The sequence below is a fragment of the Ruditapes philippinarum genome, unplaced genomic scaffold, assembly GCF_026571515.1.
Source record: "Ruditapes philippinarum isolate M1 unplaced genomic scaffold, ASM2657151v2 ctg6259_1_1_1_1, whole genome shotgun sequence".
Taxonomy (NCBI): Eukaryota; Metazoa; Mollusca; class Bivalvia; order Venerida; family Veneridae; genus Ruditapes; species Ruditapes philippinarum.
Window position 1 is genome coordinate 10,907 of NW_026866960.1, and position 72,089 is coordinate 82,995.

General features: G+C 32.4%; 3 protein-coding genes across 4 annotated transcripts; 1 reads left to right on the plus strand and 2 right to left on the minus strand.

Annotated features, from left to right (window-relative positions):
• Window positions 1–4,180: 4,180 nt before the first annotated feature.
• LOC132734342 (uncharacterized) lies at window positions 4,181–6,087 on the minus strand. Its single transcript, XM_060721068.1, has one exon. The coding sequence runs from the start codon at window positions 6,083–6,085 to the stop codon at window positions 4,181–4,183; it is 1,905 nt and encodes a 634-aa protein (XP_060577051.1). The 5' UTR covers window positions 6,086–6,087.
• Window positions 6,088–15,285: 9,198 nt separating this feature from the next.
• On the minus strand, window positions 15,286–19,451 carry LOC132734341 (uncharacterized). Its single transcript, XM_060721067.1, has 7 exons — window positions 19,310–19,451; window positions 18,770–18,935; window positions 18,446–18,505; window positions 17,933–18,064; window positions 15,920–16,024; window positions 15,629–15,691; window positions 15,286–15,445 (listed from the first exon to the last, which is right to left on the minus strand). The coding sequence occupies exons 1-6, from the start codon at window positions 19,373–19,375 to the stop codon at window positions 15,630–15,632; spliced, it is 591 nt and encodes a 196-aa protein (XP_060577050.1). The 5' UTR covers window positions 19,376–19,451; the 3' UTR covers window positions 15,286–15,445; window position 15,629.
• Window positions 19,452–20,674: 1,223 nt separating this feature from the next.
• Window positions 20,675–40,619, plus strand: LOC132734339 (sugar transporter SWEET1-like). Of its 2 annotated transcripts, none has more exons than XM_060721066.1 (7): window positions 20,675–20,775; window positions 22,808–22,950; window positions 23,288–23,365; window positions 23,801–23,924; window positions 24,524–24,682; window positions 27,636–27,755; window positions 40,448–40,619. In XM_060721066.1, the coding sequence occupies exons 2-7, from the start codon at window positions 22,883–22,885 to the stop codon at window positions 40,541–40,543; spliced, it is 645 nt and encodes a 214-aa protein (XP_060577049.1). In that variant the 5' UTR covers window positions 20,675–20,775; window positions 22,808–22,882; the 3' UTR covers window positions 40,544–40,619. The 2 variants fall into 2 exon arrangements, with proteins under 2 accessions (XP_060577049.1, XP_060577048.1); XM_060721065.1 differs by lacking the exon at window positions 40,448–40,619 and adding an exon at window positions 35,407–35,648.
• Window positions 40,620–72,089: the final 31,470 nt, after the last annotated feature.

Here is a 72,089-nt window from a genome sequence, read left to right on the forward strand (position 1 = left end):
TAAATAAACTACATATATTTACCAAGTCTGTCGTCTGCTATGGTCTTTCGTTTGCAATGATCTCTGTCTCTGTTGTATTTTCTGTATCAACAACATCGTCTGGAAAATAATGTGCTAGAGAATATGTTTCTTACTGTTAAAACATTTTCAATGTTCCTTAGGGCCTACTTGTAAAACATGTAACTTGCCACGCATGATATTTTAAATGGATCGGTTTAATAACTTTCACTCTGAACAATAAAAAATCATAACTTTAAATTTCAAAATAGATCTAGTCTTATAATTATATTTAAGAAATAATATATCCCAAACTGTGATTTTATCGCTCAATAACATCACTGTTTGGAGTTCGGATGCGAGGAATTATATCACGAGGGTGTAGTCCGAGTGATATAATGATGCGCATCCGAACGGCAAACAGTGATGTTATCCAGCGATAAAATCACCGATTTGGATATATTATTTCGATTCTAACACGACATAAACAAATAAATGCTGCCGAACCTGCTATTAAGCAAAATTGCGCCTGATTTGTTTCCGTATTGTCAGCGCGTCGGATCATTGTATACGCACCGGTCTCAAATATCGACAGTAAAGACCGGTGTACACAATGGCGTCGGATTTTATAGTGGTTACGTCACATGTATAATGATTACGTCACATGTCTAAATATAGATCGTCAAACAGTGACTCTATTGCATATTCTAACACGACCCGCATTTTTCTCTATTGAACATAGATGAACCGAAAGTGTGTGTTATTATGCTATAAAATCACTGTTTGACGTTCTATATTTAGACAAGTGACGTAATCATTATACACGTGACGTAACCACTAAAAAAGTGACGCGCTGACAATAAGTACGGAAAAAAATCAGGCGCAATTTAGCTTAATATCAGGTACGGCAGCATTTATTTTGTTGATGTCGTGTTAGAATCGAAATAATATATCCAACTCGGACAGGCATGCCACGACGCTCCATTTTTTGGCTTTAACGTCGACGAAGTCATGGATGCGGCGACCATGTTATTGTTCTTAGGTACAGATTAACATTTCATTGAATTCCACTGTTATATGTTCGGTTTTAAGCATATGGTATATCTCTTCACGTTTTAACACATTGAGTAATTCCTTTATTGACCTAAAGTAAATAATATACTTTGAACATGGTCAACGTTATTATATATATACATAATAACATATCATGATTCAATCACATTCGGTCGCTTGTTCTCCATGTGCAGTAACATTATTACCATAACGTATTTTTATCACGTAACCAAGATATATAGGCGTTATTCAAATAAAAATGTTAAAGCTACAAATGCGCCAATGAAAAAAAAAAGTTTTTAGTGATGTATGCCTTTTGTGATGGAATATGCTATACATGTATATCAGACTAAGAAATGAGAAAATTGGAATATTTTAACGAATGCGAAGTGATATACGTATAGCATATTCGCTCAAAACAAATAAGTTTCTTTATAATGCCTAATAAGTAAATGAAGGCACGTTCGACTGTTTTCATTGAAGCATGAGAAACAGAAGCACATGAGACTTTCGAATGTGAACACCAACTTACGCTGACATTTATACCGTTATACTGGATGATCAGGAAACCTTTATACGCGAGTGTGGATGCTAGAGGACACGGTGCAAAACTTTTCTGTTGCAGACTCCCTCCACTATACAATATATGCTGCAGGATATACCGACAGAACTTTATCCAAATGTAAACAGGTGCCTGCATTTGCTTCTACTTACGGTAGCGCTGGACGTTTAATCAGCAGCGTAAGAAGGCTATAAATACTTTCTTGCGCGCATCAATGACCGCTGGTCGCCTATCCGGTTTAGGCTTTTGCACATCCACAGAGGCAGGGTGGTCAAGACTGACGTCGTTGAAGATACATTTGCACGACGAAAGAATCGCCATTTGACACGTTCATTTGCTGACAGCGTCATTTGTTTGCGTCTTTTTATGCAAAGTATATTCTTAGTTATATAAAGATGACTAAAAACCTGGAAATATTGTTATTTAATCTATCAATTATATTTAAGTTCTGTTCTGTTCTAATTATATATAAGATGTTCACCAAATCGCATGTCATACTACTAGTATTGCATAAAAATTATTGATCCTACTAACTAAAATTTCTTTCTTTATTGACCTCAAATTGACACGGAAATGCATAATTTAAGTAACCCTAAATGGTAAAAATCGAGGAGCTTCCGGGGGCTTCGCCCTACTAACTAAAAGTTCTTTCTTTATTGACCTCAAATTGACACGGAAATGCATAATTTAAGTAACCCTAAATGGTAAAAATCGAGGAGCTTCCGGGGGCTTCGTCGTTTGAAACGCATAGCAAATTGTAATGTGGTGAAATGTTATTGTTGCGAATCGTAACATTACCCCACAGGTACCACATCCCCGTAGCCATACATGTGCTAGTATGCAATAGAAGTGTCAAGTGGAAGATTGACCTATAGACTATTGCATGCATTTGAAGCTGTTTTTGCCAACGTCACTTTTTTCATAATTGAAGCCTTGTGAGCAACTAGTTATGATTGATAATATAATTCCATGCTGTCATCAATAATGGTTTAGGATACTCATGTGCACATGAAACTTATTGTTCAAATTTACTTTAAATTTATTGTAAACTTGATGTAAACATTTCTTACAATTTCAGATGTATAGAAAGGCAGTATTTATTGTATTCAATGTATTCATCATATCAGGATAATGAAAAGCAACAACAACAAAAATGGTCGTATAGACTGTTAACATAATCTTCATTGTTTTACTCACTTAATGATTTTAATGATTATGAATGTCAATGTTAATTTGTTGATATCACATCAGAGTTTTTTTGTTTTTTTTTGTTGTTGTTCACTGAATACACTCGCGTTACTTCAGACAGTGAGAAATAGTGAAACATTCGACCGATGCGCAGGAGAGTTAAAAGTCATCTGCTGTTAAGTCATGGTTCTGGTGAATAATGTGCACAGGGCATTTCAGCTGAAAATTAATTAAATGGCAAGTTTTTACAATTTGTGTATCATAATTATGACATAAAGAATTACTTTAGTCAAAGAAATTCAAACATTTTTTCACTGAATCGAGGGAAAAACTTGCTTCATTATTGTTGTTGTGGCGTTCGTTTTTACCGTGGAAACCAAGACACGGTTTCATTGGCTACTTTAAGGACATTATCTGATTGGATAAGGCTAACAGGTGCTCGACTGCTTTTAATTTTGCGTTCATTATCTGGTTGTTTGGAATATTTTATTTACGGCGCAGTCCTTTGGACAGAAAAATCTGATTGGGAACCATAACAGGACAGGGAAACAGATTAGACCATTTCAAACATTCGGAACAACTCAGGCGTCATCAATAGCTTATTCACAATGCGATATTTCATTAGAAACGGAAGTTGCATTCCGTGCATCGCGAAAACAATGTATACCAGCAGTTGGTTTATATAAACCCTTTCTTGTACATTTTAATTAAAACAGCAGGGTTTAGTTGATAAAAATATATAACCTGTTGAATTACGTATATGTTAGTGTTTATTTAGTGAAATTTTAACAATTAAGAAACACAAAAGAAAGAGACCGGTAGTGAACGACCGTGGTTCGGGTTATCTGAAAACCATAGGTGTTCGGCGCGTTGATTGGTCACAACCACCTCCACCCGAACAACCCTCTTACCTCTCAAAACCTGTAAACTGCAGTATTTTTTATTTGAAACATGCTTTAACTTTTGGTATATGCTTTTAATTCAATTTCTTTCATTTCCCACAAAAAGAATAAAATTTGATACATATATAATTATTTAGTAAAGGTATGCAACTCGCCGCTCATTTTTTCAGCACTCATCTTAATATGAACGCCATAACTCCAACATTTTTTCACCAATTTTCAAAATCTTGGTACCAAATGGTAGGCATAAGATAAAATGAAACCTGTTCAGGCGAGAGGCATATTTTCTTAATAAATTACAAATGTGAAACTTTGCCGAGTTGTTCCTTCTTCGTAGTTGAAGGGAAAGCATATAAGACAGTAATGCCGCATTGAATTTGCTTTCCTGTTCCATACATTGACCAATAAGGTTTAGAGCTGTCTCCCTGTGACCAATGTTTCTGCCAGACATGGTAGTATTAATAAGGTTACTAAGTGCTCATTGTTGATCCTGGTGTCTTTGTAGATGTCCATATGTCTTGTACTGTAAAAAATAGAGAAAAGGGAGAGAATCAACCACTGCAAAATTCATCCACTGTTTTTCCGTAACACTTCTGTGTTGCATGTCATCTTGTGAAGATCTTATCATTTCATATTGCAACTCTCGAGGAACACAGTTGATCTCCTTTTGCATGAATCTGACACAAAATGATGTGATTCGATTGATGGAATCTTCGTTTTGTTCGTAACATTTTCTGTTAAATTTGTCAGACCGATTAGAAATTGGATGAGCCCAGCAACCACATACAGGTTCAACAATATCACAGTTGTATCGACTTTCAGTTTGTCTTAGAATGATCTCCACATCATCCAAAAAGCCAATACAATACAACACTGACGCTAGTTTAAGTCTGCCGGATGTTACATCCGAGTTTAGACCAAGTGATAGCCATTTTAGTGCGTTATATTGAACGGCAGTATTCTGTTGAATATTTGATGACACCATCATAGATCCAAGGGTAGAATAAAGAAACGGCAACTGATAACGGCTTGCAAGCTGTTCTAGTCTGTGTCCATGAACACTATAGTTTGCTAGCTTTGAGATACATTGTTTGAGATTAACTATACTACCATTTGAAATGAAATTTAAAAACCCTATTGTGCTTCCGCTAATATGTCTTGCTATGCTGATAAATAACAAACCCGAAAGTTCATTTATGTCACGAACAGTAGATATGTCACGAACAGTAGACACACCATGAGGTATTGCACGATTTGTAAGAAGTTTGACCTGTAATCGATAACCGATATCATCAATACTTATTCCAAGCAAACATTTACCATCACTCTGTATTATGTCACTAATCTTCCATAAAAGGTAACGTTTGTCTACAGGCGTAAACTGTCTGGACATCAGGTTGTTTTCTGGAATTATAAAATGCGGGCAATTTCCATTTTGAATATAGCATAGCAGTTCAAGCAAGCAATATGTTAAACATGTGAACAGATTGTTCTTTCTCCAAATGGTTCGGTCGGCGTTTTGTATACAATGTAAAACTACCGTTTTACACATAAAACTAGACAAAGAACTTTCTCTTTGAGGTGTTAGGAAAGATTTCAAAATAAATTTCATCAAAACATAAGAATGTAATTGTGTAATGTTTAGATTGAACATGAAGCATCTTTCCCCAAATGATGTAGATATTCTCCATTCTAGTTCCGGGTAAGTACTAATCTTACTGCTAGCACCAACAACAAAACAACCATTACTAACAGCATATCTGATCATTTCTGATGTTGGCCATCCCCCTATTCTATGTCTTTCTTGTAAATGTGAAGCTGACTGTTGCCATGAATTACAGGGAAACGCAAGTACCGTATCAAAGGCTTTGTATTTTCCTTTCTTGGGCCTAGCAATAGATGGACCGTGTCTCTCAGTACCTTCATGTATACCAGTGACACATGTATTTTTCAATAATATCCTCCCTTTGTTATCTCTGAAATAATCTGCGCAAATAATGTTTGTCTCAAAGAGAGGTTCATCAGATCGAAGTACCTGTAGAAAACAATATCCAGGTGTTACATCCTCATCCCGTATCATAAGAAGATTTTTTTTATTCTGTTTCCACTCTGACCAGTCCCGTATTACATTATAATCATGATCAAAATAGAGTATGTCAACATCTGAATCAAGTTCTAAAGTAGTTGTGCCTTCAGATTGACTCCCAAAACAATATACCGTCCGGTTCACATCTTTTGACCTCTTTGCCACAGTTAGAATATTCTCTATCAGCATGAAAGCCCTTCTTCTTTTCATTATCATTTTTTCATTGATACCAACATCCTCTAACACCTCAGATAACTTCAGTGACAATGTGTTACTATATTCAGGTGATTGAAACATATTGAAATGATAATAAATAGGCAAAATTGCCAGAATGAAAGACATAATACTTATTCAGATATTGTTGTATATATATAAAGAAAATGATTTCAAATACTCAGTGCTTTTGAAATAAGAATTATATATTTATTTATTTTTTTTATATTAAACTTTCATGAAAATGCAACATTAGAATTATATTTTGTCTAATTCATTTAGATAAAGATCAAGAATTATATCACGCGTTTGCTTTACATATGTATCACACTGGCAATGCAAATAATATCATGTTTAACGTTTTGAAACCATATTTTCATAAATTAAGCAATTAAACAGTTGTATTAAAGTAAAATAGTAAATAGAAAATAGTAAAATTATTGCGCAAGCTTTGTTGTGAAAACAAAGAGGTAAAATTACTATTTTTACACATTTGGGTTTGCTTTATTCATTTCTTGGACGAATAGCTCCATAGTTATTTATTGTTGATGTTTTTTTTGTATTGCATGTATATCAATATTGGACTACTTTTTTAAACAAATGTCCTGTCCAGTTCTCAAATTTGAAAAAACATGTATGTGATTATATAAAGAAAAATATTAAACTGCAGATTTATTTCTATTAACATACTTTCTTCAAGCTTAAATATGAAATTACTTAATAATATTTATTTATATTTTTTCAGATTTAAAAAGTATTTATAGAAATTTAACAAACTAAAAGAAAATGTCACGTTAAACCATTAATTTACGAAACGATTTCGAAACTAACCGAAAATAACTCTTTCAATAATGTGTAATTAAAATGTTTACTTGTTAAGTCCCTTGGTTCAGAGCGATGTTTCTTAATGGTTTTATATACAAAAATATATGAAATATGTGATATTATTTCCTTTTTATTTTCCTTTTCTTTGAGAAAACATCAAATAAATCAATAGATATTGCGCCAGAAAACCAAGTGCAATCTGATCGTCTAATATTAAACGTTGCGTTAACAATCAACGTTGTTTAAGAACTTTTTCAACAGGTTAAAGTAAATAATTGATTGATTTACGTACATTGTATATATACTGAACCAAAAAAGAAACTTTCGCAAAGTATATGCCAGTCGTCCAAGGGTACCACTCAGATGTACACACATATATACATGTAGTAGCTTGTAAAATTCGTTTTGTTTGCAAAATCGGTCAGCTAATCCCCGTTTAAAAGCCCGATATGTTTATTCAACGTAAAAATCGAGTCTCAAAGGGATTGTAAAACTGTACTAACATATCTACATTCAAACTTGGGGAAAGTTTCTTTTTTGTTTCAGTATATATTGTAAAACTGTTTTCCTTTAAGTCTCATTTTATCTTTATTTGGCAGTTATCCTACCCTACATACATCTTCTTTTAACGAAAGTATTATTTAAACGGTATAAGATTAATACCTTTTTCTCTGTCTGTGTGTGTGTGTGTGTGTGTGTGTGTGTGTGTGTGTGTGTGTGTGTGTGTTGTTTGTTTGTTTGTTTGTTTGTTTTCAACATAATTTTTTGTAAGCGTTGACTGTTTGCGACAATCAGTAGCAAGCGTCCAATTTTAACATTTAGTTATACAATTAAGAAAGTATCATCTCGCAATTATGTTTGATATTTTACATTGTATTTTTTTCTTCTGAATTTTCAGCAAAATGTAAAAACTGACAGAAGTAGAAGTGAGATGACTGCAGAATGACTGTGGATTTTAAACACAGTTAAACAACAAGATCAAAACTTACTTTGTTTTTAACACGATATAATGTCGAAAATTGTCGTATTCTGGTTTTAAAAGTTGTACCATTTAAATACTAATACTACTTCTGAATATCATTTCGCTCGGTCGTGGAGGAAACGTTTAAGGTTATATTTATGAGCGTTAAGGCACAGACACTTGGGGTTTGGAGCTCAAAACGCCTTTAAAATCCAAATAAAATGCATATTTGTCAATCCCAGCACATGTACTGATCATATATATCAAAAAAACTTAATGTAAGCCGTTTTGAAAAAAAATCATATTTCAACAACTATAATAATACACAAGATAAAAATGTTCGCCGGAAAAAATCCGCACCCCTACCGTCATAATCACCATGTATTTTAATCCATTTCCAATATTTTCACATAATCCTTTGGTCCATCGACACAGAAGATATAATTCTTCACGATGATGGTCAATTTTAAACTTCAACGGTAATATAAACAATGCAACAGCCGAAATAAACATCAATATTATCGCCGTTTTTTTTCAACGACAAAATCTTTCGATAAATTCAATGGACCAGACGGCTATGAACGAAGCTATCCGATTATGTGGCCCCAGCTTTGCCGTGTGCAAAATGCGCAGCGCTTTTAAGTTTGGGAACCACATAATCGGATAACTTCGTTCATAGCCGTCTGGTCCATTGAATTTATCGAAAGATTTTGTCGTTGAAAAAAAACGGCGATAATATTGATGTTTATTTCGGCTGTTGCGTTGTTTATATTACCGTTGAAGTTTAAAATTGACCATCATCGTGAAGAATTATATCTTCTGTGTCGATGGACCAAAGGATTATGTGAAAATATTGGAAATGGATTAAAATACATGGTGATTATGACGGCAGGGGTGCGGATTTTTTCCGGCGAACATTTTTATCTTGTGTATTATTATAGATGTTGAAATATGATTTTTTTTCAAAACGGCTTATATTAAGTTTTTTTGATATATATGATCAGTACATGTGCTGGGATTGACAAATATGCATTTTATTTGGATTTTAAAGGCGTTTTGAGCTCCAAACCCCAAGTATCTGTGCGTTAAGGGTGTTGCTGAAAACGGCTTAAAAGTCCGAATGGGAATGAAGAGGTTTTCCACGATGATTATGTTGTTATATATAAAGTGAAATACTATGATTTCTGATAATTTTCGTTTGTCACAAAATTTTGGCCACAATTTTGGTACTTTTGATTCACATCTCATAAAAACCTGTAGAGGCTTTAAAAGGCATAAGGGTTATCCTAATTCAATCAATTAAATTTAACCCTGTTGAAAGTTGTTTTTAAACGAATTTTGAACAATTTACAAGTTACAAATTGACCATTATCCGTTATTCAATGACCAACCTACGGATGAAAAAAGACTCCACCCCCCCCCACCCCCGTTGAAAACTGATCAACTTTAGACAGGCCATTCTTCAACATTTATAAGTTATCAATATAATATTGTCATACATGCCTTATATATGGTCATGCACATGGAACGTAATATTTCTGTGCACTTTTTTAGATTTTTAAGTGATGAAAATCTATTCATTTTATTTAAGTTGACCTGGAGCTAATAACATTTTGTCAATCTATCGGTAATAACCGATAATGGACAGCTATATGGCATTTGTGTAGTGAACTTAAATATCCCATTGCATGCAGAATAGTTCATGTATATGTTTTTCCTATCAAGGGAGTTTTCAAGTATAAATGTGACTACCTTCTACGGATATGAATCTTTAAAGGATCTTGTATTATACATGTTTATAATTATACGACCCAGTAATCGGCAATGTAGTAGTCACTTGCAAATAAATTTATGTGCTATCGGATTGAAATGTATAAATATGAGTGTTTCCATATACATATATATTATAATTGACATTTATCATCATTCTTTGTATATAACATACTCTTCTCATGATATTTGTTGCCGCCTAATATATTCATTTAGGCAAAAAACTGTATATAATGTTAATATGCCTAATAAAATATTGAATTGAAATTGAATTGAATTGCACAACGTTAAAACAATCTACCCCTCTTACAATGAGTATTTACTTAACGACTTTTTGTAGCCGTGTTATATTGCAATATCAATTCTCATAAATTTGGACCTTTCTAATACAGTACATTTTTTGCAATTTCTGTCTTGATCAGGGAGTATAATGTATCAGCAATCGTTACGGGTTACGTCCCCTGATCAGTACAGAAAATTTAAGAGGAAGTTTGGTTAAGCAGACACGCAAAACTCTTACTGATATTAGATAAGAAAATGTTGACTTTATACATGTATTTTGGGTTGAGTAGGATTAGAAAACAAGTCGTAAATTAAAGCGCACAACTTTTATTACCTGAATCATACCTTGGGTCTATATTGCGGCATTGTAAAACTATCGAATTTAAATCACGGGAAGATATTTATTTATTAATGGGTAAAGATCGGTTTATTTTTTACACAAAATATTGAGGATATAGTCGTTCTACACACAATGATAAGCGAATATTTCTTAAAACCAAGGCTAGCTATAGATACGTTTTCTACTGAATTTAACAGTTGATTGTATTTTCTGATCGTAAGATCAGTAAATACATAGCTAACATCCACGGTCTAACACAAAATTTTCTTACAGTCCTAACAACGCAAAGTAGTTCTCACTCAAAACTGCTTAAAACCAGCAATTTAAAAGAAAGAATAACTTTTAATGTAGGCATTTAACAAATTACAGTGCATTAAAAGTTTAGATTAGTCAATAGAAATATGAGGTTACAATCACAAATTTCGCGGATGAATATCTTTTTTACCCAATGAAAAATGTTCGGCTATTTCCGTAAAGCTTCGGATTATCATGAATATCATCTTAATCAATGAAAATGCTATTTTTAGCTATGTCGATTAATGAATACTCCAGAGCGTAGTACACAAATAAATCTGACTGTCGAGTAGTGGAATATATACATGTCGGACTGTTTTGGCGAGAAGATTTTCGCTAAATTATTTTCATCAGTGTTAAACAACAGGTTTATCGTGAACAAAATACCTCGAAATTAATAAGGATTGCAAACACGAAATGGAAATTCTCAATTTAGAATTACATAATGTATTCGTTTTTATTCAAGGTACATATGTATTACTTCGCCGTGGTGCAGAGTTAAGCGGTCTCGTTGAGGGTGTGAGAGGCCTATGGTTCAAATCCTAGTAGAGGCAATTCTATTTTTTTTTCATGCAAAATTCCATATGTATCAATCTCAAACTTTTATAGAAGAAAATCAAAACGCTGTCGCTGCGTAAGATGAATTATAGTATATAAAAATAAACTTATACAGGAAAGTACATACAGATAGTCAGTATGATTTAGATTGCAAAGATCAGAAAATACCATAGAGCTGCAGCCCTTTGATTATACTAGTTCGTAAAATGACAATTATCATGAGTTTGAAAAGATGCTTCCTGTATGGAAGTCTAATGTGCATGTCGGAGTCAGACTACAAAGACCCATCTATTGGAAATCATGGTCTTAAACTTTCGTAAAACAGTTAAACATCCAGCATACATCTTATCTTGCCTTTCTCACCGAAGCATTTCGCACGGCCCAGTGCCTGGCTATGCTATGCTAGTGAAATAGTTTCTATGACACCTATGAGAGATTCTGTTTACTAAGCGTTTCTCTAATATAAACAGATGTTTAACTTAATTTTACTTACCGTTGAAATTGATCCTAATTTTATCAAAATTTAATAAAGACTCATTTCCAACAACTTTTTGATCACAATTTAATTTTAAATTGTTGGCAATGTTGAAAAATGACAATGATTAATTTCATCTTAAGGTTGTTGGGGTTTTTTCTCATATAAAGTCATAAAAACGTTATTTTACATATCATGTCATCTGAAAGCAAAATATTTAGCAAATCATCCATATATTAATTACGGTGTTCATCGTTATAAGTCATTATAAGGCTGTAATCGACGTAAAAACGTAACAATTGAAACCTTTACAAAAATATCAATTAAAACTGATCTAACCTTAAAACTGATGAAATTATATAATTGTACAATTTAACAGAAATGGTAGAAGACAAAAGTTAAAAAGTACATTAAGTACAAGAGAGTTATTTTATTATTAATGACTTACCTTAAATTGTACTTGTAGTATGTTTTCCTTCTCACTAAAATTATTGCACAACCGTCGTTGTCAAAACTAAAACTTAAAACTCCCTAGTTTTATTGGTACTATAAATTACGATTTGTAAACCAAGGAAACGTAACTCTTTACATAATACATGACTACTTAGGTTTTTATTAAGTCCCTTTTTTACACTTTCAATTATTCTATGCAATATTCTCGGTTGACAGTTTGCTTCCTTGTCATTTCTACTTGTTTTTGATTAAATGTGGTTTGATCCCTTTCGGAAAGTAGTCAATGGTAAATGAGGGTCTATCCTCTGTAACACCGCAAAACGTCCGTACCGCAAAACGTACGCGTGTGGACGTTTTGCGGCGCATACCGTACACATGTGGACGTTTTGCGGTGCATATCATACTTGGTACGCTTTGCGGCGAGAGTGTGCCTTTGCGTCGCATATCGTCCATATTTTCTGTATTAAAATATATTCATTATAAACGTTACTTGTATTGGTTCTGTCAGTTTCATATTGTTTCAGGTAAAGATATGACGAAATAAACATTAAAGTGCGATATTTTTGTGATCCTATATAATTCTGACTTTTTTATATAAAAAAAGAAAAGAAATATGCTTAAACCGAGGATGTTTTTCGAATAGATCTTTTTATGGAATGGAACAAAGCAGCAGCAGCAGCAGCAGAGATAAAAAACGATGATATTGAAATAAATGTAATCTTATAGACATACAGAAAAGGACGGCTATACGGACGGACGAAACGGGGATTGGACTGAGTGAATGACAAAAATATTAAAATTAAGCTTTGCTTTGACAAAAGCTTTTCATATAATTGTATCAAGTAGTGGGAATGATTTTTTGTGTTCTTGTTGACTATGGAGGTTTGGTTCTACCGTTCATTTTAGGGGGGATGGATTGGGGCTTTTGATAGCGTAGTCATATTTGAGCGAGAGAGCTATATTTTCAGGAGATGGGGCCTTTAAGTCGTCTAGTCATAATTGAGCAAGAGAGCTTTTGTCGGGGGATGGGGTTAATGAGAGAGAGAGAGACAGAGAGACAGAGAGAGACAGAGGGAGAGAGAGAGAGGGAGAGAGACAGAGAGAGAGAGAGACAGAGAGAGAGAAAGCTTTTGTCGAGCGAGGGAGATTTTAGCGGCCTTGTCATATCTGAGTGAGAGAGCTATTGTTGTGATGGGGGAGGGGCTTTAGCCGCCTAGTCATATTTGAGCAAGAGTGCAAATCGTTTTGTTTGAATTCCATAATGTAATTTTATAATTGAACAATGTAATTTTATAATTGAACAAAGCAAAAAGGTCATAGTGGCCTTATATCGCCCACCTGCCTATAAAGGCATTGAATATTACAAATAAAAAGAGAGTACATTTCATGTACTTGGTCAGAATCTGCATGGGTAACTGATATCAGTACTCAATTCTACGTCTGAAATGGTCATCAATATCCAAATATCTGTAAATGACAAAGATGTGGTAATTTAAGCAAAATTCAATAGTAACCTTGAGGTCAAGGTCATTTCAAGGTCAATATTATAGTTGAACTATTCAAGATGTCCGTCCTGTCATAAATGTATGAATGACATCTGATCATTGATAACAAAGAAATGGCAGAATATCACAATTCAATAATTTGACTTTAAAATATGTCTTTATTTTTATTATTCAAAGGCAAATAACTCTTGACATATTCAGTCGTTTTAGCTCATAAATGAACTTGATCGAGACCTTATTGTTATACATATTCTGTATAAAAAATTTAAGAATGGAGAAGAAACGAAAGCACTAACAAGGTGAAATATAGTGCGTTTTTTGTTGTTGTTGTTGTTGTTGTTGTTGTTTTTTAGATTTAGCCTATAATCTAACTTTGTTGAGATTTTATGGTCATAGATATTCTGTTGAAAATTGTCAAGATTGAAGAAGAAATGAAAGCGTTGGAGTGATAACAATGTGAAATATAACAGATATTGTAATTCAAGGGCAGATAACTCTGCACATATTGCTTAGGGTATGTGGATGCTAGAGTGGTAACAAGCTAAATTTGGACGGACAGACAGACAGGCGCATACTCAGGTGAGCTAAAATTAACACACAATAATAACTGATAATAACTTGTCAAAATTAACGAAAATTATATAAACTTCAAAAATATGGACGTTATGCGGCAGGACCATGCCTTTTTGCCGCAAAATATACGTCAGAAAAATGTGGACGTCCATATACGTACGTTTTGCGGTACGGACGTTTTGCGGTGTTACAATCCTCCCTTTCAGGCACTAAATGAAGCTTTCACTGTCGAGTATGGACCCTGGACATATCACCAGTCATGTCCTTTAAGGGTTAATTTTTATGCACAAAGGTGATAATTTACCTCCATGCATTTTTTACGCGTAGTATTTGCAAAGATATAAATTTTGAGCAAAAAGTAGGTCACTTCACAGCGGCAAAGTTAAATTTCATTTAACCCGAGACAATATGGAATTGCCCTAGCTGTGAAAATGGCTATTTTGCAAGTAAATGGCATGCCCCCCAAGGCCATCACTGTCTATGCTAGGGGCTAATGTATCCTAATATACTTCCCCGTAAATCATCGTCGTCCCTGTCTATTCTGTAGGGCCATCCCCTTCGGCTTGAGTCAGGACTTCGGCAGCTGGTCCACATCGTAAAACGAATTTACCTAGGGGTTTCCCCTTGACTTTTTGCACATGTTACAATACATTAGTCTGACCTATTTAACAAAGATCATGCAAACGCTTATGTAAAATTAGCAACATGATACACCGGTCACAGATCATCTTTGACCGTAGACAAAAATAAGCACACATTTAATTAAATTCACAGACACTTGGGGTGTGGACCTCAAAACGTATTACTATCGATACAGACATTGAAATAAGATTTTTTTTTTCAAAACGGCTTATATTAAGTTTTTTGATACATGTGACCAGTACCTGTGCTGGGATTGGCATATATACATTTAATTTGGATTTTAAAGGCGTTTTGAGGTCCGCACCCAAAGTGTCTGTGAGCAAGTTTAGCAGGGTCTAACACATGTTCAAAATCTGTGTTAAGCCTCTATAGAGAATGCCTTAGTTTGATAAATCATTCCCTTTTCAATAGCATAAACGAGAATTAGGAAAGGCACAGACAACTTTCAAACCGTGGTTTTGATTTGGGTCATTCTCAATGAGCAATCCCGTCATTTGATAGCAAATAAAATACTGTGGTATGTTTCAATGGACTTTATTAGTAAAAACAAAATTCAGAAACATGTTTATGACAATAATATTTAAAGATATAAAATCGATGCCTGAGCAGAACATGGAAAGATGAAAATATGGGTAATAATAATAATAATAATAAAGAAAACCAAAAAAAACAAAGTAAAACAAAAGCACACAAAAATACAACAAACAACAAAACAAACATAGAAACAAAACACACACGCATGTAGTTTCTTTCTTCTTCTTGTAATCTGAAAAGTAAAAACAATTTCTTCAATATATCGAAAGTTAAGAGATTTCAGCTTCTGGCCTTAGCAAGTTCTCTAACTCTGTAATAATATTATGGAAGGAATACCTAAGTTTACCTATTTATGTTTCCAAATGTTTCAACAATGGATTTGATGAAAAAATCTGAATTTATTATCAAGTCTTACCTTAGTCACTTACAGGTGGAAGACCATCATCAGTGATGTCACATTCGGTAATGCCAAATGCTTCTGCAGATAAAAAGAAAGATTATGGTTTCGTTTCATAAATTCAGTGAAACAATGGCTCTTAAAAAATGCACGCCAGGGCTTTTGTTGAAATGATAATCCGACAGAAGTTCTTCTCTTTGTCGACTCGAGGTCTATTTTGTTTAATAATATATGAAAATTGGCGAAGTTAAACTACTGTATGGGTAAATAATTTAGTTTATCACAAAAATATTAAAAAGACATTCATACCTTTGAATTCTTTGACAGTTCTAGGAGCTCTAATAGCAGAGTGGTTGATGTCGGCATCTGTCACAATATTTAACAAGCTCTCCGTTACAGTCATATCAGCAATTTCTGTCAAGAAAATAATCATACCATGAACAGTATTATACGTGTACACTATAAAGTATTATACTCAGAATTAAAAACAAGAATTATCTTTACAGAAGATAATCGACCTTGGTTAACGTGTATCAACGTTGCCGTATACATGTCCGAAAAGTACCGTGAACAGGATGGCAAATAGTCCGTAAAGTTACCGGAAGTCAAGGTGAAAAGAAAACAGCCAACGGTCAAAAAAATGATGATTATAATAAAGTTTCCTTTTAAAAGGAAAGGCTTGCACAGTTGTGCCTTCATACCAACCCTTTAAAATTGTTTTTTTTTTGGTTTCAATTTATTATCACATTTTTTTTTGAATTACGGTATTTGTATATCATAAAGGATTTATTTAGTTGGGTTTTTTTTTTTGGAAAACCGAATATTTTTTGTCAAAACGATTTGAAATCTATTCTCTATTGTATAAAACTAATAAAGAAAATGATCAATCGTAAAAATACTAACGTGATACTGAAGGAAAACAAGTGTGCACATTTCATTTCCCCTTTTTCGCAGCGAAATCATTCCTTTGCTTTATAGACAAGTAAATGCACTAAAATACTTCGTTACGTGGTACCAATTAATAAGCATGTATCAACACAAATAGACGATGCGCTATCTGTAGATCAGCACGTGGCAAGGTTAATGATATGCATGGGCTATTTTTAGATTACCTCACCAAGAAGTTGAATTGCGTTCAGTAGATCTAAATATAACTCGATCATGCGTGATTTGGTAAGCAGGACCACCCTTTGAAGACGAAATACTACTACAGTCACCATTCTCTATTGTATAAAACTAATACAGACAAAAAACAATTATAAAAGAAACTAACTTTTGCGTCTTGAAAACAATTGAAACGGAACAATTTCGTTTATAATTTATTACGGTTTAAACCGATAAATCAAGTAAAAATAGAAATCCTATTTATATAAACAAACTGGGATTACCGAAGTAACTAAAATAGCTTAGATTTCCGTAATATTACTTCGTCTGATTCCGCAGTATGACGGAATCGCCCGAATTGTTACGATTGCAATCGGAACTACATCGGCTATTGTCATTAATCCGAAGAGTGACGGAAAAGGCCAAAAAGTTGCGATTGGCACGATTGCAGCTGGTTTCCCGTTCAATCATGCACCAACAGATGTAAGCACGAAACCACCTAACCGGAACAAGTTTTCCAAATGAAATGGCTTGCAGCCGTGGCTGCAAGCCAAAAATAAGTAAAGCTGCAAAATTACGCCTCATTCGATCAGTTTCATATAAGGAATATACTTTATACTGCATAATGCCGAACAAAAACAGATTGATTTCACAGACAACATCAGCAGACACTGTTAGAACTTGTGGAGACGTCGGTCTGGAATAAGTTGAATAAAATGCCAAGAAATTCCTAGTCTTGTTATCAAACAGAAATGAGCCCTCATAAAGTAACCTAAGAAAGATTTCATAAGTAACAATGATTTAACAATGATACAATTACCGTATAACGGTACAATCTTAATTAACAGCACTGTGTTTATATATGTCATAAATATCTATGGCAAATGTAGAATATACATGTATGTTAAACACATTATTTTATTCTGGTCAATTTTACCCACGCCCTATTCGGAAAAAAACGCTATTAAAGACCCTGCCATGCGGAGACTGTCAGGTTAAAAGCCGCTACTGCAGTATGGTTTGCAATAATTCCCGGAAATTTTGGCGGCAAAATACAACCTTCGCATTTACATAAGATGCTTCCTGTATGGAAGTCTAAGTGCATGTCGGAGCCAGACTACATTGACCCATCTTAAAATGAAAATGAAAAATCAGCTATCCTATGCCCTTGATCGGGAATAAGGAACGTGGTTATAAATGACCAATTCAATCACTTACGGCTGATGATGCTAGAGGACAAAGATATGTTGTCGTCCGCTGGCCTCAGTGTAACGATCTTTGTGTTGCACGGCAACTCCTGTCTCAAAGTGTCGGCTGCCTTGTCTATGATGCATGCCACGTACTCTTCAACTTAAAATAATGTTTAATTTCGTAGCACTTTATTTAATATAATTAAGACATTGTGTTACACAACGAGAAATCTTAAAAAGAAGAATGTGATTTGTTGTTGTCGCCTTACATATCTGAATGATCAGTATATTTTTGAATGTGACAATCGATTTTAAAGTACATGTACTTTCAATTTTTATATTCAATGTAACATTAAATAAAATATTTCAAAATCTGTATACACTTTACAGCCAATTAGATTGCGAGAAGACGCAGCAACGCCACTTGATGGATAACAAAACAGACTTTTTCAACTTTCTGGCGAAGTAAATATTTTTGGGACTGTTATTATCTGAACTTAAATGAAATTGTAAAAAATATTGAGAAAATACGTGTATTTACCAAGTTTGTCGTCTGCTGTGGTCTCTGTCACTGTTGCAATCTCATTATCTACAATATCTTCTGAAAAAGGAACGAGTTTTCAGATTGTTTTGCTATACTTTAACATTTTTATTATTTAGAATTTCACAGGAGTGGGGAAACAGACATACTAACATAAAGTTTTGAGTTATTGAAGATAGCTAGCCCATCTGTACTTCTGTACTTTGATTTTCGTTTCTTTTTGTTGTTATTGAATTCTTGTTCACAATAAAACTGTAGTTGCTTGAAAGAAATATACTGCAGTAAGAATATTTTTTAGAAAACATACAAACTAAATGACTATACCATTCTTAGACGGCAATTTTTGAGGAACGACTTTGTTTGACTTGCTGGCAATCTTACTGACGACCATGTCGGCATTACCTGTTTCATTTAATAGGGTTTCTGGGTCAAGAGTCTTGCCTCTTCTTGCATAATATCTTTGGCGCATGCGGTTTCGAAATCTTGCAAACTGTAAAATAGACAGTGTTTCTTTATTAGTAGTAAAATCATAAAGTATTAAGGTATTTTTTAATTTGCCAATTGTATTATTATTATTATAGTAATTATTATTATTATTAATATTTTGTATCATTATTATTACTACATTTATTTACTTATCTTTTATTTATTTATTTATTATTATTAGAAATCTATTATTATTATTATTATTATTATTATTATTATTATTATTATTATTATTATTATTATAAATTGATGTTTATCATCATTATCATCAATTAATTAATTTTCCAAAGTAAATTCTGAATTCCCTTTAAATGATCTCCAAGAAACAGTTGATTTAGTATCTCGATTTAATATCTTAATTATTTTTATTCTACTCACCCTTTCGTTGCAAGACTTCTTTAAACTTATGAGCCAAACGAAACAGCCTCGATTTTCACTAGCCATTAATTTTCCATGTTTTAATGGTTTAAAAACAACTTGTGTAATTTTCGGCTGCAATATGACGTTGCTAATGTGTAACGTCAACTTCTTTTGTGACGTCACAATATGCGTGTTTAAGCCTACCGTTATATTAAAACATCACCGAATGCTAGTTAGCAACGGAAGTCTAAGATTGGTCCCCTACGTATAGTAATTCTAAACATCTTAGAAAGAAACTTTAATAGCACAGGAAGCCAGATTACTGGAGTCAAACATTCGGATCACCTAGGGAACTTCGATAACTCTTTGTACTTCGTGACGTGAGGAAACAGTTTTGTTATTATATTTTTTTTATTATTATTATTATTATTATTATTATTATTATTATTATTATTATTATTGTTTATTATTAAAAATCATTATTATTATTCTTTTTTTTTTTTTTAATTATTATTTTTTGGAACATGGCGAAGCTACGGCAGGTCATTGCCAATGTTACATTTTAACGAAGTACGTTTAATCGTGTTAAATAAAAAGGGAGTTGGTAGTCATTAATGATTGGAGCAATAATGTATTCATTTCGTTTTGTCGTTTTCTATTGTTTTATTGTGGAATGGAATGTTTTTGTTTTGTTTTTGTTGTTTTTGTGTTGTTGTTGTTGTTTTGTTGTTGTTGTTGTTGTTGTTGTTGTTTTGCTGTTGTTGTTGTTTTTTGGGAGTGGGGAAGGATAGAGGTGGATGGGGTTATCATATTATTTATTTATTAATTTATTTATTTATTTAATTTATTATTTTTTATTTTTTTTTTTTTATTTATTTATTTATTTATTTATTTATTTATAAATTTATTTATTTGATAGTGTTGTATTTTACAACAAAATTCATTTATTAACTCAAGTATATTTTTCACTGACAAGAAATTTCAGGTAGTAATAGGTAACACTTATATAGGACTGTTTTTTTCTTACAGAACACGAGAATGGAAGGAGAGTCTTAAATCACTCGAAAAAAAAATGGTCGACATTGCAATGTGAAGTCTGACATTAATTTATTATCCTTATCTATTTCCAACGTCTTATTATGTAGAACAGGTTATCAGCCATGAATTTCCTAAAAATTATAAAACCTTAAAATGTACATTAATTAACACTACAGTACCTATGAAAAGTTATAGTCTTCTCTTTAACTTATCCAAAAAAAATGTGGCTCGTTTTACCCATTCTTAAGTCCTTAATGATATATAATGGGCTATATATAGAACTTTAATAGATGTACCATTATTTGTGCATACGTAAACACCGTCAAGCACCGCCCGTGTAGTTATATATTCGTGTACATGTGCTCACTTTCACATTTACGTACACATCATTATATATGTTAACATCGATGCAACCAACTGGAATACACGGGTAAAACGTTTCAAAGGTACTGTAAATCAATGTATTTTATATGTTAGTTTTAGTTATTTATGTGTGTTAACCTAGTTTTTCTTACAAAATAAACAAATGTCAATACACAGATTACGTAGCACGAGCGTAGATATGTTGATATCAGTATAGAAATTAGAAGGGGAGATTTAATTCTTTATCTATTAGTTTTAGCTGTAGCAAAATAAATGAAGATTAAAATACTGTGTTATATATATAAAGAGTGTTTACAATGTTCTTATTTCAGGCAAAGATTGTTTATTTATAAACGCGCCCTCTGCTTTAATATACATGTACAGTACTGTACAGTGTATTTTATATACATGTACAGTACATATAGGCCTACATGTATATTCTAATGTTACTTAATATATATTTGATCTAGATCTAATGTAACTTAATGTATATTTTATACAACATCGGGATATTTGCAAGCGTATAGGTATTCAAAACTGGATGTTAATAAATACACATATATACTTTATGTATTAACATATACTTTGATGTTATATGTGTGTGTTTTGCTCCACTGATTTGCTGTTTTCAAGCATTAGGCCTATGATATAAAATGTTTATGTATAAACTTAAAGTAGATTCGTGTTCATTAATATCGATGCAAATTTCTATTGAAAAAAATTGTTACACTGAATAAAGGTTTTCGACAATTTTACTCACTTATATAGGTTAGATATACTTACCATAAACAAAAAATGTATGTATAAAATGTCAAAGGACGTAGAAATTTCTTTAATGAATTTGTCCCCATCTTTCAATCTGGACAAGACCAGTAAATATCAAAATATGCACAGACTGAATAAGCTAACAGACAGTTCAATCAATGATTAGACGTGCACGGATGCACGTACCGGCTAATCTTTGTCTGCACTGGTCGCATGGGCAAAATATGTTACTGCCAGCAGGCTAGCAAAGGGTATCATAGAAAACGTGGTGATGGAAATAGTTGATTCTGTTATGTTGTGCACTATTATTAATATTTATAATTCAAAGTTAATATTTATACTTAATTCTTATAGATGTATAATTCCTTTCGTTAACTCGTCTGCATGAGAGCCACTTTAAACCTGACTCTATGGTGCTATTCTCAGAGCTAAAGAGATTTAACAATCTTGTAGAGTATCAAAAGGCGGAGCTGTCAAACTGATAAATATTTACGTAAAGGCCAAGGCCCTTTACATGTATGACATGTATGCAGTGGCGTAGTAAGAAGTCTAAGAACATTTGGAATATCTCTCAGATTACTAATTATGATAAACCGAAGTTTGACGGAAAGGACCGAAGAGTTGCCATTGGTCAAGGAATTGTCCTAGGTCGAAAAGAAAATTGTTGAGCACAGGAAATTATTATGAATTTCTTTTATCAAGTTAACCTATAAATCCAAATTTAGACGATTTAGAGATACCGCCTATACTATGGCTAGTGTAAATTAGATTTTATGGTAAATTCTCTAAGGGTCATCTCTTATTCTTAACTGACTTTGCCCAAGTATGGCGGATTTAAACAAAAACGCCTAATTTTAATGCGATAGAGACTGTAATGCGCATACATGTTTTCTTGACCATTTGGGGGAAATCATTCAAATCAATTTTACTTTTAGTAATGGGGGTCGAATACAGATTAAACCGGTGGGAGGGGGGTATATTATATGTTGCTCATTCCTTTCATATATGTCATGAACAGATTCATTAAAAACAACCGTGTCTGCCATTCTCAACATTTTGCTTTTGTTTTTATCGATCTTAAGAGAATCTCCTTTTTTCAGAATTTAGATACATCTGTTTTATGTATACGTCAAATGATACAGCCGACTTACTTGAGGGTCCTTCTGACATTCGTTATATGTTGACACGAGTTTACATTCCATTTAACTTTTTTTTTTGTCAGGTCAGTGTACCCTTTATTTTGAGCTACATATCAAATTAATTCCAGGTGGCAGGTGAACGTTGGACATACATGGTGTTCAAAGTAATGAATCTGCATTAAATTGTTCTTGTTTTTCCCCTATTTTCCAGCTAAAGAAATGATAGAGCAGGGATTATAAGACAACATTTTAACAGACAACCGAGGTTCAAGCACTTACTTTTACAATGGACCTGTTTACAGCCGTGGAGGCTTTCACACAGGTGATAACTTATGTGATGATAGTAGCTGGCATGTAAGTGTGTTTTTTTCTCTTTCTGTTGGTTTTTCAGTCACATAGGCACTTAAGAGCACCATCGCAGCAGAAAATGATCCCTTTAAGAACCTCGTCGTCGGCGTGATTTATCCGACTATATCTATATATACTAGCTTTGCTGCATTAAAAAATGAATACTTTAATGTAATGGAATAAGTTTCTAATTAAAAATGAGAACATTTTGTGTTTTCATACCAATGAAATCTCATTTTAATCGGCGTTGAAATTTGATTCGCGAATCTGCAACATTTTTATTTAAAAATAATACACAATGTAGCTATGACTTAAATTTTCGAAAAACTGTATGTCTTTTCAGACCGCCATGTATACGGATGTTACGTACTAAAATAACAACAGGTGTTCCGTACCCATTTTTCCTTGCAGGTTGTGTCAAGTAAGTACCGGTATATTCAAATGATATAATTTGGATCTAAAATCATTGTTGTTAAGTTGGAATGCTGAACTCGGCAACCCCGTCTGTATATCCTATATATATTCATCCTTAAACATACTTAATTATAAATTTACTTTTTATTTGAATGAACTTTTATACAGTAAAACTTGTTTTATTTAACTTGCTTCTATAAAAAGTTCCATTTAAATTGGCAAACTTTATATATTTAAAAGTCTTTCAGACTTTCTTAAATTCATAAACAGTAACCTCTGTTTTATTAGACAGATTTTTGAGTAAGAGTTGTTTCCCTTTACATTAAAATGATATTGCACGGGAAAATATCTGTGAAACTTGTTTTGTTTCTGCCTTGTAGAAATTTGAACTTTTATACTATATTTTTATTCGGTGCTCACGTGGTACATAATAATTTTACAGCTCTGTGATGGCGGTGGGGTATGGTACATTGACGGAAAATAAAACAGTTGTACAAATCAACGTGTTTGCCACCGCTTGTAACATTTTCTGTATAGTCTCATTTATATATTCTTCTCAACAAAAGGTATGTAATGTACAAACAATGACATGTATTATTATATAAAATTGTTCTTGAACAACAAAATTTGTATAAAATATATACATGTTTATTATATACTTATAAAATGAAATATTGAAAAATATTGATGAATTAAAATGTAAGCGCAAAGTCTAATTCTTATACATTGTATTTTAAATAATGACTTTGTCTATGAGAAAGTGTATACTTAGACAAGATGCATTGTTAATGCAAAAATTTTTGTACAAAGTTAAGATCAAATTCCATCTCTAATCGGATATATTATAAATCTGTCTTCGTATGCCACTGAGAACCCGAGTATTAAAGTTGCCTATATCATTTTGTTCTGTTTTTTCTTCTCCTTGTGTGTGTTTTTTCTCTTTATTTACTTTTGCATGAGTGTCATTTTCCTCTCGAGGAAGAAAATTATTTATAAAACAAAATTGTATAGCATTAAGTGTTAACTACTGGGTGGCGACCGTAAAAAAACTCACCCAATTCGTCATTTCTAGTATTTTTGAACTCATTTATTTCCAAAACAGTAGTTTTTTTTTCGGATAAAAATTTAATTATAACATATATATTTATCTTGGTTTTTATTTCAGAGTGTCCCAGCAAAGCAGTTGTTGGGTTGTACTTGTTTTCTAGTCGGGGCATATTTCTATATTACAAAGGTAGAGAATCCGGCCTATGTGATGGATACAATAGGGTCAATTATGTTATTCTGTTCTACAGTACTTCTTCTTACACCATTACTACCAGTGGTATGTTTTGTCTTATTCATGTATATTAGGCTTTTGTAACGTCGATTCTCATTGGACAATCGTGAGGGCTATGTATACACGGCAACTGTAAAGATATGAATAATTTTATGCCCCCGCTTCAAAGAAGAGGGGGTATATTGCTATGCATTTGTCGGTCCGTAGACCAAATGGTTTCCGAGTGATAACTAAAGAACCCTTAGGCCAAGGAACTTCAAACTTGGTATGGTGATTGGTCATGACCAGTAGATGACCCCTATTGATTTTGGGGTCAAGGGGTCAAAGGTCAAGGTCACATTGACCTTGTAGGTAAAAACAGTTTCCGATCAATAAATAACTAAAGAACAATTAGGCCTAGGAACTTCAAACTTGGTATGGTGATTGGTCATGACCAGTAGCTGACCTGTATTGAATTTGGGGTCTAGGTGTCAAAGGTCAAGGTCACATTGACCTTGTAGGTAAAAACGGTTTCCGATCAATAACTAAAGAACGCTTAGGCCTAGAAACTTCAAACTTGGTATGATGATTGGACATGACCAGCAGATGACCCCTATTGATTTTTGGGTCAAGGGGTCAAAGGTCAAGGTCACATTGACCTTGTAGGTAAAAACAGTTTCCGATCAATAACTACAGAACGCTTAGGCCTAGGAACTTCAAACTTGGTATTGTGATTTGTCACGACCAGCAGATGACCTCTATTAATTTTGGGGTCAAGGGGTCAAAGGTCAAGGTCACATTGACATTGTAGGTAAAAACGGTTTCCGATGAATAACTAAAGAACACTTAGGCCTAGGAACTTCAAACTTGGTATGGTGATTGGTCATGACCAGTAGATGACCGCTATTGATTTTGGGGTCAAGAGGTTAAACGTCAAGGTCACATTGACCTTGTAGGTAAAAACGGTTTCCGATCAATAACTAAAGAACGCTTAAGCCTAGGAACTTCAAACTTGGTATGGTGATTGGTCATGACCAGTAGATGACCCCTATTGATTTTGGGGTCAAGGTGTCAAAGGTCAAGGTCACATTGACCTTGTAGGTAAAAACGGTTTCCAATCAATAACTAAAGAACGCTTAGGCCTAGGAACTTCAAACTTAGTATGGTGATTGGTCATGACCAGTAGATGACCCCTATTGATTTTGGGGTCAAGGGGTCAAAGGTCAAGGTCACATTGACCTTGTAGGTAAAAACGGTTTCCGATCAATAACTAAAGAACGCTTTGGCCTAGGAACTTCAAACTTAGTATGGTGATTGGTCATGACCAGTAGATGACACCTATTATCTTTTGGGTCAAGGGGTCAAAGGTCAAGGTCACATTGACCTTGTAGGTAAAAACAGTTTCCGATCCATAACTAAAGAACACTTAGGCCTAGGAACTTCAAACTTGGTATGGTGATTGGTCATGACCAGTAGATGACCCCTATTGATTTTGGGGTCAAGGGGTCAAAGGTCAAGGTCACATTGACCTTGTAGGTAAAAACGGTTTCCGATCAATAACTAAAGAACGCTTAGGCCTAGGAACTTCAAACTTGGTATGGTGATTGGTCATGACCAGTAGATGACCCCTATTGATTTTAGGGTCAAGGGGTCAAAGGTCAAGGTCACATTGACCTTGTAGGTAAAAACGGTTTCCGATCAATTACTAAAGAACGCTTAGGCCTAGGAACTTCAAACTTGGTATGGTGATTGGTCATGACCAGTAGATGACCCCTATTGATTTTGGGGTCAAGGGGTCAAAGGTCAAGGTCACATTGACCTTGTATGTAAAAACAGTTTCCGATCAATAACTAAAGAACGCTTTGGCCTAGGACTTTCAATCTTGGTATGGTGATTGGTCATGACCAGTAGATGACCGCTATTGATTTTGGGGTCAAGGGGTCAAAGGTCAAGGTCACATTGACCTTGTAGGTAAAAACGGTTTCCGATCAATAACTAAAAAACGCTTAGGCCTAGGAACTTCAAACTTGGTATGGTGATTGGTCATGACCAGTAGATGATCCCTATTGATTTTGGGGTCAAGGGGTCAGTGTCAAATTGACCTTGTACTTTAAGATGGTTTCTGACCAATAACTCAACAACTCAAGTTGCCTTGGTTGATATTTTTATATTAAACTAAAAATGCTTTTGGTATACACATTTGAAGGTCTTATGTAATATAACAACTTGGCTGTCATGAATGAGGCCTTCATGATTTATAAAAATTATGCATATTTTTTAATGGTATGATTTGTAATAACTTAAATTGCTGCACACAACCCCTGGGGTCACAATAATTGTTACCTTGTGACTAGTCATGACCAGTAGATAACCTTATCAATTTTTTGTTCACTGGGTCAGAAGTCATGCATAATAACCTGATCACATGACTAATTGGCTGCCCATTGGGGGCATACATGTTTTACAAACATATCTTGTTTTATTTAAATTTTCATCCCAAGGAAACATTTTGGACAATTTATATTGCCGAATATAACAGTTACACTGGGCACAATGATTAAGTTATATGGCTGTATATAACCATTTACAATGAACCATATAACAGTGTTTATAATCATTAGTTGAACTCAAAGCGTATAAGCAAGAACATTTAATGGTTCTGTATAACATTTAGCAAACAGGCAGTGTCTCAAAACAGTGATGTTGTTGGGTATTTCTTATCACACCCAAATAAGAACAAACAACTATTTTAACTGTCATTGTTATTCTGATATTTGACAATGCAAAGGACACGGCTTATCTTTGAGGTAATGTCGGGAGAAACGGATGGCTAGTGGCTCGTAAATTTACCTTTGCAGCAAATAACGAGAAAAGGGATGGCAAATAGACAATTAATTTACCGGAAGTTGATATAAAAACAAGCACACTACGTCCGAAAAATCTGACATATGATTAATATGGCAGCATGCAGTATTTTATTTTTATCTTATTTATGCCTAAATTTATTCGTTTTGTTTAGAAACAATGTATACAGAACAAGAACGCTGACAGTTTGACTTTGACAATGATGATACCTGGAACGCTGTGTAGTGGCGCATGGGCAACATACGGGTTTCTTCTCAAAGATTTCTATATTTATGTAAGTTTAGATCACGTTTTCCGTAATCTTTGACCTTCCTGTACTTGCTGTTATTTATTGTTAGCAAGAAAATCATGTGATCATATACATTGATCTGCAGGTTACCGTGAGGAGGAACTAGTACGACATAAAACATCTACTGGAAATATTTTAGGACTTCTGATATGACTTTATTATGATATTTCGCCCTGCCTGGACGCAGGCATGGTTTAACTCGTAGCCTTTTGGCAGCAACTGATTCTACCGTTGCGACCAGTACAGACCAAGATCAAAATCTGCACTGTTTGCTTTTCAATCAGTACATATTTGAGACATTTTTCATGAAAAGCGATAAATTGTGTTTCAAGATTTTAAAATAGATAAATCAGGTTAAGATATTTAGCGTTGTAAGGGTTAAAGAGTTATGTCAATAACTCATATGACGTAAGTCATATGACGTGGATCTATGCATTTTTTCTTTCAAAAATTAAGCCAGGCTGTTTTCATCCGAAATGGTTAAGTAAGAAGTCAGTCTTGATTGACATATCGTCATTTTAGGGCATTAAAAGGTTAACTTCTTATATAAAATAATAGCAGTTAACCCGTTAGTGCACTGAGCTAACAATAAGTCACTGTGCCTGTGAGTTTCTGGCTAGGTTTCCTTCTAAATAGATCGATTTTTGAAACTTTCCCGCTATATGTTAAATTTTGTCTGTAAATTTGCGAATAGGTCCTGCAGCATCTTTTGTGTAATTACCTACTTAGGGAAATCTACGTAAACCACTTGTTAAGGACTTGAGCCACTCTGAGCTAACTGTCGGTGTTACTAACCTACTTAGAAAACCTTAAGAATACCTCTTGTATATTTAGGCTCTTCTTAACTTTTTTACGAGTCTACTTTATATTTATGTACCAACAATTAATGTTTGATAGAGTTATATTTGTTATCTATTGTGAAGATGAAGATTCATATTAATTGAAAGCTACCATTCTATATTTGAGCCGCGTCACGACAAAACCAAAATAGTGCGTTTGCGACCAGCATGGATCCAGACCAGCCTGCGCATCCGCGCAGTCTGATCAGTATCCATGCTGTTCACTATCAGTTTCTCTACTTGTAAAAGGGTTGGTAAGCGAACATCATGGATCCTGATCAGATTGCGCGGATGCGCAGGCTTGTCTGGATCCATGCTGGTCGCAAACCCATTATGTTGGTTTTTTTCGTGACTCGGCTCATTTCTATTTACCAATTTTTTATATAACTGGACCACTGCGCATGCCATAATTTCAAATTTTTGATTCTGTATTAAAGCCCTGGCCCGGTGTTCACAAAGATTTAAGAATCCAATATTCTTCATTTTTTATCCTCGTAGATGAAATATCTAATATTAATTTGATTAAACTGGACTTGCAATAGCAAATTAATGAAATTTTAGAATCAATTTATTGTTATTTTTACAAGATACGGCCATTTTTCAGTTGATCAAAATATTGATCCTGATCCTAAAATTGATCCTTATTTTCATCCGAATTTTTATGTATTTGTTCTGTTATTTGTTGATTTTATCCCAAAATAGTTTGATTTCTTTTCAAATCAGCAATTTTTTACTTTTTGAATATTTACTATTTAATTCTAGCAAAACACAATAAATTTAAGTAACATAAAACAATAAAAATAAAATCAGGATCACTTGATCCTGATACTGATATTTTCTTTGTGAACACGGGGCCTGAGTTCTTGCAGTCGTAATGGCAGATTTGTGACAGCATTGGAACGCCAGATAATCCTGCACTTCGTATTCTCTTTCACAAACGCTGCTAAATTTTAGTATTTTATTACGACACTCCTGAAAAGTGCAATGAGAAGTCCCTTATTCGCATCAGGACAATTCATTTTTGCACAATAGGGGAAGTTAGTGTTTAACATTGAAATAAATGTTGATTTTTTACAATTATGTATTGATTTATGGCAATTTAAGGATTTACTTTATATAAATTATTCAAAATTTATCATATGGCAATAATTCAAGCAATTGCCAGGTGGCAATAATTCAAAGATTTAACATATGGAAATAATTCGTTGATTTATGGCAATAATTCGTGAACTGATGCCAATTAAACCGGAATATTCACTTGTAAAGAAGGTAATTTAGATATTTATATCAACATATAAAGTTATTCATTTTCTAGACTTTTCATTAAATGATCCGTTATATAAGTAAGTATTTTGGGGTGATTAATTTAAATGTATTACTATGAAACGTTTAAGATTGACAACAATTAACAGTTAGTTTGCAATAAATCTTAAGTTTAATGAATTAGGTTTTCGCATAATGAATTGACAATCTTCACATTATTTGTTAAATTAAGAGAGTTGCACTCCCACGCAAATAAAACTTCTTAATCTATCAATCACAATATAAAAGATTTCCTTAACCAAGTTCAAATGAACCAAAATACAGTTCTTTGGCGGAAGCAGTAGATGCATTTGTTAGATCATAACGTAAATTTTCAGCTAATGAAGTTGCTGGAGTAAATTTAGAACTTACTGCACTTAATTGTTAACTTAATATTTTTAATACATGTTTTATTCTATTTTTTTATTATGCCCCCGGGCATATAGTAATTTTACCGTCCGTCTGTCTGTCCGTCCGTCCGTCTGTCCGTACGAGGTTAACCTAGAACGGCAAGTTGGATTTTTCTTCCTGTACCAATGGCTTCTTTGTTTACACACTTACTAATCAATACAAAGTACATGATCTGGTCAAGTTACATAACTATGGCTCCCATATTTACCAAGTTATTGCCCTTTTCAGCACTTAAAAAATGAATAATGGTTAACCTTAAACGGCAAGTTGGAAATATCTTAAGTTCTATCTATACTAATGGCTTCATAATTTCCACACTTACTTATCAATACAAAGTACATGATATTGCCAAGTTATATAACTGTGTCATCCATATTTCCCAGTTATTTCCCTTTTTATCCCCCGCCGCCTTTTCGGACTATAGTAATAGTCTCCGTCCGTCCGTCCGACCTTCCGTCCGTCCGTCCTTCCGTCCGACATTTTTGTCCGGAGCATATCTCTAAATGTATTTGAGTTATCAACTTGAAACTTCATAGGTGGATAGTGCAGTGCACAATAATGATAACTCTACCCTGCATAATTTTTGAGTTATTGCCCTTTGTTTTTTTTCAAAATTGATTTTTGTCCAGAGCATAACTCAAAAAGCCTATGAGATATCAACATGAAACTACATAGGTGCATAGATCTCACTCAGGAGGTGTGCAGTGCACAAGAATGATAACTCTACCTTTCATAATTTTTGAGTTATTGCCCTTTGTTATTTTTCGTACTTAATTTTTCACCTGAGTGGAGCATAACTCAAAAAATGTTTGAGATATCAACATGAAATGTCATAGGTGGATAGATCTTATTGAGGAGGAATGCTGTGCGCAAGAATGATAACTCTTCCCTATACAATTTTTTGAGTAATTGCCCTTTGTTCTTTTTCATGCTATTTTTGTCCTGAGCTTATCTCAAAAAGTATTTGAGGTATCAACTTGAAACTTCATAGCTGGATGGATCTCATTGAGGAGGAGTGCAGTGCACAAGAATGATAACTTTACCCTGCATATTTTTTTAGTTATTGCCCTTTGTTATTTTTCAAAATTAATTTTTGTCCAGAGCATAACTCAAAAAGCCTTTGAGATATCAACATGGAGCTTCATATGTGCATAGATCTCACTCAGGAGGTGTGCAGTGCACAAGAATGATAACTCTACCTTTCATAATTTTTGAATTATTGCCCTTTGTTATTTTTCATACCTAATTTTTCACCCGAGTGGAGCATAACTCAAAAGTGTTTGAGATGTCAACATGAAATGTCATAGGTGGATAGATATTATTGAGGAGGAATGCTGTGCACAAGAATGATAACTCTTCCCTATACAATTTTTGAGTTATTCCTCTTTGTTCTTTTTCATAATATTTTGTCCGGAGCTTATCGCAAAAAGTATTTGAGGTATCAACTTGAAACTTCATAGCTGGATGGATCTCATTGAGGAGGAGTGCAGTGCACAAGAACGATAACTCTACCCATAATTGTTTAGTTATTGCCCTTTGTTATTTTTCAAAATTAATTTTTGTCCAGAGCATAACTCAAAAGGCCTTTGAGATATCATTATGAAACTTCATAGGTGCATAGATCTAACTCAGGAAGTGTGCATTGCACAAGAATGATAACTCTACCTTTTATAATTTTTGAGTTATTGCCCTTTGTTATTTTTCATACTTAATTTTTCAATTCAATTTTTTTTCTTAAAAGTATTTGAGGTATCAACTTGAAACTTCATAGGTGGATAGATTTTACTAAGGAGGGATGCAGCACACAAGAATGATAACCTACCCTGCATTATTTTTCAGTTATTGCCCTTTGTTATTTTCAGCCATCAGTATTCACATAGGTTTCAAATCTGTAATCACTATAGCCATCAGTTTTCATTACCAAAAGACCTCTTAAAATGGAGTTATTCTGCTCTACTACATATACATTCTTCCAATGAGCAAACACATTCGGCGGGGGATGGCCATGTTGACATGGCTCTTGTTTCACTTTAAAAATAGGGCCTTGTCTGGTTAACCTATTCCGGCAAGTTGGATTTATCGTAAATTTCTCTTAACTGTTTAATTTATTTAATGATATTTTGCATATTTGGTAGGTGGATACCTTTAATGGTCCGAGTAAGTGGTCTCTAAGGTCAAGGTCACTGGTTTAGAAAATAGATTTAAACATTTTTGCTCATACAACCTTTATTTTTTGGTTGATGTCTTTCATGTTTAATACAAACATGCCAAGGTAGGTCCTCCTTCTTTGGGTATAGTAAGGGGTCATTTGGGTCAAGGTCAATGTCACCAATGTCAAGGTCACCAATGTTAAAAATAGATTTTTACATTTTTACAGGTTTATTAACCATATTCTATAGACAGATGACATTTATAATTGATAGGAACATAAAATTTGATGGAGTTAGTGGTCAGTTGGGTCAAGGTCACCAGTGCTAAAATATATTTTTACACTTTTGCTCATACAGCCTTTGTTTATTTACAGATATATTTCATATTTCGTAGGTAGATAACTTACATTTTATTCATCCTTTTGATTGGGGTAGGGATCAGTGGGTCAAGGTCACTTGTGCTAAAATTAGATTTTTACACTTTTGCTCATACAGCCTTTATTTATTGACAGATATATTTTATATTTGGTAGGAAGATAACTTGCATGGTATTCATCCTTTTGATTTGGGTAGGGATCAGTGGGTCAAGGTCACTTGTGCTAAAAATAGATTTTTACACTTTTGCCCATACAGGCTTTTTTTATTGACAGGTGTATTTCATATTTGATAGGAAGATAATTTACATGTTATTCTTCCTTTTGATTGAGTTAGGGATCAGTGTGTCAAGGTCACTAGTGCTAAAAATAGATTTTTACACTTTTGCCCATACAGCCTTTATTTATTGACAGATATATTTCATATTTGGTAGGAAGATAACTTGCATGTTATTCTTACTTTGGATGGAGTTTGGGGTCAGTTGGGTCAAGGTCCAAAGTGCTAAAAATATATTTTTACACTTTTGCCCATACAGCCTTTATTTATTGACAGATTTATTTTATATTTGATTGGAAGATAACTTGCATGGTATTCTTCCTTTGGATGGAGTTAGGGGTCAGTTTGATCAAGGTCATCAATGCTCAAAATAGATTTTAACATTTTTGCCCATACAGCCTTTATATATTGACAGGTGTATTTCATATTTGGTAGGAAGATAACTTGCATGATATTCTATAGGTGTCAGTGGGTCATGGTCAAGGGTGCCAAGTATAGATTTCCTACATTTATATATATTTGATAAAGTTGAATATTAATCCCTTCACAAGTCATAGCAATGACTTGGCAACTTATATATTTCACAATTACAAACTGCCATGACTCTGTCAAGCTATATAACTTGTGTTTACAATTTTTTGGCAATGTTTCTGTCCATAACTGAGTGAATGGGTAAACATTTTTTTGAAATATTGCTACTGACAAGAATCGGAGCCGGGGGCATTTGTGTTTAACAAACACGTTCTTGTTTTTTTCTTATTTTAAGTTGTTTAACATTGATAGGTATGTAATCATTACGCCATGACTTATACTCTTAACATCATAACTACCAAGAAATTTAACAATTACTCATGATAAAAGGTTTGAACGTAAGAGTAAAAATCCACAAGAGTCTGTCAAAAATAAGACAACCTTGTCATAATTAGTAATGGCGCTTGCCTAAGTCTTAGTTTTAGGCTTTAAATTGAAGTATTCTGAACAACCCGCCGATTACCAATAATCATTTCGGAAATAACAATGATTGAAAAACGTTTATCCACGTGGCTTATGACGTCAAGAAACCAAGCGGGTGCTGAAAACCAATTACGGTCTTAATGAGTTTTAATGCCGACAACAATCATGGAATGAAATGTCTACTATTTTAAAGCTGAAAAACCTCACCTTGTGTAAAATATGTCAACAAGTAAACAAATTTGCTAATGAATACTTAACCTAACCAGTACCTTATGTAAAATATGTGATCAAGTAAATAAATTTGCTGATTTAATAAGCATTCAATAATTATTACTGATTACAAAATGTGTACTTGGGGACTTGGGGTGTAACAGTGACACGCAGTTCACATACTTACATTTTAACATTTCTCATCTTTAATTCTATGACAGGTTGAATAGATCATATTGATACTTACAATAATTGTTTTTAACCTGTGACCTCGTTGTTATCAGTTAAACTGCGTAAGAAATTATGTCGATTCAAATTGCACTACATTATACTATAATGTGTCTATTTATTTTAATCCAATTAGAAACGTCTATAGAAAACTACTACGTTGACAATTGTATGGCTTAATATGGCTTGTTTTCAGGCAAGGCTCATTAAAAAAAAAGTGATGTATCACGTCCGGGTTGGATGTTCAAAATGTCGGTCGAACTTTTTAGGATTTTCTGTTGACATGTTGAGATTTATCACCTCATTTCCCACTAGCACAACCTTATACCACTTTATTTTACTACAGGTTGACGTGAGTGTTTCTGTTACCTTTTAATTCTGTAAATTACATAACAGTAAATGCAAATGAATTGTCTGTAACGATTTTTTCATTGGTATAATGCGTTCATTGTGTTATTTTTTACACCGTGATAATCGCTAAGAATTTACACGTAAGCTTGTTTTTTCGTTAAAACCCGTCAAAATTGATCTGGAACATGTAACCTTGAAAATTATTGACTGCATTTTTAATGCAAACACTTGATATATTATTTCATATTGAATATGAAAATGAGTTATTTATGTATACTCTTTTTTCCAAATGAAAAGTGTGTTGCTCATTTTTTGTCTGTAAACTTTATAATCGCTTACAGACCACATTTTTCACCTTTCATAATTATGATAGTTCTTACAGGAACACCTGTGAAAAATTGTAGTTCTTACAGAACACCGGTTACAAAATGATTGTTCTTACGGGAACACCGGCTACAATATAATTGATTTTGGTAGATTTTACACCGGTTACATTTCAATGTCATCGTCTTTATAACTCAAGATCATTTATATTTCCAGGGCCCAAACATTCTTGGCGTGTCATCATACGTCTGTCAGGCTATTGCTATGCTGGTCTATGGCGGTGGCAAAAAGAAAACTCAACACTTGGAATGAAGTCAGTGTTAGCGAAACGTCCTGCTGTGAAAGCCGTAGAATCTTTATAGCTTGATTTTTTAACTCTCGGTTACGAAGTGCTTCCGAAATCCACTGTTACTTTGACACTGCCTTGCCTGATAATAAAACATATACATATATATGCAGCAATGGTCTTGATTTTGTTTTTTGTGTCTGACTAAATTTGCCAAGGTTTAAATGTCTGACTACTAGTAAATTTGCCAAGGTAAATATACCTGACTAAATTTGCCAAGGTAAAATGTCCTTTGAATACAATTCTTTCCGAATTTATATGGCAGTTAATTTATGTGAAATTCCATATATTCACTCCACGAAAGTCATATATAGAGCATGCTTGTTGAATTAAAATTTGAGGTAATTTGTGATTTGCCAAACGAGTTTTATGTCTTATCGTATATCTCTTATTTCAACAACGAATGACATTGTAAAGCTGTTTAACAAACCATTTTTTTTATAATTACAAGTACATACGAAACAATTACCATTGCTGTTTATTTCTGAACGATATTTTATTTAACAATGACATATTTATTCTTTTTTCTAAACATGTTTGCATTGACCAGACGTAACACTTTGTCGTAAAATTTCATTATATTTATTTAGCGGACAGAAACTCGTGCTGGCAAATAAATGCAAGGTAATTTGTAATTTTGTAGACCATTTGACATATAAGATAAAATAAGAAGATGAGCAAACATTTTTTTTTTCAAAATGAGTTATATGTACAATTTGCATCGATTTGCAACAAGTACATTGTAAACTGTGTTAATGTGTTATTTGAACTTAAAGTGAATAAAGCTATATATGGTTAACAAAAAATTATTAAAATCTTGAAACAGTGAAATGAAGTTGTTTGTATAACATTAGGGTCATATCAATGAGAAGTTCCTTTCCCACACCAGATGAACTCCTTTTGCAAAAAAGTTAATGTTAAAGTTGACTTTATGACAATAATTTATTTGTGGCAATACATTAATAAAGATTTATCATACGGCAATAATTCAAGGAATTGTCATATGACAATAAATGATAATTGATTTATGGCAATATTCATTGATTTATGACAATAATTCATTGACTTATGGCAAATATTCCAGGATAGGATTAATATATGGAAATAATTCTTTATTTATGGCAATAACTTTGAACTGATTCCCCATTAAATCCGGAATGTTGTAAAGTTGGGAATTTAAGAGATCATCAACATATAAAGTTATTCATTTTCTAGATTTTTCATTTAATGATCCGTTATATAACTATTTCAAGTTCTTTTGGGGTGATTAATTTAACTAATGTATTACTATGAAACGTTTTAGATTGACAACAATTAAAAGTTATTTTACAATAAATCTGTAGTTTAATAAATTACTTACAAGTTCTCGCATAATGAATCGACAATATTCACATTATTTATTATATTTAGAGAGATGCACTCCCACACAAATAATAAAAATTTCTTGATCTATCAATCACAATGTAAAAGATTTCATGAAGCAAGTTCGCTTTTTAATGCAAAGTTGAACACTTAATACATTTCTATGACGTAAGAAGTAGACGCATCCTTTAAAAATAAACAATTGTTAGATCATAACGTAAATTTTCAGCCAATGAAGTTGCTGGTGTGAATTTTAAAACTTTTACTGCACTAAATTGTCAAATATTTTTGATATATGTTTTATTCTATTTTTATTATTAACATTATCCGCCTTCTACTATTACCGTTTTTGAGCATTTATGTTGAATGTGAGAAGTAACTTCATGTAGCATTTCAGCCAATGGAAACGTACATTATTTTTATATTAAATAAAATTACATTTATTGATTAAAAAAGATGCTTGCTCGCTCGCTCGCCTAATATTTTATGATTATAATATTACGACATGTGAGATAAAAAGGGAACAGTCTTTTTCCTGGAATTGCTAGATATCGTGATCATTACGAAGTATTAAAATATTGACAGCAATTTCAGTCCTTTTCCTAGATATTTTGGGAAAAAATACATTGCCCAGTTCGAGAAATTTGGCGTTGTAAAATTGCTTACTTGTGAAAATACTCTGATACCTTTTTAAACCTTCTTCAAGTTCTTTTGGCATATTATTTTGAATTGTCCAAAAGCAGCTGTCTGATACCACACTGGTTTGAACTCAACTTTTTCAGTTTTAATATCGAGAATATCAATTCATTTGAGTTGTTTTTAGAGATTGGGAAAAATTAGCGTATTTGCCACTGGGAAGGTAATCTGATAGAGGTGACACTGGGCAAAGGCATGTTATTTTCTGTCTTAATCGAGTGATGGAATGATGCCCGCGAAACCTGTCCCACTCGACGTGGCATAGTCACAGTGAATATGAATTTCACAGTCAATCGCTGAAGATATATTTTGTGGGTGAGGGTGTTTTGGATATTTTGCGATTAATTTTGTGTGGATTGGGAAGGAAGGGGCATTCAAAATGAAATATAAAAAGGTTAAGTCTTCTAGAATGGCTGTAGGAAATGAGTTTACGACAGAGGCATAAAACACCTGAAGGATGTTTGCTTTCGCGTAGAAGGAATCTTATTTCTTTTTAATGTTAGATTTTATATCTTAAAGATCATACACGTCTTGTGGGCAATAAAGAATTGTCGGCCGTACTGCGTAACTAACAGCTCGAATCGAAGTGTGTTGATTTCTTCTTCTGTTGTTGTTTTGTGTATGTATGTGTTTTTCTTTTCAACTGTACCAGGACTCCAACTGTTTACCGAAGAAGCTGTAGTTAAAACATTTTCAATAATTTTTTATTGGTTTGTCAATTTATTCATCATGATTTGTACTATTCATTTCCCTCTACCGTTTTAATGTACTATGGACGATAGACAACTGTGCATTTGCTTATGCATGACCGCAATCAATTTCCTATCATTTAAGAGTCACTTGTAAAATATTTTATGAATAATTCTTGGTTGATTGAATGCAAACCACATTACTGAGATTTTATTAATCTCAAATTGTACTTTTAGAAACTTGTAATTTAGCGCAATTTCAATAATAAATTGGTGAGTGGCGGCCATATTTGGGCGTTTTTTTAAACGGAATTATATCTTCATTTTAAAATTGTTCCTAAATATCATTACAACGAAATACCATTGGGGACGGGACTGAAATTCCTATGGACAATGCTGACATTGTTATAGACAGTTGTAATTGTATTAATTTACATTTAAGTGTCAAGAATAAGACTAAAAAGAGTCGTTAACAATGTAACAATATTGTCGTTTATATATGCATTAATCATTAAAAACTTAAATTAAGTATGTGTCAATGATAAATGGTAGGAGTTTAATGACAGGCAAAGTGTCGATTACTTAACCAAATATTTGACTTAATGTGATAGAGGTTTATGTATACATATGTATAGTTTTGTTTAACTTATTTTAAGTTGTTTAACATTGATCGTTATCTTATCATTACGCCATGAATTACAAGAAATGTATCAGTTCCTCATGATAAAAGAGCTTAAAAGTAAAAGAGTAAAGATCCACAATAGCGTGTCAAAAAGTAGAGAGCCTTGGTCAAAGTTATGTAATTGTGCTTGCCTAAGTTTTGGTTTTAGGGTTTAAATTGCAGTATTCTGAACACCCCGCCGATTTCCAGAAATCATCTAGGAAATAACAAGGAGTGAAAGAAAATAGTTCTACCACTTGGCTTATGATTTAAACAAACCTAGCGGGTGCTGAGAATCAATTACGAGCTAAATGAGTTTTAATGCTGACAACAAGCAGGAAATGAAATGTGTATTTTTTTAAGTTGAAAAACCTTACCTTGTGTAAAATATGTGATCAAGAAAAAACAAATTTGCTGATAAATACTTAACATTACCAGTACTTTATGTACCATATGTGATCAAGTAAATAAATTTGCTGATGCAATTAGCATTCAATAATTATTACTGATTAAAAAATGTGTACTTGGGGACTTGGGGTGTAACAGTGACACGCAGTTCACATACTTACATTTTAAAATTTCTTATCTTTAATTCTATGACAGGTTGAATCGATCATATTGATACTTTAAACTGTGACCTCGTTATTCTCCGTTAAACTGACGGTAGACAACTGTGCATTTGCTTATGCATTAATTGGTTAATGTTAATTCGAATTGTACTAAAACTATAATTAGAACTTTGTGACTGGTTTGCGTCTATTTATTTTTATCCAATTAGAAACGTCTTATTAAGCTCCTACGTTTCAGTATATAGTGACAATTGTATGGCGTAATATGGCTTGTTTTCAGCAAGGTTCATGAAAAAAGTGATGTATCACGTCCCGGGTTGGATGTATAAAATATCGGTCGAATTTATTTTGGATTTTCTGATGACATTTTGAGATTTATCACCTCATTTCCCACTAGCACAACCTTATACCACTTTATTTTACTACAGGTTGTCTGTTACCTTTTAATTGTGCAAATTACTCAACAGTTAATGCAAATAAAATGCCTGTAAAGTATATTTTTTCCTTGGTATAATGCGTTCATTGTGTTATTTTTTGTGCCGTGATAGTCGTTTATAAGAACTTGCACGTAAGCTTGTAATTTCTTTACAACTCCGAACTCGGAAGAACTAATCTGGAACATGTTAACTAGAATTATTATTTACTGCAGTTCTTTAAATGCAAACATTGGCTTTATCATTTATTATTGAATATAAAATGCCAAATTCATGTACATTCATTTTTTTCCAAATGAAAACAATTGTTGCACACTCTCTGTATTTAAACATTATTATCGCTTACAGACAACATTGTTCACCTTTCATATGATAGTTCTTACAGAACACCGGTAACAAGATGATTTTTCTTACGGGAACACCGGCTTCAAGATGATATATTTTACACCGGCTGTATTGCAAAGTCATCATGTGTACTCAAGATCATTTATTTTTTTCAGAGCCCAAACATTCTTGGTGTGTCGTCATACATCTGTCAGGCTATTGCTATGCTGGTCTATGGAGGTGGCAAAAAGAAAACACAACACTTGGAATGAATTCATTGTTAGCGAAACGTCCTGCTGTGAAAGCCGAAAATATTTATAACTTATTGGTTACGAAGTGCGTCCGAAATCCATTGTTACTATGACACTGCCTTGCTTGATAATAAAACACATTAATATATGCAACAATGGTCTTGTTTATGCTTCTTGTGTCTGCCTTGTTTTTCCAATGTAAAAATTGTTTGACTAAATTTGAAAAAGAAAAATTGTCTAAATAAATTGTCCAAGGTAAAAAGTACTTAAATGCATGCCCTTCCGAATTTATATGGGATTAAATAAATGTGAAATTCCATATATCACTCCATGTAAATCATCTTTAGAAAATGTTTTTTTTTTGTAATGTTTAAGTTGGCAAACAAGTATTGTGTCCATTCATGTAGCGTTATTTTCAACTGGCTTATTAGAACACAAGTGACATTGCAACGCCTTTAAAACAAAACAATTTTGTTTCATAAACGTACATACTAATTTTGTAGACCATTTGACATCAGATAAAATAAAAAGTTTAGCAAATATTAATTGTTCAGAATGACGCTGCTTCGTGGTCTCTTGTAACTACGGGACAACTGTTAAATTGACCCTATTAGGTAAGGGAAAAGGATAGAGGTATAAGGTACGTAATGTAACCTACTGAAGTTAACAGAACGTACATCAAGGCTCAGCATTACATTAAGGCGTTTATTAAAGGGACTCTACTGAGATTTTTAATACGATTTTTCTCGAAATATTTTTAGAGTAATGTTCCATTTAATGTTCGTCTAAACCAATAATTTCGTTTTTTCAAGAAAACTATTCTAATTGTGAAAATTGACCCAAAATTAAAAAAGGTTGCTTTCTTAACTCAAATCTGGCTGAGAAAAGCACAAACAAACTAATATCAATTCATTTCTGTATATGTATTTTCAATTATCGTTTGCGTCCTTTAGTTTTAAGTGTCCAAGCTGATCTACAAGTGAAATTCAAATTATATTTTGGCTTGTAAACCTCACTGAAGTCGCTTTAATATACGTAGCGATCAATAATTTGCTTATAATTTAAGTTTACATCTAATATCTTATATATTCGAAACATTTCTAATATCTTATATATCGAAACAAGAAGACTAGTTTCCAACATAATAACAAATTTCCACAACTAAAATACTGTTTTCATTAAAACAACATGTTCCATAGCAATAAGTACAATTTTCAATACAATGACAAGCATCTTTTACAACTTTTGTCCTTCTAACTGGGACATAAATTGATAATTAAGAAGTCACGATTAGATTGAATCATACAGTTTTGTAAGATAATGTAATTATTATGTAAATTTTAACAATATAAGTGAAATATCTGTCAAAATTGGATTACAAGCCCTAATGTGCATGTACAACAGCCGCCATAGTGGAAGTTTTTTTTTCATCACAATGGGAAACACCCTCTCACGTGACAAAAATGACCTAAAAATAGCTGAGAGGTTATAGGTTATAATTTTCCATATTCTATTATGAGAAAATATATAAAAAAAATTCGCATAATTATATATAATATATACATGTAGCTTTATCAACCTTCGTGCGTTTATCTACATTTCCGAAACTTGAAAACTTTAATGTAACTTTCATCAACTCAAAAGAGGCATGTATGACTTCCAATTTTTTGTTTTTTTTTTTTTTTTTTTTCGATTTTGAACGTTTAAATTATTTAGTGTCCCATAAATGCACTTCTGCTGTATACAAATGTATTTCATAATTAAAGATGTTTAGCGCATAGAGAAATGTTAGAAACCATGTAATATATGCATAGTTGTAACATATCAACTTTTGTGGTTCATCTTTTAACCAAAACATCGAATGCAATCAATAACACCTTTTTCCTGATCAATTATGAGGGAATGCTCGTTTGTTCCTGGTACAGAATACTGATGAGTAATTGTGATACGGGAGCTTCTTAGAACGTGTCGTGCTTTGTAGGTTTTTCTTGCATGATTTACCATTTTCCATTATTTGATTTATTAAATTACGTTTGTCAGAATACCTGCAGATGATTATATATAGATAATATATATATATATATATATATATATATATATATATATATATATATATATATATATATATATATATATATATATATATATATATATATATATATATATATATTCATGTAAGACATATGTAACTTGGTGCAATGGGGCGTGCATGTTTACATTATCTCTCGTGCAGAGACTCTGATTCTGCAAACTTAATTTCACTTTGTTGTTTTCATTGCTTCCGAAGTATATCCCATTTCCGTTTGGTTTGTTGTTGTTGTTTTTTTGTTGTTTTTTGGGGGGGAGGTTTTGTTGTTGTTTTGTTTGGGGTTTTTTGTTGTTGTTGTTGTTTTTTTAATTACAACTGCATCTGACTGGTTAAATTTGCAATTTTAGCAAGACCACGTGACTATAAGTATACTCTTGCACTGTTAAATTTTAAATGTTTGTCCAAACACTATTTCATCGTCTTCTGAATACATATTAAATAGATTCGCAGCGTGGCCTAAAATTTAAAACATGTCTATATTTTAATAGGTTTGAATGTAGGCTATTGGGTTAATACTCCATTAGATAATGCGCTATTGTGTTGTTATGTTTTAATGTGTGAATTTATTACCTTAAAGTTTATTTAAATTGTAATAACAAGAACATGTTTTAATATACATTATGCAATTTTAATGCCCCTATTATATCAGAAGGACGTTAGATATTTCGATAAGAATTTGATATTTATTCAAAGGTATAAAATTAGGCAGTAGTTGACTAGGCAGACACTTTGCTTTGTAATATTCCCTAAATTTCGACCGTTTCCTAAGATTAATTCATTTGAGAATTTGGAAATGTATAAGCTTTAATATTACATGCTTTTATCCATCAATAACCATAATTTGATAATTAAAATCGATATAATTGAACAGTCATTTAAAAATAAATCATTAACCAGAATATAGCTAAGTTCTTGTGTTAGAAATTGCAGGTTTGTTTCGAAGAATATAATTCAAATTCGTCATATATACTCCTACATTTTCATTGCTATTGTTTATTTAATAAATCTTAATTGAACTGTTTAGTTTATCATTCGCGCTTTTTGGTCATGCTTTCTGGTCCCTATAAATAGGAAGCCGGTGCATTTTCGTCTCAATTTTAAGCAATGTATATTGCTTATTTCAACTAGTCTTCTTTTTCTAATTTTGTGTTAACCAATGCACTCATTCGATATAAGGACATTGTGCGGCGCAATTAGTTAAATATTCATAATAATTAGATAATAATAAGTAAAAAGGTAAATTTAATGTAAAAATATGGAAGACTAAATCAACCGACCAATAATTCAATCAAACAATCCATCATTCAAACAACCAACCAATCAATCAATCAATATGCGGGATGAACAAGCTAATTTTCAAAAGATTTCTACAATATTCATAATGTCTTATCCACATTTAGTTTTAACATTTCCAATTACTTTTTTTGTTATGCTACGTTTACATGATGTTTTCGACGGCTACGGTAGCCCAATTTTTCCAAAACGTATTGCGCAGTGGGATGTTTTGCCATTTTGGTCCCAATATTCAAATTTTGAAAGGTTATGCTAAGATTTCTTCACAGTTAGTCATGGCATCCGTGACGAGTCGCCCGGGTGAAGAAGTGGATCTAAGTTCGAGACCCGAATGTATACCAGTGATGCATGTGTGGTGCTTTTAGGTAAGTTGCGTTCTGGTTGGATACCACAACTTGTTCAAGACTTTATTCAGTTATGATGCATAATCGATAAAAAATCATTTGTACATGTCTAGTAACGCATGATCCTTTTTTAAAAATTAAGGCGTTTCGCTTAAATCAACGGGAGGATGGTTGAATAACATTTAAAAGCCACAAGATTCATTACAAATTCTGTACGAATGTCCATAAAAAGTGTAAGTTGAAAATCTATGTGTCTGTCACAGATATTTTTAGAATATTCTTTGACGTATCAGGGTTAATTGCTGCTCGCTCAACTCTTGCAGCACATTTCTTTTATGGCTACAATTTGACGTAAGCGTTGATGTCCCATTTAGTTTGTGCATATTACTCAACAACTTATGCAAATAGATGATTTATGCAAGTAATATTTATCTCGGTGATTAATCGGTTGGGCAATGTTTTTCTTGTTTTTCATTTGTTACCGTATATGATAATCAGTCCAATTTTGACGTCTTCTGTGGCCTTGCATACGAATACGAAAATTTTATTCTGCATTAAACATGTTAAAACAATCTTTATAGCCTATACAAATGCAAAGAACTGTGGCCTTATAACGACTAATAGTCATAATCCGGAATTAAGAATATTTTAGGTTCCGCCCATTCGAGCTAATCAAGGGGTATAATTAATAATGATGTCGGGTCCTGATAACTGTCCAAACTTTGATTATGCGAGTTTTTTTTCCCGAAGTTCATTTAAAACAAAATGTTGATAAACCTTTTCTTCTTTAAAGTTTAACATGAAAAGAGTAATCATTTGTTGCACAGTCTTTCTTTGTTTTTGTATTTATAAGTACGATGCGTATATAACCTTTAAAATAACAAAAAAAAACTAGATTATATTAATGAACCATTAACGAATGTTCACTGAAAGGGATAAAAGCTTGCAAAAAAAGCTAAAAACGTAATAACTGGAGCACCATTCTAGACATTTGATTGCTTAACTTGTGTTATTGACATGTATCATATAGTGCTGTACATAATTGGTACGGCCATTTACTATAGTTACCTCTGTCAAGTAATACAACGCTAGCGCTGTTATTTGACGATGCCAAAGAATATCTCAATGCTTAAATGGAAATTCCAGGAGCTGTTGTCTAAGTTACCATAGTCTTAACAAACAAGGACAGTTGGATTGCTCTCCTATTTTATCATGAACATTTTTTCATAAACATTTTGTACTTCCGGTTTCTATAATCATAATAATAAGTATATATTAAATAATGTATTGTTTACGTTTATATTTGTGATTATAGTTAATTAAGGCGCCCTGTTACTCGATATATTGGCATTAATTCAGTCAACTACTCCTAGAATTAAATTACTATTAATTTACATGTTTAGTTTCTTAGCGTAGGTCAGACCGAAATACCGTGTTCTGTGTACTCCTTTTCGAGGTCATAAACGATCGAGAAGATGCGATTGCACAATAGTGCATTTCCGCAATTGATTTCCTATCGTTTTAGAGACATTTGTAAAATATATTATGAAATATATGTGGTTAATTGAATTCAAACCACATAACTGAGATTTTATTAACCTCAAATTGTACTTTTAGAGAAACTTGTAATAGAGCGTAATAACAAAAATAAATTGGTGAGTGGCGGTCATGATTGGGCGTTAATTTAGACGGAATTATGTTTTCATTTTAAAATTGTTCCTAAATACCATTGCTACGAAATACCATAGCCTATGATAGGGTACAGGACTTAACTCTTATGGACAATGTTGACTTTGTTATAGACAGTTGTAATTGTATTAATTTACATTGATGTGTCAAGAATAAGATTAAAAAGAGTCGTTTACAATGTAACAATGTTATTCGTTTATATATGCATTAATCATCAAAAAGTTAAATTAAATAATGGGTCAATGATAAATGGTAGGAGTTTAGTGACAGGCAAAGTGTCGATTACTTAACCAAATATATAACTTTATGCGGTAGAGGTTAAGCTATTTGTGTGTGTTGATTTCTGTTTTTGAGTTGTTTAGAGATGTTGAACATTGATGATCATCTAACGCCATGACTTATAATTATTACACCATGATTAACAACAAATTTTCCAGTTCTTCGTGTTAAAGTTTGAATGTAAGAGTACAAATCCACTAGAGCTTGTCAAAATTAAGACAACCTTGGTCATAATTATGTAATTGCGTTTGCCTTAATCTTAGTTGAAGGCTTTAAATTGCAGCATTTTGAACACCCAGCCGATTACCAATAATCCTCTCGGAAATAACAAGGAGAGGAAGAAAATAGTTCTACCACGTGGCTTATATTGTAAACATATCCAGCGGGTGCTCAGAATTAATTACGGCCTTAAGGAGTTTTAATGCTGACAACAAGCATGAAATGAAATGTGTACTATTTTAAAGCTAAAAACCTCACCTTGTAAAATATGTGATCAAGTAAACAAATTTGCTGATAAATATGTAATTTTACTAGTACCTTATGTACCATATGTGAACAAGTAAACAAATTTGCTGATGTAATTAACATTCAATAATTATTAATGATTACAAAATGTGTACTTTGGGACTAGGGGTGATACGCAGTTCACATACTCACATTTTAAAATTTCTTTTCTTTAATTCTATGACAGGTTGAATCGATCATATTGATACTTACAATAATTGTTTTTAACCTGTGACCTCGTTATTATCCGTTAAACTGCGTAATTGATTAATGTTAATTCGAATTGTACTAAAACTATAATTAGAACTTTGTGACTGGTATGCGTCTATTTATTTTTATCCAATTAGAAACGTCTAAAACTCCTACGTTTCAGTATGTAGTGACAATTGTATTGCGTAATATGACTTGTTTTCAGGCAAGGTTCATTAAAAAAAAAAAGGTGATGTATCACGTCCCGGGTTGGATGTTCAAAATATCGGTCGAATTTATTTTGGATTTTCTGATGACATTTTGAGATTTATTACCTCCGTGTTTGTTTCTGTAACCCTTTAATTGTGCAGATTACTCAACAGTTTATGCAAATGAAATGCCTGTAAAGTATATTTTTTGCCTTGGTATAATGCGTTCATTGTGTTATTTTTGTGCCGTGATAGTCGCTTACAAGAACTTTTGCGTAAGCTTGTAATTTCTTTTCTTGGTATAATGCCTTCATTGTGTTTTTTTTTCTGTGCCATGATGGTCGCTAAGAAGGTCATTGGTGTATCTTACACGTAAGCTTGTAATTTCTTTACAACTCCGAACTCAGAAGAACTAATCTGGAACATGTTAACTTGAATAATTATTTTACTGCAGTTCTTTTAATGCAAACATTGGCTTTAACATTTATTATTGAATATAAAATGCCAAATTCATGTACATTCATTTTTTTTCCAAATGAAAACAATTGTTGCACACTCTCTGTATTTAAACATTATTATCGCTAACAGACAACATTGTTCACCTTTCATATGATAGTTCTTACAGAACACCGATAACAAGATAATTATTCTTACGGGAACACCGGCTTCAAGATAATATATATATGACCGGCTGTATTGCAATGCCATCATGTGTACTCAAGATTTTTTTTTAGGGCCCAAACATTCTTGGCGTGTCATACGTTTGTCAGGCTATTGCTATGCTGGTCTATGGAGGTGGCAAAAAGAAAACTCAACACTTGGAATGAAGTCAGTGTTAGCGAAACGTCCTGCTGTGAAAGCCGAAAAATATTTATAACTTATTGGTTACGAAGTGCGTCCGAAATCCATTGTTACTATGACACTACCTTGCTTGATAATAAAACTCATTAATATATGCAACAATGGTCTTGTTTATGCTTTTTGTGTCTGCCTAATTTTTCCAAGGTAAAAATTGTTTGACTAAATTTGAAAAAGAAAAATTGCCTCAATAAATTGTCTTAGGTAAAAAGTACTTTAATACACGCCCTTTCGAAATGATATGGCATACAATTAAAGTGAAATTCCATATGATCACTCCCTGTAAATCATCTTTAGAAAATGTTTTGTTTTTTTTTTTGTTGTTGTTGTTTTTTTTGTTTGTTTTTTTTGGGGGGTTGGCAAACAAGTATTGTTTCCATTCATGTAGCGTTATTTTCAACTGGTTTATCAGAAAAAAAACACTGTAAAGCCGCAAAAACAAAACATAACTGGATAATGAAAAGTTCATACGAAATAGTTTCCATTACAGTTGTTTTCTGAATGACCATTTAACAATGACATACTTTTATTTAGGTAATCTCTTTTTCCAAACTTTTTTGCATATGACACTTTGTCGTTACATACAGCAATAGTATTTTATTTTCTTTATATACCGGACGGAAACTCGAGTTGTCAAATAAATGCAAGTTAATTTGTAATTTTGTAGACCATTTGACACCAGATAAAATAAAAAGATAAGCAAATATGACACATGTTAAATGGACCCTATTAGGTAAGGCATGTAATGTAACATACAGAACCTACATCAAGGCTCAGCATTACATTAAGGCTTTTGCTTATTAAAGGAGAAGAAAAACTATTCTAATTGTGAAAATTGACCCAAATTGTTTCAACACTTCTCTCTCAAATTGGGTTGAGAGCAGCACAAACATTCGACTGTCTATTTATTTCTTTATATTTATATATATTAATATGTTGCTTTTATATGTTAATATGTTATTTTTATTAATATATATATTAATTCTCTTTTACGTCCTTTAGTTTTAAGTGTCCAAACTGATATACAAGTAAATTTCAAATTATATATTTTTTGGCTTTTAGACCTAAGTAAAGTCGCTATAATATGTAGCGATCAATAATTTGCTTATAACTTAAGTTTATTTCTAATACCTTATATATTCGAAACATGTCAAATATTTTATATATATTCAAAACATGTCTAATATCTTCTATATTCGAAACATGTCTTATATCTTATATACAATTGTATTTGAAACCAGAAGATAAGTTTCCACCATTTTAACAAATTGACACAACTACAAATATTTTTTGAATTAAAACAACATATTCCATACACTAAGTACAATTTTCAATACAGAAACATGGCATGTTTAACAACTTTTAAATCCTTTCAATTAGGACAGGTCTTGATTTAATTAAGAAGTCACGGATTAGATTTTGATCATACAGATTTATAAGAATAAGTGTAATTATTATGTAAATTTTTTAACAAATATATTGTATAAAAAATGGGCCGGCGTTCTCCGGAGTGTCGTTGTCAAGGGATGGCGCGGAAAACGTTTTAGCAACTATTATAAACGATTTAAAATTGAATGAGGATTTACTTCTGAAGATTATTTGTAGAAATAGAATATTTAATTTAGTGGTATTCAACCTAAAATGTATGGTATTGGGAAAAGGGCCACACTTCTATTTTTATTTCTTTGACCTACCTAGGCCTCTAATATAGACCAGTCGAACCTGTTCTATTTTATTATACGAAACAATGTGCGAGGGTTGTTAAAAAGTAAATAGGACTAAAGAGTCTTGCATCTTCATATTCAGTTCAATTTTGAAATATTTTTGTATGTACAGCGATCGAAAAATGTTTTCTTCAAATTTAAGCATAAAATTATTGAATTATTATGCTTAACGCATGTTCCCTGTGTTATTGAATAACCATAGTAACATGCACCCGCGCAGCTCATTACAAAAGTTATTGAAGCTTAGTTGAAACTTTTATTTTTTTCATAATTTATATTTCTTTTTTCCCCGTTTTTTTTCCTACAAACACAATTTATTATATTTTAGTGACATTATGCCCAAATTTGACGTCATTTAGACATGAAATGGCTTAATCATCAAGTTTTGAACAGCAGTGGTCAAACGTAAATGTAGAAAAATTTGATGTGTGTTAAAAAATGAAAATGTGCGCGATCGTTAAAACTTTGCCAACAAATTGGCGATACTCCTTCAGATACATACAAAAACATAAAATTAACACAGTACAATTAATCGGCTATCAGGATACTGCGTTCTCAGCTTGCGCAAGCAATTCAAAAACTTACACATACGAGATCACAACAGGAAAGGATGAGAATGCTAGCGGGAAATTGACGGGACGTTAGTGACGTTAAATGAAAAAGCTCTACAAAATGATCGACGGTAAACAGTCCACGAACTGTCTGGCATGTTTGATTTCTGCATTGGATCTATTGATTCAGTTCTGCCCAAATGATTGGTTTCAAACAAAATTTCATTTAACTGGATATACTTGTTATCAATAAATTAATGTAATAATGCTTAATGGTAATTATTAATATTTCCCCGATTTTCTTTTAAAAATGATACGCTGTTAAGTAGGAAAATATACTTTTCAGTTGATAAATATTGTTATTTTACGAGTACTTACATAATCATATTGTTTTAAGAACGTTCGATGATATGTGTAAAATAATTCTATTAATCGCTTTGTCATTAATATCATAAGTTCATGCCTGTTTAATCTATATTGATTACTATAAGATACAAGAATACGAGAAGAAGCGGAGAGTGGCCGACTATTGGTTTTTTTTTTTTTTTTTTTTTGGTTTTTTTTTGGAACGTTTTCTTTCTCGCTTCATCTCCACATATGAGGTCTGGTCAAAGTTACATGATTTAGATACCTAGAACACTAGGGAGAATTCTTTCAGAAGGGATGACGCTTGATACATTTTGTTGTCTTTTTACGACGTCATAAACGTCATTTATTGTACTGTTAGCGTGCGCCGGATCGCGTACCCCTTGTTATTTGAAATTTTCACAGACTTGTTATTTTTAAACAAATGTTATTGATTTTTTCACTGTATATAGAGGATATGTTCCGATATTATTATCTTGTAAAATTTGGCGCGTAAATTAAAAAATGTGAACAGTAGAACTGCAGTCCTATTACTTTTTGAACAACCCTCGTATATAAGGCACCTGAACACTGCACATTGGGATACTTCTTTTATATTAAATACTGTAGTGATGTCGAAATCACCTTTAAATAAATACAATCCTTGCACACAGGTGCATAAGTACTATTGAACACATAAGAGAAACATATTGAAACTTAATCAATTTTAATATATATGTATATATATAACTCTTTAAACTTTAACTATTCAAACGTTGAAATATATTCCAAGTTTATCTTATGAACGTATTGTATGGTAAATAAATTATACAAAAGCTCTGTGTCTTTGTTTTAATTCTAATTTGTATGCCCTTGGTAGATTTAAATAGCTTTTATTTTCTGTCAATAAAATAGCAAAAACTTATGTAGACTTGTTGTTGTTATTATTCCAAAGGAGATGTACTTTCTGATATAATTAAAGTAGCTGAGCTACTATACTGTATAAACTATTTATATGTACACAGTTTTAAACCGTACTGTATAAGGTGCGGATTTTGACAGCTGCGGATGTTTTTGTTTATATCGGAAGTTGTTGTTACTACGGATTATTTTTGGCTGCGGAAGCTGCGGATATTACTCACATAACAAATGCTGTGGTGTCTGCGGAGTAAATGTATGCGGATTGCATAGAATGTTAACTAAATTATTAACTCTCTAATCATCAGTAAGCCACAGAATGCTTTGCGACGCTCAATATATAGACAAATGCGTAAGAATTCCGTTCCTTTGGAAAATGCGGACTACTTCAAGGGTACAGAGTCTTTGTCCAATCAAAAATAGACTACGGAATGTTACGAACCAATCAGATTCACGGAAAGAGCTGCGGACGTTTTACGTCACAAAAGTTTATCAATACACTAAAATTAAATGATCCGCAGCCTAGTTTTAGAATTTGAATTCTTCATTTATACACAAAGTAAACAATAGGAGAGTTACACATTTAGGATAGGTGTCCAGAATAGGTACTGTTGGATATTTATTGCAGTCTGATACCTTTGATTGTACTTTTCACACTTGCAAAATTTACCGACACCAAAATGCCGACTTCACTGTCAAATTGTCACCACAAAGATTTAATTCATTCCTGAGTAAGTTGAATGTATTTGTAGATGTAAATAATGGTGTTAAGAAATACTTTTAGTGCTGATAATTGTTCACGATAATGTTTTGTTATTTACTTCTGTGTTGGAGACACAATATTCATAAAAGTAATGTATTTTCGCGATTGTAAAAATGTTGAGTTCTCCCGATGATGTTACAAACAATACATAATGATTGTTTCTGGTACCATATTGAAATACTATAACACTGTGTGAAATATCTGTCAAAATTGGATTACTAGCCCTAATGTACATGTACAGGAGCCGCTATAGTAGATCAGACAATGACATCACAATGGGAAACACCCTCTTACGTGACAAAAATGAACTAAAAATAGCTTAGAGGTTATAGATTATAATTCTCCATATTCAATTATGAGAAATTATACAAAAAAAATACCCACAATGAAAGTAAATCTGTCTTTTTAATGACATTTTTATATATACATGTAGCTTTATTTATCTTCGTGCGTTTTTCTACATTTTCGAACTTCGAATGTCTGACTTCCAATTTTTTTTATTTTTTGTTTTCGATTTTGAACGTTTAAATTATTTAGTGTCTTATAAATGCACTTATGCTGAATACAAATGTATATCATAATTAAAGATGTTAAGCGCATACAGAAATGTAAGAAACCATGTAATACATGCATAGTTGTAACATATCAACTTTTGTGGTTCATTTATTAACCAAAATCTCGAATGTAATCAATAACACCCTTTTCCTGATCAATTAGGAGGGAATGCTCGTTTCTTCCTGGTACAGAATAGTGACATGTCACAGTGATACGAGATCTTCCGAATATGTGCCTGACAATTGCCTTCGTCCTTTCAAAATATTTTCGTTCATGATATACCATTTTTCATTATTTTTTGTTAAATTGCGTTTGTCAAACTAACTGTTGTTGAAAATTTAATATAAAATTCAGTATAGATGTACTCATATGTAACTTGGTGCAATGGGACGTGCAATTTTACATTATCTATCATGCAGAGACTTGGTTGTGTAATCTTCATTTCATTGCTTTCGAGGTATATCCTATTTCCAGTTTATTTGTTGTTTTTTAAGGAGGGTTGTTGTTGTTGTTGTGTTTTTGCCGGTTTGTAAGATCACGTGACTATAAGTATACTCTTGCGCTGTTTAGTCTTTGTTCAATTTCAAACCGTTTGTCTAAACACTATTTCATGGTCTTTTGAATACATATTAAACAGATCTGCAGCATAGCCTAACATTTCAAGCATGTCTATATCTTAAATCTTAATAGGTTTGAATGTAGGCTATTGGGTTAATATTCCTTTAGATAATGCGCTATTGTTGATTATATTTTAATTTGAAAATTTATTACAATTATTTGAATTATAATAACAAGAACATAATCATTCTAATATACATTGTAAGGTTTTAATGTCCCTATTATATTAAATTGACGTTAGATATTTAGATAAGAATTTGATATTTATTAAAATATAAGAATTCCGGCAGTAATTAACGAGAAACTTTCCTTTGTAATGTTCCCCTATTTTTCGACCGTTTCCTTTCATTTGACCCTTTTTAGGGGTGGGGTGAGGTTTTTTTTTGTTGTTGTTTTGGGGAGAGAATGAGGTACTATTGTAAGATGGTGGCAGTTCTATGGTGACAATAGTACGTATTACGATAGTACTATGTACTATCACCATGTGTCCCTTGCTGCCACCATCGTACTGACGCGCTTTTCGTTCTCAGAAAAAACTACCTGGTCCTAACGGAGCACCGTACTTTATTTACCTTAATGTGAATTTTATTGCCCTAAATGTATCGATTTCAATCTAATTAATTACAGGTGTTTATATATTTTATCTAATTTAACTAATAGTATTATCAGTAACTGTTGTTCAATGATTTGATAATTATCAGTTTTAAATGTGTTGAAATGTTTAATGTAATTTAATGATTGTTCTGAAGTATCTGGGTTCACATTTCAATATCATAGATATCATTTTACACGTATTTCAACTTTTAATACTATTTGTTAGTATTAATGTTTGTTTTATTGCATATTGCAATACGCATTTAAAATATACATGTACGTTTACATAATAATTATTCAGCTTCATGGTTATACTTTTGCACTTTAGTTTCTTATGGTTCAAATAAATTATGATATTTCATATACAGTGTTGGATATAAAGATACCAGTTGAATTTGTGTCGCATTAATTTTTTTCACGCATTTCCTCCTCATCTCTCGTCGGCTTTAATACCTTAAAGTGTTTCTTTAACTGGCTGCAATTTGACGAAAGCAATTAATGTATCGTTTATGTTGCGCAAATAATTTTCTAATTCAAGCAAATTTATGTTAAGTATTAATAACATGTCAGTGAAAAATATCCTAGTATAATGCTTTCCTTGTCGTTATGTTGTTATGTAATTATCAGTCTGAATGTCAGCTGTCTATCTTCTAAGATATTCAAAATCTTGGCTAGCAATCTGGAGTAGTTGAAACCTGACATATCAGCACATGCTTTAAGAGTGGGCACCAGTTAAAATCTAGAAGTTGGGGGAGTTGAACCCGCCTTACCTCTACTACGAGCTAATAGTACCAACAAGTACCAACAAATCTTTTGGACTTGGACAACCAAGAGAACCAATCGGACCAGTTGTTTCTTTTTTTAATGGAGTAATTTCTGCAACAAGGCACCATGAAATAGATAATTATTTTTGGTACTCTTAAGTTAATTGCCAATCTTGTGCAATCTTTATAAAATTTCGGCTATCTATTTAAGTGTATTATTGCAATCTTCCCTTGGAAAATAAGTTTACTGACACAGAGCAGCTACTTTCGAATCTTTGTACCAATTTTGCTGGGAAGTTTTGAGTGTAGCGTCATACAAAAGGCATAATTGTTGCAGGAAAAACACATACGGTTAATTTGACCTTGAAGTGGCCATGTTTTGCCATGTTTTGTCTCCAATCCATTTTCGATAAAATTAGCTAATCAAGAAACCATTTTGTAAAAGATGGCTGAGGAAAATGCTATATTTTACGAAATTTTCATGACTTCATATACAGAACGAACAACAAGACGTTCAAGAAGGTGACCATGCCAAGCGCCTCCCTTCGTTTACAGCTATGAGTCGCAAATTGATGAAAAGAAAAACCTCCAAATTAATGCAATAGCCAATCTTCAACGTAATCGTAATTCTTTTTTATTGAAGTTAAGCGTTTCGCTTTAATCAACGAAAAGAATGGTTGAATAACATTTAAAATGCCCTAAGATTCATCACAATTTCTGAATGAAGGTCCATTAAAATGTGTAAGTTGAAAATCTATGTTGATTGTCATATTTATTTTTAGGATATCCTTTGACGTTTCAGGATTAATTGCTGCTCGCTTAACCCTTGCAACCCACTTCTTTATTTGGCTACAATTTGACGTAAGCGTTGATGTACCATTTAGTTTGTGCATATTACTCAACAACTTATGCAAATAGATGATTTATGCAAGTAATATTTATCTCGGTGATTAATTGTTCTGGGCAATGTTTTCCTTGTTTTTCATTTGTTAACGTATATGATAATCAGTTAAAAAAACTAATGATCCATCTTCTACGTCTTCTGTGGCCTTGCATTCGAATACGAAAATTTTATTCAGCATTAAACATACAAAAACAATGTTTATAGCCTACACAAATACAAAGAACTGTGGCCTTGTAGCGACCGACAGTCATAATCCGGAATTAAGAATATTTTGGGTTCCACCCACTCCAGCAAATCCAGGGGTATAATTAATAATGGTGTCGGATCTTGATAAATGTCCAAACTTTGATTTTGCGAGTTTTTTCCCGAAGATCATTTAAAACAATATTTTGATAAATCTTTTCCTTTCTAAAGTTAAACATGAAAAGAAAAAAAAATATTTGTTGCATAGTCTTTCTTTGTTTTTGTGTTTCCTGAAAGTACGATGCGCATATAACCTTTAAAATAGAAAAAATTTTAAAATAACAAACACTAAAGGGATAAAAGTTTGCAAAAAATACAAAATTAATCATGGGGGGTTTGAAATTTGTTTGCTTTACTTGTGTCATTTAACAGGGCCAAAGTTCACTTATTGGGGTAACGGCCCATTTCATTAGTTACCTTTTGTCAAGTAACATAACGCTGTTTTTTACTCCCAAAAGAATTTTTCACCCAAAAACGAAATAAACGGGAGCGTTGCCTTTTAGTTACCAAGTCTTAACAACAGAATCATTGGTTTTTGCTCTCCTATTTTATATCCCATTTTCCATTTGACACCATACGGTTAGTTCCATGAAGCGGAATGAAAATTTTCCAATCATAACTTGGTTTAAATAGAATTTTTAAAAATCAAAATTATTTTAAAATTTTTTTCTAAAAACCTTGGCAATTTTTATGGAGAGGCAAAGATTTTCTTATCAGAGTTATACAAATAAACACAATCAATTAAATTAATAAGGTTTAAAAAATGTTAACATACTACGATGGTTTGTTAGAAACTTTATGTCGATAATCACTATTTCTTTCCAAATCTTATTTAAATAAAATGATACTCTTTCATTTAACATGTATATATGTAAATAGTATACGACATAAGTTTGTATTTTATTGACTTTAAATGATGTATATAATAAATTAACAATGGCCTCATTCGAATAAACTTTGTGGTGAACAGTTATAATGATAATATATAAATGCAATAATAATTTAATGACTTTGTAGACACCTAAAATTGGGTTTTATTAAAATGATGTCATGATCGTGATATTTAGATTTAGTGACTAGAATAACAAAATATCCTTGTTTTTCTGTAATTTTAAGTAAAAATCTAATTGGTGTGTTGGTAATATATATATATACTTTTGACCTTTTTATCTTTCCTTTCCTCCCAAAATTTTGAATTACGACACATGAAAAGGACAAAGTTTACATATTTTTATCTCATTTATTATTTTAAGGTTTTGAGAGAATGAAATAAAACGCATTTGTGTTCGTTTGATGAAAGTGTTTTAATGAAGTTTTACACCTTAATTAGACTTGTATATTTGAAAGCGATGTCAATGATATATCTTTTTAAACATAAGAATATGTTGCTTGCTTTTCACATTCTTATCACGTTTGATACATAATCATATACGTGCAAGAAGTTTCTCTAACGACCAATGAAAATCGTTGTTACATTAGACTTGGTTAAAGAAACAATAATGTACGATAATTGGGCTGTTACGGAATACAAATAATTTTCTACTTTGCCACTTTCTCCAAATGTAAACTCCGACCGCTTCAGAATATATATACATGTAGGTGCTACTTATTGCTTTTATAAAAGAGTTGTAGAAATGAACAAAGTATTCTAACAACCTAAAATTACAAACGGTCCGACCATAACAATGTATTAGTGTCTATATAGTGTCCAATTTATGCCTGACTGGATCCGAACCAACAGCATTGAAGGCCAAGTGACCCGACGTCAGCCACCAAAACCACTCGGCTAAGGAAGTCCAAATATCATTATTTAGCATTGTTTTGTAAATTTATAATAATCTGATATGATGTGGCATAAGATCATATGATCATAATGTTTTTTTACTTCATAGACCTGTAGACAATTGATTATGTTTAATAAACAGTGAAATATGTAAAATGTAATTAATATGGCATATTTATAAACCTCACCTCGAGATTAGATAGAACTTACACCCTTATAAAAGATCAAACGATTTTGAAATAGAAAAGGACAATTAAGTAATATCCGGCGCTAATGAGGAAAATAAACTTTTTCTTATAAGTGTCTAACTTAGTCGTTATCCTTTATCTAGTATTTGCCCTACTTTTCCGACCAATGTGAATGCCTTTATTTAAAAAAAAATTTGACAGTATATTTCGCATAAGCTGTCCTTAAACCATTCATTTAAACGTTGCGTCCATCCGGATAAACCTTACACGTGCCTACGAAAAGAAGGTAAACACCTAATAAGCTAGTTATTCTCTTATAAAAACAAACTTTGCAACAGGTAGACGCTGATATAAAAAATAAATGTATGCCGCGTAACTGTTTCCAATCAAATGCTACATGCTCGACATTGTATTGAACTTATTAAAAATTGCAAACATATCTCCTTTGCACAATAATTCAATAATGATGAACTGACATTTGTTTGCCTATCCGTCAATGCATATATAAACATGGATGCAAAAATCTATTTACTACATCTAATTAACATCGTTATCATAATTATTCGTAAATACGGTGTAAATATATATTTTTAAATGGTCTAATACGAGACGATACCGTTAACATATAGACATGCATTAGTCTCGTGATGACAAAGGTGAAACAAAAATCAAAACAAAAAACAAGATTTACAACACGTGAGCAAGGTCTTGACCTGACATACAAATATAACTTGTGCAAATTGACAGGTATATCAATATGTTCTCAATATTACCTTTGATAAACGACATTTTGTATATAAATAACAGTAACATATTAATGAAACAATGTTTAGCCGCTATGGCGACCTCACACACTGATACATAGCTCTTTACAGTAAATCAGTGAATAAAAGATGTATTAATCAAATAAAGACTTGATAATTCTTGAAAGAATTAAAAATACATTTCTGTCTTATGAAACGTATCGCTACATAAATTATAAAAAGGTAAAATGTATCGTATTTTCGGTTGTTATGATTGCAATTATTATGAAATTTAAATACTCATAAACCTTAATTTTATTTTTAATAAGAGAGTTACTATGGCCCTAGATCGCTCACCTTAGAATGATTGCCAGTTAGAATCATAAATTATTAAATGCAGGAGATAGTCGGTGGATCATATTCAAGGTGTTTGAATGCCAATAGCAGAATTATAATGAAAGTTTAGATGTTCAAAAGAAGGTCAATGAAAGAGCAATGTCCATTATTACATTGTATTTCACAAACAAATAAAAGTATACATGTATATATTAAAATTTGAAGCCCTTTAACTTAAACAAATCATGTTACAGGGCTGGGAATCAAAACTGCGTCGTATCCTACAAAAGGTAAACAAACGCCGCCATCTTGGAAAGAAAAACGTATGTTTTTGTTTATAACTCTTTTTGTTGGAAATGACTGAAAACCAGATATATGTATTAACACGCTACACTATTTTTGCTTTGTTCGGTATATGTTGCTTGCACAACTATTTTGTAAAACAAAAGCGAACTTGCAACTCGAAGCGGGGCAGAATTTTTATGAAAATGTGTGGATACGACGCAGTTCATATTGCTTTATCTATCGTTTTTTCCTTCAAATCAATTATATATTTGTTTCAGAGTTCACCATAAACTTCGAAATATAATTTTGCATCATTTGCTAAAATTTCATTAAAAAGAGATGTTTATTTTCAAAGAAAATAATGATTTTTACGAAATGATACGACGCAGTTGAAAATAAAATATGATACGACGCAGTTGTATTATCATTGCAGGCTGCATATTGGTTAAACTATTTAAATTATGTACTAGGTATGCTATTAACGTCCAACAATATTTCTTGTTTACAACTTAAGTCAAAACCAGAGGTCACTCATTGGTTCCATAAAAATGGAAATGTAATACAATTCTATTAAGGCTGCATTTTTCGGTCGCATTTTAGTACCTATCATAAGCATCTACAGATTCCGAAAAGCTGTATCAAATGCAATATACATTGAAACACGTGATCGCACACCCATATGACTACGTGTTCCAGTGTTGCCTTAGCATGCTTCTAAAATTGTTCCCGTGAGTTCGAAATGGGAGTGATTACTATTTTTGATACAAAATTCAATATTCCAGTGTAACCTCTCCTGGACCCTGTATTTATCAGGAATGACCTTTAAAAAAAAAAAAAGAGAAAGAATTACAAATTTTGAAAAGGTCTCTTGCTATCGGAAGATAGCTCCTTTGTTACTTGTAATTAGCAATAATTTCCATCAATTCCGTTATTACTTATGTCTTTTACGTGCGATTTTTATTGTACTCATTTTCTTTATTATCGGTGAGAACAGATGAGCTTGACTATTTGAAACTGAACATTAAATTATTAAAATTATATTATAAATGGTTAAGCTACAATATATTTTGCAAGTGGGTTATGCGTTTCGTTTAGTCATTTTATGTTCAGCCCCGCGGAACTTTACCGCTGATTGTTGTCGTATTGCATTTCTTTATCGCCGATGAGGAAAGGTCTATGTGTTTTTATTTGTTTGGGTCGTCAGACCAAACAAATAATGGTAGCAAAATTTCAGACTCTAATGCTGTTAATTGCAATTGCCGAAAATAGTCCGCTTTTTTGAAGCGGTTACTTCCCTTTATATATAACACAAAGGCCGGAAAATTCAGGGGAGATCACTGCGTAAATATAGTTACATGACATGCGCATTAATTTTCAAGCAAAATAATTCCCGAATGGTCGAATATTTCTAATATTGTTTTATTCTTTATAGATATACATGCTTATAGTAAGCACCATGACTATTTACACAAGTGTTAAACAACAGTTAGCGTCGTTACAAACCCTAATTTAGAATAATATGGTTCTCTTCAGGGCGTTAACATATTAATTCACCGCGGCCGAGGGGTTTGCGCGCTCGCTTAGGAAGCGAGAGGTCTGGAGTTCAAATCCTAGTTAAGGCAACTCATTTTTTTCAAATTGTTTAAGTCAAATAAACATTGGATTGAATATCAGTGTTGCAATAGTCTTATAGCCAATTTACTACAATTAAAACGCTGGAAAGCATTGGTGGCACTATACAAAAACAAATTGTTTTATAATCTCACAACCTTCACCTTTCTGACATTCTGAGACCCAAAAAAATTCAGCTCCTTCTTTGCTTTGATCTATATTTGCACTTAAGTATCATTCTTCTCCATTAAATAACTTCAAAATCGAGTTACATATGATACAACTACAAATTATTTTGTAAAGAAGGTGTCCGTTTTGCAAAGGATTTTTACGATGTGCACCGATAAATTTGATACAGATATAGGCAGACATGATCTTTCAACAGTATTGAAGAAGTTTTCACAATATTGAACAGAAAATTTAGGTCAGATTATCGCATTGAATTTTCAACAGACTAGAGACATGGCATCTTAACATCCCTTCATACTAAAGTGTGATTTTTATTTGATAATGAATGGCCTGAAAACTTAAACAAAAGTTTTCAGAAAATGACTTCACAGAGGATTACCCCCTGTTTACATTGAAAATTTCTCTGCTAGTCATACCGAAATAAGAAATTTAAATGTTATTCTCTTTATAATTTAATTTAATTCAAATATTTATAATCTTAAAACTTCACGCCAGACGTTAATAAAAAGCTGCTTATTTGTACAGGTGACTTAGAGCGTAGCTAGCCAAAATCAATTCAAGTTAATAGATTTCTACTTTTTTTTTGCGAAAAAAATTAGGGATAATATTGAACATATAGGAAAATATAAGAAATTATTTCAGATATTATGATCAATTAGGTAACATGTTCATGATTAACTAAAAAGTAGCTTCCGCAATGTGAACTTTCAAATTAAATGTTATATTGGACATGACACAATGTATTCTAAATAATCAAAAGCAACAGAAAATTGCTACACACCTCAAATGATCTGGGGTTTTTATCTATCGCAAGTGATTATTCCATAAAATAGAAATATACTGCCAAAATTATCCCTGTTGAAAAGACTGCCAAAAATACAACTGCGTCGTATCATATTTTATTTTCAACTGCGTCGTATCATTTCGTAAAAATCATTATTTTCTTTGCAAATAAACATCTCTTTTTAATGAAATTTTAGTAAATGATGCAAACTTATATTTCGAAGTTTATGGTAAACTCTGAAACAAATATATAATCGATTCGAATGAAAAAAAAACGATAGATAAAGCAATATGAACTGCGTCGTATCCACACATTTTCATAAAAATTTTGCCCCGCTTCGAGTTGCAAGTTCGCTATAACTTTTGTTTTACAAAATAGTTGTGCAAGCAACATATACCGAACGAAGCGGAAAATAGTGTAGCGTGTTAATACATATATCTGGTTTTCAGTCATTTCCAACAAAAAGAGTTATAAACAAAAACATACGTTTTTCGTTCCAAGATGGCGGCGTTTGTTTACATTTTGTAGGATACGACGCAGTTTTGATTCCCAGCCCTGATGTTAGATTTACAAAAGATTGAATTATAATAATATGCAGAAAACTGTACATAATGTCTTGAAAGGAGTTCCGTCTCTGATATGCCAGTATGATGGAATAAGCCTTTTTAAAAAGAAGAATCCACAGTCTGCTAGTGCTAATAAATCAAAAGAAGTCTGATTATAGTCACATAAAAGTAAAATGCTACCTAGTTGTTCAGGTTAAATGATAACAACTATGGCATGCAATAAGTAATTATGAAAGACTAAAAACATCAAGGTCCAGTGGCATTAAACTTCAGAACTAGTTTGGTTCAACACATTTTTCAATACAAAGCTGATATGATAAAAGAAAAGGCAAAATTTACTTTAAGGAACCACAATTGTATAACTCATGATGTAGTCAGACAAAATCATTGCCAATTAAAGCTATACTCTGCATGTGATAAAAGTTACGTGCCAATTGTATTGTTTAAATCAAAATAAAACAGGAAGTGCTCTTTACAGAATAGCAAATAATGCTTAGTGTTAACATGATTCCTGTCATACATTCTATTGTCATAGTTCTCTCTTTTGAAAAAGCGACAGTGAAGCTACTTTTGCGCGGATAAACAAATTGTAGGCGACGACCAAATAGACCACGGACACATCGATGCAAACGTCCATATGAGCAATGCCTTAAATGTGAAATTAGCAGAAGGATACAAGCTGGGTCTACAAGGCATCAAAACCATTCCACAGTCATCAGTGCAACAAAATACTCAAAATTTAACAGGTTTCCAAATGTTATAAGATATTGATACATGCTCAATGTCTGAAATTTAACTGTCTACTACAGCTATATATGGAATCAATCTAGCTTTATCCGACATTTAGAATAAAAATGTCTAATATCTGTAACAACATAGATGATTACAATATATATTATAGTCTACCCAACATTAGATACATAACATCAACGACGAGTTAGTAAAACATTTTTTTATTGTGAAAGTATTTAGTTTTATTTTATAAAATGGTAAAAAAAAAAGTACAATCATTCTACAACTTAAATTGATGTAAAAATTTAACAATTTAATAAAGACGTAAAATATTTACTTAAGACCTTTAAAGAAACACTTAAAAAAATGCTTAAAATCCTCCCGAAATTTTTCACCGGAAATAAAGTACAACATGAAATTGGCTCCATTATTTAGACAAAACAGTGTCCTTGCAACCTCCGACAGAATATCAATTTCACGTATTTTTAACTCAACCTTCAATAAATCGAAATGTGTGAGCACATACAATGTCATAGGTAATGTGGAAAGAGTATACACTAATCCAATTGCCAGTATCAACCTTGTAAAAACTACCAAGTTATTTGCTCTTTTTTCTGAACCAGTACTTCGTGGTTGGCGTGTAAGACAATGTTTAACAAGGATCATTAAGTTACATACTAAAATAATTGCCAAAGGCAATGAACAGATAAGAATTACATAGTTTATTGTCCACGCTATTTTCTCCACAGATCGTGGTAAATTTACAAAATCACAAATAAGATTTTGATTATGATTTGGCACCGAAGTCAAGTTTCCAATTGTGTAATTTAGCTCCCCCTGCCAAGTTCCATTGTCTTGGACTATCCTTTTTACCATTCCTACAACGGTTCCTGTGTTTGGTTCAATGGATGATGAAATACCCGAAGTAATTAAACTTTCAGGTTTAATTCTGTTTGGGTGTCTTGATGTGTTTCCACTTTCTACCGGCCATTCTGTCATAGTTTTCAAACTCGAATCAGTCTGGTTGAGTATACATCGTTCGGTTGAATTGATTTTCAAAGTTTCAGGCCTAGAATTGTTAAAATCGTCATAATTAAGGTAAAATGTTTCATTGTCCGTTTTTGTACCAGTCTGATTTTCATCCTCATGTACTGCCATTGCAACAAGAAACAATGATGTTAAAGATAAAGACAACACTGATATGACCAAACCAGAAATATATGCCCTTCTTCGTGCACCGCTTGTATACTGCTTTAAAGGTAAGAGAATACTTATTGTCCTTTCGAAAGTGATAACAACAACTAGCCATGTAGAAATCTGGGTGGTGAAAAGTCTTCCAAATGTGACACTTTTACACACAAAAGTACTATATTTTGTAAGGGTGTATCTCACAGGATAAAATCTAAGGAGTTCATACACACCTGCAGTTAAAAGAACACAAATATCACAAGCTGATATTAGCTTGAAATACGTAGAACACGCCAAATGTTTGCTATTTTTGCCATTACTCCATATAATAAGCGATAGTAAATTCCCTATTAAACCGAAGCTAATTATTACAACAAGAATCACGAAACAAAAGGTCTCCAACAATTCTTGATCCTTACCCATTGCTAATGTCAACAATAATATAAACAATTTTGGTTGAACAATTGTGTCCCTGTATTTAGCATGTTTTATGATCACTTATGATTATACAGCTAAGTTATCCCAAAGTATAGTGACATTTTGTACTTGAACTAAATGGTGTATTTATGAAATACATCCGGAATGTGAAAAAATAAACTAATGTACAAAGACATCATTATACATTAAACAGGGCATTATAAATAAATGTAAATGCAAACAAACAAATTTGACTACTTGCTTACCATTTTTAAGTGAAAGGGTATAATGCTTTACAACTGCGGCGTGAACATATTTACGGGATCCCGTGTTTCTATTTGTATATCTAACACAAAAAATAGAGGAAAACGGAATCTCTAAAGAACGTCCAAGAGGGTCCGTTTAATAGAGCCTGGTCATGAACGAGAATGGATATTGCAAGCTTCCGTCAAAGCCCCCTCACACTGAGTTAAACAGAATTCAACATTTAAGCATGAAAATGGCGACATTTTGATTTAAGAAATATCCACAGAGATGTTCATACGGCGGTTATTAGCTTATTATAGAACATCCACAGGCCGGAAAACATGCATTCAGGGATAGATTCCTTTTACTACGCACCGTTGATGCATGTACAAAATAATGTATATGTTTAGTTTTTGTTTTTTTGTTTTTTTTCTTTGTTTTTGTTGTTGTTCTTTTTTGCACTTTATGAACTAAAACTTATTCTTTATTCCATATCTTTGTATTAAAGTAGTTTCACATTTTCGTCTTGAGATGATTGCTGGAATTAAATTCCTACCAAAATGATATTCGTATGACGGACTATTTTCCACTTGTATACCTTAACTACCTGGAATCTCCATCTAAACGATTTGCTCGAGTCAGACGATCAAAAAAAAATAGATAAATAAATACGAAAAGATCGCTATCCAAAAGTGATCAATAAGCTTACCTTACATACTCCAAACTTTGGAAACAATTAAAATCTAGTCAAATAAGAGTTTAGGAATGTATAAGTTTAATAAGCTAATATTACATGCTTTTATTCATAATTAACAATAATTTGATAATTGAAATCGATACAATTGAAAAGTTATTTAGAAATAAAACATTAACCAGAATATAAATAACCCGATTGCAGGTTTGTTTTGAATAAAATTAAAGTTCGTCATATATACTCCCACATTTTCATTGCTATCGTTTATTTAATAAATCTTAATTGAACTGTTTAGTTTACTGTAACCCAATTTATATTCGCGAATACAAATTTTCGCGAATACAAATTTTCGCGTTTTGCCGAGGTCAGACATATTCGCGAATATTAATTTCCGCGTTTTCTTGATTTCCGAAAAAAAAAATCGCGGATTGGAAAGTCCGATGTGGCCGTAAAATCCATTAGCCAACTATTAATCTTCAATAATTGATGTCATTATTGGTGTCTTAAATGGGATTAACAATACGCTAGCCTTATATTGTATTGGTTAGTGAATTGTGATCTCATTTCATCAAAACATTTTCTCTATATATGTACATGTACATGTTCGATCAAACCAACATTAGCATAGTACTATGTGGTAACTGGACTATGGAACAACAAGGTAAATTAATTTCAACATCTTATTTTCAAAACATATTTATATTTTGTACCCACAGTTTATCTAGAAAAGTCTTTAAGAAATTCATTCATGAAAAAAATACCTTATCCTATAAGGGATCAAACCCACGCCGAGAAAATTACGTTATATCAACTGAGCTATACAGGCTGTTAAGTTTGACGGGTAAAAATCAATATTAGTATTAAACCATCTTGCATTTTACTGTTTGTAATTGTGTATACTCAATACCCTTTTGTGATGCTCGATAGATTTATACCACCTGTGTCTTAACAATTCACACAAACAATTATTTCATAGGATCCAAAACACAATATCCTTTTGTGATGCTCGATAGTTTTCCCACTTTTGTCAAACGATTTATTCAAACATTTATTTTATAGGGTCCAAACAGGTCGAGGCCTACTAGTATTTCATAAACTGTATTAAAATGTGGATGTTTATTTTGATTGCTATATTGACATAGAGTTCTTTTGATATTTATAAAATAGTAGTAGTTTACTTAGTTTGTGTTTTTATTGCTTTATGGCAATATTCATAACAATTCATTACTTTCTATCATGTGCCCGTAAAATTCGAATATATCCGGTCAAGTAGCTTTGCATAAACAACGTCTAAAATAAAAATCGTGCGGACTTATTCGCGCAAACAAATATTCGCGCTTCGTGACCATCCGCGAATAAAGCGAATATTATTGGTCGCGAATATTCGTTGGGTTACAGTATCACTCGCGCTCTTTGGTCATGCTTTCTGGTCCCTATAGGTATGGAGCCGGTGCATTTTCGTCTCAATTTTAAGTTATGTATATTGCTTATTTCAACTAGTCTTCTTTTTTCTGATTTTGTGTTAACCAATGCACTCATTCGGAATAAGTAACATTGTGCGGTGCAATAACTAATATATTAAAAATAATTAGATGATGATTGGTAAAAAGGTAAATTTAATGTAAAAAATGGAAGACTAAATCAACCGACCAATAATTCAATCAAACAATATATCATTCAAACAACCAACCAATCAATCAAACAATTAATCAATCAGCGGATTTGTTTTGTTATGCTACGTTTACAACACAAAGTTTCCGACGGCTACGGTAGCCAATTTATCCAAAAGGTATTGCGCAGTGGGATGTTTGGCAATTTGGTCTCAATATTCAAATTTCGAAAGGTTATCTAAGATTTCTTCACGGTTAATCATGGCATCCGTGACGAGTCGCCCGGGTGAAGAAGTGGATCTAAGTTCGAGACCGAATGTATACCTGGGATGCATGTGTGGTACTTCTAGGTACGGTGCGTTCTGATTGGATACCTCAATTTGTTTACGACTGTATCCAGTCTTGATGCATAATCCATATATAATCAATTGTTTATGTCTAGTTTTCAAAAAATTAAGGCGTTTCGCTTTAATTAACGGGAATGATAGTTTAATAACATTTAAATGCCATAACATTCATTACAAATTCTGTTCGAAGGTCCCTAAAAAGTGTAAGTTGAAAATCTATGTGTCTGTCACAGATATTTTTTGGATATTCTTTTGACGTATCAAGATTAATTGCTGATCGCTAAACTCTTGCAACCCTCTTCTTTATTTGACTACAATTTGACATAAACGTTTATTTACCATTAAGATTGTGCATATTACTAAACAGCTTATGCAAATAGATGATTTATGCAAGTAATATATTATCGAATTAATCGGTTTGTGCGATATTTTCTTTGTTTTTCGTTTGTTATCGTATATGATAATTAGTTTAAAAACTAATGATCCAACTTTGACGTCTTCTGTGGCCTTGTAGAGACCGATAGTCTTAATCCGGAATTTAGAATACTTTGGGTTCCGCCCAACACCCGCTAATCCAGTGGTATAATCAATAATGGTGTTGGACCTTGATAACTGTCCAAACTTTGATTATGCGAGTGTTTTTTTCGATGTTCATTTAAAACAAAATGTTGATAAACCTTTTCCTCTCTAAAAGCTTAACATGAATAACAATCATTTGTTGTAGTCATAGTCTTTCTTAAAATTTTCTAGGATTATTTTGTACATTGTTTCGTTTGTATTTGTTTTCCTGTTAGTAAGGTGCGCATATAACCTTTTAAAATAACAAAAAAACTAGATTATACTAATGAATTAATAACGAATGTTCACTGAAAGGGATTAAAGCTTGCAAAAATAGCTAAAAACGTAATAACTGGAGCACCATTCTTGACATCTGATTGCTTAACTTGTGTCATTTACATGTATCATATAGTGGTGTACGTAATTGGTACTGCCATTTACTATGGTTACCTCTGTCAAGTAATATAACGCTCTAATTTGACGATGGCCAAAGAATATCTCAATGCTTAAATTGAAATACCAAGAACTGTTGTCTTAGTTACCATTGTCTAAACACATGAAGGACAGTTGGATTGCTCTTCTATTTTATCATAAACATTTTTCCATAAAAATTTTGTACTTCCGGTTTCTACAATCATAATAAGTATATATTAAATAATGTATTGTTTACTTTTATATCTGTGAATATATATAAGACGGCCTGTTACTCGATATATTGGCATTAATTTAGTTCACTACTCCTAGAATTAAATTACTATTTGTTTACATGTTTAGTTTCTTAGCGTAGGTCAGACCGAAATACCGTGTTATGTGTACTCTTTTTCGAGGTCATAAACGATCGAGAAGATGCGATTGCACAACAGTGCATTTCCGCAAGTAATTTCCTATCGTTTGAGAGACATTTGAAAAATATATTATGAAATATATGTGGTTGATTGAATGCAAACAACATTACTGAGTTTTTATTAAACTGAAATTGTTATTTAAGAGAAACTTGTAATAGAGCGTAATAACAATAATAAATTTGTGAGTGGCGGTCATGATTGGGCGTTAATTAAGACGGAATTATATTTTCATTTTAAAATTGTTCCTGAATACCATTGTTACGAAATACCATAGCCTATGATAAATTCTTCAGGACTAAATTCTTATGAAGAATGTTGACTTTGTTATAGATAGTTGTTATTGTATTAATTTACATTGATGTGTCAAGAATAAGATTAAAAATAGTCGTTTACAATGTCACAATGTTGTTCGTTTATATATGCATTAATCATCAAAAGTTAAATTAAATAATGTGTCAATGATAAATGGTAGGAGTTTAATGACAGGCAGTGTCGATTTCTTAACCAAATATATAACTTTATGCGGTAGAGGTAAAGCTATTTGTGTGTGTTGAATTTTGTTTTTGAGTTGTTTTGAGATGTTATATATATTATAATTATTACACTGTGACTAACAAGAAATTTTTCAGTTCCTCGTGGTAAAAGTTTGAATGAAAGAGTACAAATCCACTAGAGTTTGTCAAAATTAAGACAACCTTGGTCATAATTATGTAATTGCGTTTACCTAAATCTTAGTTTACGCTTTAAATCGCAGTATTCTGAACACCCTGCCGATTACCAATACTCATCTCGGAAATGACAAGGAGTGAAAAAATACACGTGGCTTATGACGTAAGCAAATCTAGCGGGTGCTGAGAATCAATTACGGTCCAAATAAGTTTTAATGCTGACAATAAGCATGAAATAAACCAAGTACTATACTATTATGACACTGAAATATATTGAGCCTTGACTTATGTACGATATGTGAACAAGTAAACAATTTTGCTGATAAATATTTAACATAACTAGTACCTTATGTACCATGTGTGATTAAGTAAACGCTGATGCAATTAGCATTCAATGATTATTACTGATTGCAAAATGTGTACTTGGGGACTTAGGGTGTAACAATGACACGCAGATAACATACTTACATTTTAAAATTTCTTCTCTTTAATTCGATGACAGGTTAAATCGATCATATTGATACTTTTAATAATAGTTTTAACGTATAACCTCGTTATTGTCCGTTAAATAGCGTATTTATTAATGTCTATTCTAATTGTACTAACACTATATTAAGAACTTTCTGACTGGTATGCGTCAATATATTTTCATCCAATTAGAAACGTCTAAAAACCTCCAACGGTTTCAGTATATAGTGACAATTGTATGACGTAATATGGCTTGTTTCCAAGCAAAGTTCATTTAAAAAAAATGTGATGTATCACGTCCCGGGTTGGATGCTCAAAATGTAGGTCAAATTTATTTAAAGTTTCTGTTGACATGTTGAGATTTATCACCTCAATTCCCACTAGCAAAACCTTATACCACTTTATTTTATTACAGGTTGACGTGTGCGTTTCTGTTACCTTTTAATTGAGCATATTACTCAACAGTTAATGCAAATTAAATATCTGTAAAGATGTTTTTTCTTGGTATAATGAGTTCCTTGTGTTATTTTTTGTGACCTGATAGTCGCTTATGTAAAGGTCATTGATCTTCTTCTGACACGTAATCTTGTTATTCCGTTCAAAACTTTCAAAACATGTTAACTTAAAAAGAATATTTACTGCAGTATTTCTTAAAATGCAAACATTTGATGTATTGTTTACTGTCGAGTACAAAAATGCTACAATCAGATTTATATCTTCTTTTTATCAATACTCACCTGTTTGTCTGTAAACTTTATCATCGCTTATAGACAACATTGTTCACCTTTCATATGTCATTCTTACAGGAACTCCTGTGAAAGATAGTGGTTCTTACAGAACACCGGTTACAAAATTTTTGTTCTTACAAAACACCGGCTACAATATGATATATTTTACACCGGTTGCATTGCAATGCCATCATTTTTATAACTCAAAATTTTTTTTATGGCCCAAACATTCTTGGCGTGTCATCATACATCTGTCAGGCTATTGCTATGCTGGTCTATGGAGGTGGCAAAAGGAAAACACAACACTTGGAATGACATCATTGTTAGCATCTATAGAACATGCTTTTTGTTTTAAAATCTAAGGTAATTTGTGATTTGGCAAACGAGTATTATGTCTAATCATGAAGCCTTATTTTACTGGCTTATTTTTATTTTAGCATAATTGACATGATTAAGACGTTTAACAAAACATTACTTGATGATTAAAAATATGTACAAAAATAATTACCATTGCTTTTTTTCGAATGATATTTTAACAATGACATAGATATATTAAGGTTATCTCTTTTTCTCAACATTTTTGCATTTGACACTTTGTCGTTACATGCAACAATAGTATTTTATTATCTTTATTTAGCGAAGCGAATCTCGAGCTGTCAAATAAATGCAACTTAATTTCTAATTTTTTCAGACCATTTGACCTCAGATAAAATAAAAAGTTTAGCAAATATTAAATGTTCAGAATCACACTGCTTCGTGGTCACTAGTATATTTTGGGAAAACTCTTAAATTGACCGTATTAGGTAAGGGAAAAATGTAATAGGCACGTAATGTAACATTACATTAAGGCCTATGTTTATTAAAGGGACTCCACTGAAATATTTTAATACGATTTTACTTGAAATATTTTTAGAGTAATGTTCCATTTGATGTTTGTTTAAATCAATAACTCCGTATTTGTTTTGTTTTTTGTTGTTGTTTTGTTTTTTTTGGGGGGGTTGTTTTTTTTTTTTTTGTTTTTTGTTTTTTTTTTGTTTTGTTTTGTTTTTAAGAAAAACTTTTCTAATTGTGAAAATTGACTCAAAATTAAAAGGGTTGCAATGCTTTTCTCTCAAATTGGGCTGAGAAAAGCACAAACATTCGATTGT

What these genes read in the sequence shown, in the direction of transcription:
- LOC132734342 (XM_060721068.1), bottom strand. Translation starts at nt 6,085, where the DNA reads ATGTTTCAATCACCTGAATATAGTAACACATTGTCACTGAAGTTATCT.
- LOC132734339 (XM_060721066.1), top strand. Translation starts at nt 22,883, where the DNA reads ATGGACCTGTTTACAGCCGTGGAGGCTTTCACACAGGTGATAACTTAT. An exon ending in TTACACCATTACTACCAGTG is followed by an intron (nt 24,683 to 27,635) that starts GTATGTTTTGTC and finishes CGTTTTGTTTAG; the next exon opens with AAACAATGTATACAGAACAA. An exon ending in TCAAAGATTTCTATATTTAT is followed by an intron (nt 27,756 to 40,447) that starts GTAAGTTTAGAT and finishes TATTTTTTTCAG; the next exon opens with AGCCCAAACATTCTTGGTGT.
- LOC132734341 (XM_060721067.1), bottom strand. Translation starts at nt 19,375, where the DNA reads ATGGCTAGTGAAAATCGAGGCTGTTTCGTTTGGCTCATAAGTTTAAAG. An exon ending in AGAAGTCTTGCAACGAAAGG is followed by an intron (nt 18,936 to 19,309) that starts GTGAGTAGAATA and finishes TCTATTTTACAG; the next exon opens with TTTGCAAGATTTCGAAACCG. An exon ending in AAAATTGCCGTCTAAGAATG is followed by an intron (nt 18,506 to 18,769) that starts GTATAGTCATTT and finishes TTCCTTTTTCAG; the next exon opens with AAGATATTGTAGATAATGAG.